This window comes from Lycium barbarum, chromosome 9, assembly GCF_019175385.1.
Source record: "Lycium barbarum isolate Lr01 chromosome 9, ASM1917538v2, whole genome shotgun sequence".
NCBI classification, from domain to species: domain Eukaryota; kingdom Viridiplantae; phylum Streptophyta; class Magnoliopsida; order Solanales; family Solanaceae; genus Lycium; species Lycium barbarum.
This window is the reverse complement of record NC_083345.1, coordinates 31,194,853-31,266,941: the sequence shown is the minus strand read 5'-3', so window position 1 is coordinate 31,266,941 and position 72,089 is coordinate 31,194,853. Positions and strand designations below refer to the sequence as shown.

At 36.9% G+C, this 72,089-nt stretch overlaps 3 protein-coding genes, 1 long non-coding RNA gene and 2 pseudogenes across 5 annotated transcripts; all 6 read left to right on the top strand.

The window, feature by feature from the left end:
• Positions 1-30,372: 30,372 nt before the first annotated feature.
• LOC132610368 (uncharacterized) lies at positions 30,373-33,991 on the top strand. The gene is made up of 4 exons (XR_009571126.1): positions 30,373-30,605; positions 32,211-32,317; positions 32,398-33,294; positions 33,700-33,991. It is a non-coding gene; the product is annotated as an uncharacterized LOC132610368 (long non-coding RNA).
• A 729-nt stretch (positions 33,992-34,720) lies between these two features.
• Positions 34,721-36,626, top strand: LOC132611829 (SKP1-like protein 14). The gene is made up of 3 exons (XM_060326197.1): positions 34,721-34,816; positions 35,010-35,102; positions 36,462-36,626. Exons 1-3 carry the CDS (start codon positions 34,721-34,723, stop codon positions 36,624-36,626), a joined length of 354 nt encoding a protein of 117 aa, XP_060182180.1.
• Positions 36,627-36,867: 241 nt separating this feature from the next.
• On the top strand, positions 36,868-37,430 carry LOC132610750 (SKP1-like protein 4; annotated as a pseudogene).
• An 8-nt stretch (positions 37,431-37,438) lies between these two features.
• On the top strand, positions 37,439-38,272 carry LOC132610749 (SKP1-like protein 1; annotated as a pseudogene).
• Positions 38,273-47,428: 9,156 nt separating this feature from the next.
• LOC132611029 (uncharacterized) lies at positions 47,429-53,203 on the top strand. 2 transcript variants are annotated; one of them, XM_060325443.1, is made up of 7 exons: positions 47,429-47,690; positions 48,064-48,134; positions 48,911-49,019; positions 50,218-50,300; positions 51,243-51,401; positions 52,482-52,580; positions 52,798-53,203. In XM_060325443.1, the coding sequence occupies exons 1-7, from the start codon at positions 47,618-47,620 to the stop codon at positions 52,948-52,950; spliced, it is 747 nt and encodes a 248-aa protein (XP_060181426.1). In that variant the 5' UTR covers positions 47,429-47,617; the 3' UTR covers positions 52,951-53,203. The 2 variants fall into 2 exon arrangements, with proteins under 2 accessions (XP_060181426.1, XP_060181427.1); XM_060325444.1 differs by lacking the exon at positions 48,064-48,134.
• A 744-nt stretch (positions 53,204-53,947) lies between these two features.
• Positions 53,948-54,361, top strand: LOC132611828 (uncharacterized). Its single transcript, XM_060326196.1, has one exon. It carries the CDS (start codon positions 53,948-53,950, stop codon positions 54,359-54,361), a length of 414 nt encoding a protein of 137 aa, XP_060182179.1.
• The last annotated feature ends 17,728 nt before the right edge of the window (positions 54,362-72,089 follow it).

Below are 72,089 nucleotides of genomic sequence, written 5' to 3'. Positions count from 1 at the left end.
ATGATACAATAGGTTTGGTTCACTCCGTCTTGTAGTACTTGGGTTTCTCGGAATTGACCAACTCCTACTCAATCTCCCAAATTATACAAAAGATGCTACCTCTTCGGGATTAGAGTGAGATTATGGACTCTATAGTCGGATGACTCTTTTAATTGTGGCGCACTTGAGTCAAACAATTCACGGCGAGTTAAAACGAGAAAAGCTTGAAAGAATTAGCACGGAAAAAGTTATAGCTCAAGAACTAGTAAACTTTGAGTAGGTAATTACTCAATGGATACTAGCTAGAAGTTATGTCACAAAGAAAGGATTAAGAAGCTTCCCAACCTCCCTTAAAATGTGCAAGGCAGCCCCCTAAGTCTTACTAATTAATATCCTTTGACCAACTTGTCTTGGAATTTAATTACTACAAGTTTCAATGTAGCTTCTCGTCTTCCCAAAAGATGACTAGGGACTTGCACGCTTGACTTCTCGTTTTTCCAAGAGGTGATTAGGAACTTGAACACTCTTTTCTCAAGGTGACTGTTAGTCTTCCGAAGAATTGACCTGGGAACTTGTGTTAATTAATAGTTTGACTATTTGTTTACCTCTACACCCTTTCACACACCCCAAACTGATTTTTGACTTCTCCTAATGAGTGCAACTCCCTTCTACACGTTTTGGAGGGGTTTAATGCACCAACTCCTTGGGAATCAACTTTTGACTAGTCCCTTTGACTTCCAAAATAACTTTCACACTCCCTAACACCTTGAAAGCTTAACTTATCACCAAAATTAGATCAAACAAAGTTAGTAAATCTGAAATTATCAAGAACACACATGAACATTCACAAAATATTTATGAACACTCAAGAACACAAGTATTCAAAACATTTCAAATGATATACCAAAATGATCATCTTGATGTCTTGTTTCCAAATATAACCATGGATCACCCAAAACACCTAAACTAATGGCACGATTGGAGACTTTGCAAATAAAAGTTCATGAACTTTTTCTTGAACATATGAACATCCAAGAACACTTCTTCAAACACCAAAAATCAGATTCACCAAATAGTTCAAGAACACCTAAATACTCTAAATCTTTCCAATTTTTGGATTCTTGCCCTTCCTAACTAGGAGAAATCAACCCAACAACTTTCAACCCTCAATTTCAACCTCTTCTATAAGACCTACTTTGAGTCTTCAAGTTTCAAGGTCTAACAATGGTGGAAATTGAAAATCTAACTTCAATTGACTCAAGACTTCAGATTTAGAACCTAAGAACTCTAAGGAACTCGAATCTAACACTAGAATCAACAACAAAACAAGGAATTCAAACGAATTTTGGATTATTTTTTTCCATTTTTTTTTGTGAATATCAAACCCAAGACTAGATTTATTGGAACAAATCTATACTAGGCTCTGCTACCAAATGATGCAAGAAAATAAAGACAAAATAGAAAAGAAGACACAATTGGACAATAACTAGAAGAACTAGTCCTAGTTACCTTCCAAAAGGATCAAAGACACCTATCTTATGCAACAATCCTCAAGAGAATAACAACCTCTTGCAAATTGAATGATTAAATGGGGGTTGTACAATTTGGAGTCCACCAAATCACAACAAGTCTCAACTAGAGAGAAAAGTTCAATATTCATATATTTCAAGATAGGTTCCCTTCAAATGAATTACAAGCACCTTTAAATAAGGTTCTTAAAATATACTAGTCAAAAGAAATAAATGGAAGTGTAATCTTCTAGGTGCACAAAAGACTACAAAATGCATACTCCTAGAAGCCTAGAAAGCCACTACACATTATGAAAGTCAAAATAGACTTTACTAAGCCTCGAAACACAAAAAGGGAAGCTTCCTTCATTCACGTTAGACCAGCCCCTCGTGTTCACACTAGAGCTTCTAGAAGTCCTAATTTGGGCTGCTAGACTTATTCTTTCTGTAGGGCAGATCTTGGGCTTCAATCTACATCCTCTTGGGCTTCAATTTGGGTCTCCTCGGCTTGAACACTTGTCACCATGGTAATTTTGATTGCATCATGGGGCTTCGCCTACAATTGCTGCTATTGCTAGGTTTTTAAGTACTTTGGAATTCGCTCAGAAACCTACTATTTTCTACCACAACGATGATTATTTTGTAGTAAAATTTAAGAGTGCGGATGACAGGGATGAATTACTGTATACGTGTCCTCATATGATTAACACCAAGCCTGTGATTGTAAAGCCTTGGAGTGCTACTTTAGTTTTCAGAATGAGGTATTGAAGGTGTTGCCGCTTTGGCAAAATTTCCTAACTTGCCTCTTAACTGCTGGGGGGCGAAATCTCTGAGTAGAGTGGCTAGTGGTTTAGGAAAACCTGTCTGTGCAGATGAGTGTACAACCAACATAGAGAGAATTTCCTATGCTAGGGTTCTTGTTGAGATGGATGTAACTGCTCCCTTACCAAACCAGGTGAAGGTGTTGGATCCAAATGGGGGTGAGTTTGATTAAGAGGTTAGATATGACTGGAAACCCCAGTATTGTACTTCTTGTTGTCAAATAGCTCATATTTTACCGCCAACCCAACCTGTACCAAGAGTTGTTGAACCACCCAAGGAGAAAGATGTAGAGGCTCCAAAGAAGGAACACGACACAAACCCCCTCAACAAGTATGGCAGAACAAAGGGGAGGGGGGAACCTAGTGTTATTACAAAAGTTGCAGGTGTTAGGGTTAACAAACAAAGTGATAGTGCTGTGGTGACTGAACAGAAAAAAGAAGGATGGACTCAGGTGGACAAAACTACCGCAAAGGCTAGTGTGACATCTCGAGGGAATGAGGATGTGGGTACATCAAATACCTTCCATCCATTATCTGAACTCACTATACAACAGTTCATGCAGACTACAATTGCTTCACTTGTGATGGGAAAGAGAGGGCAAGGTGCTGGGGGGAGAGTGAGTACTTGTCAATACAATTCTAAATAAAATTAGCAACATGGAATGTGAGAGGGTTCAATAAGTTGTATAAGCATAAGGAGTTCTTAAGAGTTATAGGAAAGGAAAATATTAATATTATAGGAATTGTAGAGCATAGAGTACAGGCTAATAAAGCTCAACAGATACTGAAGAAGATTGCACAAGGATGGGGTTGGAGTCACAACTATACTGCATCTGGTAGAGGTAGGATCTGGCTAATTTTCCTGTTGTATTGGATGTGACAGTATTACACACCCATGACCAGCTTCTACAAAGCCTAGTAGAGCTACCAGGGCAGGGGTTAAAGTTGGAGTTTACAGTGGTCTATGGATTGCACACTATTGAAGACAGGAAAGCTATGTGGCAAAAACAGGAGCAATTGGAGCCTTTAATCTAGATCCCCTGGCTAGTAATGGGTGATTTCAATGCTATACTTAAAGGGAAAGATAGGTTGCATGGAAACCAAGTAATGGATGTTGAAACAAGGGACTTTGATCAATGCTTACTTAACACAGGGTTGATTGAGATGAGGAGTATAGGTAGATATTTCACCTGGACAAATAGCCATGTCCTGGGCAAGATTGACAGGGCACTAGTGAGTGCAAAATGGTTGACTACTTGGCCTCAACTGGTGGTCACAGTTATGGATCCTCAGTTCTCTGACCATGCTTTACTGTGTGTGGATATGGAATGCCATCAGAATCAAACAGCTAGACCCTTCAAGTTCATAAACCACCTAGTTAAGCATACTGAATTTTTGAATTGTGTTAGGGAAGTATGGCAGGAACAAGCCTGGGGCAGCCTAATGGAAAAAATATGGTATAAAATGAAGCACATGAAAGGGGTAATGAAGAAGCTAAACCATAAAGAGTTTTCAAATGTAGAACAAAGATTCCAGATTATCAGACACCAACTGAGTGACGTGCAGAAACAGCTTAGGACAACATACAATGATCCAGCTTTGTATGATAAAGAGAAGATGCACAAGGGTGAGGTAGAGAAATGGAGTTTAGTGGAGGAAATCATCTTGAGACAGAAGTCTAGGGTGCAATGGCTTGGACTAGGAGATTCTAATTCAGCTTACTTCTTTGCTAGCGTAAAGAGTAGAATCAGCCAGAACTGTATCAAGAATGATGCTCATGGGAGTGTTCTCCAGGACAAGAATGATATTGAACAAGAAATTATTGGCTTCTATAAAGGTATCCTAGGCTCTTGTGCTGCAAAATTGCCCTCTATTAACCCTGACATAATGAATTTTGGCCCTATCCTGAATAGAGCTCAGCAATTGGCACTTATCAAACCTATGGAGAGAAAAGAAATATATGAAACATTACATGATATATCAGACTTGAAGGCCCCTGGTTGTGATGGATTTAATGCAGTCTTCTTCAAGAAAGTATGGCCAGTAATTGATGATGATATTGTAGATGCTGTCCTATACGCATTTCAGAGGAAGAAGCTAGTCAGAGCCATCAATTGTACTTCTATCACTTTAATCCCCAAGGTACAAAATCCATCCTCTGTGCGAGAGTTTAGGCCAATATCATGTTGTACCCTGCTTTATAAAATTATATCTAAAGTACTTATTAAAAGACTGCAACCAATTATGGATAGTATTATTAACTGTAGTCAGACAGCTTTTGTACCTGGGAGGGTAATTACTAATAATTTCTTGTTGAGTCATGAACTGTTTAAAAGGAACACTAGGAAAGGGATCTCAACAAGATGCATGATCAAGATTGACATGCAGAAAGCATATGAATCCCTAGAATAGGTGTTCTTAGAGTAAGTGTTGGTGGCTTTAAACTTTCCTAATGACTTTGTTGGGTGGATAATGATGTGTGTCAAAACAGTGTCTTATTCTGTCCTTCTAAATGGTCAGCCCACCACACCTTTTGAAGCCAAGAAAGGTTTGAGACAGGGTGATCCCCTCTCTTCCTTTCTCTTTGTTATTGCCATGGAGTATTTTAGTAGGATGCTTAAACAGTTGGGGCAAAATCCAAGGTTTCACTTCCATCCAAAGTGTGGCAGATTCAGTCAGTCAAGCTGTTATTTGAACTGTTTACCCTGTTTTCTAGAGCTTCTGGACTCATTGCTAACCTTAGGAAAAGTTTCGTGTATTTTTTTTTGTTGGGGGGGGGGGGGGGGGGGGGGGGGGGTAAAGGACCATGTCAAACAGGAAATCCTGAGTGTTCTGGGGATGAGTCATGGGAGTTTTCCTTTAAGATATTTAGGGGTCCCTTTGAGCACCAAAAGAGTCTCTGTAGTACAGTGCCAGCCACTCGTAGACAAAATATTGGGAAGAGTTAAGTCTTGGACCACTAAATTCCTGTCCTATGCTGGTAGAGCCGAGTTAATTAAGTCTGTTCTGTTGTCCATACAATTTTTCAGGGCTCAAGTATTTGTCCTGCCCAAAAAGGTCATCTAGACCATTGAAGCCACCTGCAGAACCTTTCTATGGACTGGGGGATATGAGTCATCTAAGAAAGCATTATTGGCATGGGATAGAATTTTCTCTCCCAAAATAGCAGGAAAGCTAAATATCCTTGATGTGCAAGTCTGGAACAAGGCAACTATTTGCAAACTACTGTGGAATCTCTGTGCTAAACAGGATAAACTTTGGATTAAATGGATCCACAGTTATTATGGGAGAAACAGGAATATTTACACTGATGTTCCAAAACAGGCATCATGGATAATTCAGAGAATCCTCAAAGCAAGTAAGTACTTCTCACAAGTTGGCTATGCAATTGATGCAGTGCAACAAATGGGGAAGTTCTCTACCAAGAAGATGTATCTAAAGCTGCGAGGGAAATTTCAGAAAGTGACTTGGAGAAGGCTGGTGTGCAACAATTTTGGCCTGCCAAGGTGGTCCTTTATGCTACTATTGAGTGCTTATGGAAGACTAGCAACTAGAGACAGGTTGTTCAAGTGGGGTGTTACAACTGAACAACAATGCCCATTATGCAACAATGCAGATGAATGTATTAGGCACTTGTTTTTCCTGTGTGACTATTCGGCTGCACTATGGACTAAACTACTGAAATGGATTGGAATTGATAGGCAGGTGGAAGGGTGGGAAGGAGAACTGCAATGGGCTACTCAAAATGCAACAAGAAGAACTCCAAAAAACGAGGTATATAGGATGCTGCTAGCTGCAACAGTCTACTACATTTGGAGGGAAAGGAACCAAAGATTATTTTAGAACAAGGGGCAACCAGGTCATGTGCTCATGAGGTTGATAATCCAAGGGGTGCACCAGAGAGCAAATGTTCAACATAGACTAGTAAATTGGCTAGCTGATTTTAACTTCTATCTAGCGTAGAGGTGTTGTGATGCGCAGTGAGGCTTATATTCTTTGTATCTGTTGAGTGACTTAGGTTCTTTCTAGAAAATAGAAGATAGAGCATGACTATTGGGACCTATGTCCAGTAGCATTGCTTTATATATATATATATATATATATATATATATATATATATATATATATATATATATGTAATTACTCACTTTTGGTCAATAATACAAGTTTTTATCCAAAAAAAAAAAACAACAAAATGAGGTTTCACGCACAAAATTCATGTGTGAAAGAGGGCAATATACACTGCCCCCAGCTCCCTTGCCTTTGTTCTTTGCCAATTTTTTTTAAAAATTCACGTTTTTTCCATACTTTGACTGAAGATTAGTCATTTTTTGAAACGCCGAAATATTAATATTTTATATAGAACTTAATATTTTTTTTTGCGTACAATAATGTCGGCTCATTACATCAATTACACCTAAATGTTTGGATCGTCGTTTTAGGGGTTCTAAAGTGCCCCATAGTAAGTTTTGTTTGTTTGGAAACTTGTTATCTTTAGGTTTAAGTGTCATATTTTATAGGGTTTTGATTAATTTATGATGTCGCACGAGTTACTATTAATCAACAATAAAGACGAAGATAACTAATTATCATTAAGAAAATAATACCCAAAAATATATATAATATTAACATAAAATATATATTTTATTTACAAATACACATCCCTAGGTCCCACATGTGGGAGCCTTTAGAGTACGGCTAGGCCTAAGGCCAACCCCACCACCCTCACCATCATCTCCATCCCCATTCTTCCACCTAATCTGTACATGCTCTATGGCATGATCATCCTTGCTTCCCTTCCTTCCCTTCCTTCGACTCGAACCCCGATTCGTAACATGCTTCCTATGGGAGCTGACGGTGGGCGGTGGGAGTGGGACAACAACATCAGGAGTCTCGTCAATCTCATCAGGAGATCCATCCACAGACGCAGAAGAATGAACCTGAAATAACATATATTTAGTTTATATTTATTCTAAACTAAACATGAAATAAACAATTAATTAATAAATTATTTTATTTTATTGTAAAAATCAAACCTGTATGTTGACTGCCTCTTGAGATGGCTGGTGAGAGGGCTCCTGAGCTGGCTCCTCAACAGTCTCCTGAGTGGGCCCTGGAGCTTGAGATGGGTCCACAGCCGCAGAAGAATGAACCTGAAATAACATATAAAAAAATTAGTTTAGATTTATTCTAAACTAAACATGAAATAACATATAAAAAAAATAATTAATAAATTATTTTAGTCTAAAAATCAAACCTGTGTGTCAATGGCCTCCTGAGATGACTAGTGAGAGGGCTCGTGAGCGGCCCCCGGAGCAGGAGATGCAGATGGTGCCGGAGCTGTATATGGTGCCGGATCAAATACGAAGTCCTCGAACATGGCATCGAAGTCCATATGTAGGCCACCCTGTAGATCACGAACCGACCGCTCACCCTGTGGATCATGACCTGGTGGATGTGGAAATGAAGGCCAGGGCACATAATCTGACAAAGGGTCAGGTGTATACAGAGGTGTCTGTGAAGTCAACGGCCGGGAAGAAGTCGATCGGATATCTGTAGTCGACGGCCGGTAAGAACTCAACGGGATCTCTGAAGCCGACGGGGCCCTACCACTTTGGCCACTAGCTCCTCTGGCCCTACCCTCTCGGTGACCACGACCACCCGTTGCATGAGGTGGGGCACCGGGAACACACTTACCGAGACGCTGAAAGTCATATGCCTATAGCATACCAGTCTCGGCAAGCTCAATCATCCGTGTTGCATATTCCGCTGTCTCGAGGGCCTCCGTACGGGCAGTGCTCTCATAACGCATCGTCTGAACGGTCCGTACCTGCATATGTTTGCAAATACTAACAATTGAATAAATTTGTAAAGTAGTACATAAGACGATGAATTAAATTTAAGACTAATAAAAATTACTAGCGCCTTATACGCTCTTACGAGAGCTACATATCCTAGGCCATCTAGACGGCGCCTAGCGGGGTTGTCAATAATGATGCGAGTGATCCGCATGTACCACTCTATGTACACATGGATTAGAGTGTCATGTCTGACCACCGCTAGGCTCGTCATCTTTGCATCCCAACTCTGGACTTGCTGCTGCATATGGAGCCGCCATGCATCATTGACGCCCGAATGCTCATCCCTCACTTAGTGATCGTGCTCCCAATCTGTAGTTGCGGGTATATTCTGCACATACCCAAATGCCGTAACACGCAGTCGGGCGCGTGATACTCAACGATATCCATATGTATCAATAGACACCGCGACATCCACATGTGCTGACTAGCCCTATAAAACGCCGGCAACTCATCCAAAATATGATCATACGACGTCCATATAAAAGCCTGTAAAAAGAATTGAACTAGTTAACAATAAAAGACTAAAATAGTAGCTATGTGGTCTAGCTTGTGGATCCAAAATATGAACATACCGTCTGCGTCGTCATGCGGTCTAGCTGATCCCTAAACGGGAGAAGGCTGTGGTGCGTCTCCGTAAGTCGACATACGCCTCACAACCATCTCCGCGCGTGTGGCATCGGCTCAGCAAGATAGTTAGCGGGAGGGTGAGCACATATGGGCTGAAAAGGTCTCAACCTAGTGCACACCCATATCTGATATAGTCATTAAAAAAATGTTTTATCAGTCTTCGTTTCAAAAAAAATATTTTGTGTTTAATTACACACACTTAAATATATTACCTGAAGAAGCGAGCAAAATGCAGGGACCACTACCCTCGTGCCCATAGAGCATCAGCATAATTCTCGATACATGTAGGTCATCATAGCAGCACCCCGACTATAACATCCTAACTCGTCGATATCGTCGATATACCAAAGATACCTTAAGCTCATATGCGAATCCGAAGTGTTCGGGAATATGATGCCCCTGAATATGATAAGTAGTTATAGACGCGCACGTCAGTCAACATCAGCCTGAGGCGTGTCCTCTCCAATCGGATGCTGTATTTTTATGAGACGCAAGTGAGCATGAAGGGCCGACATCAAAACCCGACTCTGGCCCGAAAAATCATCACCCGGAGCCGCGAAACCGGTGAGCGTAGTCAACTCTTCCCGGTAAGGCGGCAGCTCCTGAGGCTCCTCAATATATAATGGGCATCCATCAACCTGTAGCCTATAAATGACCTCCACATCCTGGAGGGTAATGGTAGCCTCGCCGGTGCGAAGATGAAATGTGTGCGTCTCCGGTTGCCATCTCTCAATCAAAGCCGTCACTATTGACCTATCGTGCTGTATTTGACCAACCTCGACGCACCAGTAGATACCGCCCGATGTAGTATATCCAATACGCGAGGATGTGGGGGGTGAGTAGCTAAGATCTCTCATGTTGAGTCCCCCAACCGGGTAGGGACTTGAGCCTCAGCCTGTAGCTCGGATGTCTATATATGCTTTGACCTATGCTCCCGCTGAAGATATAGTACCTTTCGGTCGAAGGGCCCCTAATCAAGAGAGGGGTGATCCATTTGTTTTATGCGTTTTAAATCAATCAATAACAAGTAGTATGTCACGACCTAAACCGATGAGTCATGACGAGTGTCTGACCTCTAACGACCAAACACCCCTATACTCACATCTGAATCTTACTGAACATCAAGGGCCCACAAGTGACTCAAACCGATCTCATACTGCCTCATAAATGGATAACATCATGAAGTCTTTACAACCTGTATATACATAAACATGCTGAAAGAACAACGCAAACCAGCTAGGCTGCTACATATACGGTACACAAAAGAATAGAAGCCGACAAGGCTACATCATCTGACTAATACATACAAATGTCTACAGACCTCTACTGGAATAAAAGTTGTAGAAAGGACGGGACAGGGCCCCGTCGTACACATAACCATGTACATCTCAAAAGGCTAGCATACCAAAATAAACTGCAACTCTAGATCAATGGAGCGTACTAACTACTGCTGGATAGAAGTCCTACTAAGCTGGACCACCTGTCGGTCTACCTGAACCTGCGAGCATGAATGTAGCCCCCCGAGCAACAGGGAGTCAGTACGGATAATGTACTGAGTATGTAAGGCATAACAACAACATATATATACAAGAATCATGAATAAGATCTGAATTCATAAGCTGAAATGACTATCTGCATGTACTTGTATGAACTAGTATATGTATGTATCTGCATAAATCTGTGCACCTGACAATGCCACTGTGGGCGCATAATATACATGCTCATGCCTATCAATGAAGGTTATACATCTATATATATGTGCGTGTATAACGCCTATTAAGCCTCTATGGCATCCCATCATATCATATCGGCCTCTCTGGGGCCATCATCATATATATTGTTGCGGTACGTGCAGTCCGATCCCTATATCATCATCATGGTGTACCAGCTGATCAGGTGGTAATGCGTGTATAGCGCCTATCTCTCTTCTCATACCCCACATATATCTAATATTCGCGTATATAACGTCTTCTGGTCACGGGTCAATGTACATAGATATATAATGAATGTAATGCATGAATAAACTGTATACATAGAACTGGACTCATGAACAGAAGGAACACTCATAAACGGGGTACATGAACATCAAAGACTGAAGTACTCCTAGTGCTTCTAAGAGTGAAGTAATATGGAAGCTCGCTTACTCGCTTATTGACTCATATCATAGGATCATACCAAAGGAAAGAAAGAATAGCCTTAACATACCTTGAAGTATATCTAATCGTCCAACTTCTACCTCTCGAACTTGTAAGTCTACAATTAAGATAACATAAGCCTTAATTTACCTTGCTTACTAACCATCTTTAAATACATATAGAGCTTAACGGATTATGGACAACATTTCCCTTGTAAGCTTACAACTCTTCAACGTCTCATTCGATCCAACATCAACTACAATACCCACAACAACAATGACAACACACACACACACACACACACACACACACATATATATATATATATATATATATATATATATATATATATATATATATATATATATATATATATATCAAAATATACTTAAATCCATTTCCAATCGTCTCTTAAAATAACCCCAAATTATGATCTTATCCTTGATCACATATTTATACTTGGAAATAAAAAGTTCAAGCGGTGCGTTTCGACGAGAGGGTCGATGACCCGTCGACTTGCTCCGTTGACCTGTGCCTGCAGATTCAAGGCTGCGGAAACACAACGACGGTCCATCGACCATAGCGACTGTTACACCTCGGAAATTTTCCCGTGAACGTACAATGAATAGACTAACGAAGAATACGAGTATGCGATGTTTTAATCAGAAGGGAATGACGTTTGACGACCCTAAGTAAGATTTCAAAGGCAATGGGAACAAGTGATAGGTTATGTTCCATAATGACTAATTATAGGTTTTGAAGACGTGAAAGTTGCAGATTTGCACTTTGGCCCAGTCGATCGTAAAATGAAATACGAACCGTAAAGTGGTATACGGCCCGTAAACTACCATGTCGTATTTTAACTTACAAAACTTCAACTTTCTGTCAAATGCTTGAATGGTTAAATACGACTTGAAATACGGACCGTAAACTGAAATACGGCCCGTAAACTGAGTCGTAAACCACCATGTCCTCAGCCTGACTTTTTGGTTCTGTTATGCTTTAATACGTCCACAGAATACGGGCCGTAAACTGGAATACAGACCGTAAACTGGGTTTATGACCACTGTGCACTTCAACTCCTGTTCATTCCAAATCAGATTTTAAGTCATTAAAAGGAGACCCAAGCTCATTAAATTCATTTCATTTCCACGATACTTCTCTCTAGAAACCTCTAGAATACTTTCCACTCTTCATCAACAAGAAAACAAAAGGAAATGAAAGATCAATATCAAGAATCCAAGTGAATCAAGTGTATGAAACTCATCAAAGTTCATCCAAGTTAAGAAATTTCAAGAGAAGTAAACTAGGGTTTTGGTGCAAGAAGAGTAATACCACTCAAGGCTTGTTCCTACAACATCTAAGGTAAGTTTTATGGCATTTACATGTTATTTAGGGTATGGAAGAGTTGAAACACTTGGATTATAGAAGGATGTAAGAAATGGGTCATGAAAGCGTGAATAGTAGCAATGTTGAGTAAAGGTTTAAATTGAGCCATGATCATTGATAATTTGTGATTATAAAAATGCTACGAATGACATTTAGAACATGAAGTAAGTATCCTATGTGAGAAAAATGCAACAATGAACCATGACCATGATTATGGAGAAAGAGAAGACAAATTGTGAAATACGGATATTGTAAACGAATGATGAGTGTTGTCTATCATATTGAAAATGTTGTTATGAACGTTTGAGTGTTGATATAGAATATGGGAAAAATAGTATAAACAAAGGAAATGCTGCCCAATTTTTCCCTAGAATGGTAGCGCGTTCTTATAGACGATTAACTAACGTTAGCGCGAATTCTCTCTTGAAGGTAGAAACGTGATATCGAAGGTGAACAAGCAAGTGATAGCTTGGTTAAACGTCAAAGGTATGTAAGGTTAGTCCTTTCCTTCTAATGGCATGAATCCTATAGCATGACGCTCTTTCCTCTTCATGAGTTCCTATGTTCCAGAAAATTAAAAGCCTATGTCTATGAATAGTTATATAAGATAAGTGACATGTTACGAGCCCTATAATGATATGATGATCCTATAATGATAATGATGTTATTTATTGCTCACACTTACCTTATATGTTAGTTCCTTCAAGGTGAGGCAGAATGTCAAAGAATGCTCCATAATGAAATCGGGGGATCACGACCTTACGTCACCCCGATAAAGTGTAGTTGTTCTTGAGCCCTATGCAGGTACTATGATAAACATATTATGATAAGTATATTATGATAAGCATACTATGATGAGCATGTATGATGATGTTATAACACCGCCCCTATATGGCCGGGCAGTCACCGCTAAGGCGGGCAGCGTATACACCATGGCCATATGGCATGGGCAGACACCACTAGTGGGCGGCATGAGATGATACCCCGGACGCGGGAGGCCTGGACGCAGGCTAATGTTATGATTATCACACCGATCTGATATGGACGGGTAGCTTATACAGTATCACACCGTACCTATATGGACGGGCAGCTTATACTTTTATGCAGATATGATATGACGATGAGTATGAGTAAGATAGTATGCATTATTCCTTTTATATTTGACAGTCAGATACAGATGTTTCATATTGACATTTCCTTTATACCATTGTCTTATTTCATAGTTTATGCCTCTCATACTCAGTACAATGCTCGTACTGACGTCCGTTTTCTTTGGACGTTGTGTTCATGCCTACAGGGAGACAGGGAGGAGAGCTTGATCCTGATTCGTAGAAGCTAGTAGCTGATTGAGAGCACTCCATTGTTCGGAGGTGCTAATGATGATTCTTTTGTGTATATTCGTGTATATGTATTTTGGGGCATGACGGGGTCTTGTCCCGTCCTTGTGTTTAGCACTCCAGTAGAGGCTCGTAGATACGTAGTGTGGGTTAGATGGTCTCACGAGAGGTTATTATGTATATATATTATTTTGATGGCCGAGAGGCATATGTATATAAAACTATTTACGTTTCCATATGAAATATGATTTTCCTACAATTTGAGTATAAATGTGATAAAAGAGCTAAATGAGCATGATGAGAGATAGAACGAGTGGTGCTCGGTGGTTAGCCCCGGGTACCCGTCGCGGACCTTATCTGGGTCGTGACAAAAGTGGTATCAGAGCAGTTCAGTAGTAGAGTCTTGTTCATGGTGTGTTGCGCGCCACATCAATAAACAAGCGGCTACAGGGCATTTAGGAAAAATGACCATCTTTCTTCTTATGAGATCGTGCGATAGAGCCGTGCATAAGACTTTATCCTCCCTAATAGTGTGTTGTGATTCCAGAAATGCCGCCAAAGGGAAAAGCTACAGCCGCCCAGAAAGGCAAGACTACGACAAAGAGGCGGGTAGAAAGAGAACCTCCGATGAATATAGAAGAGGGCGAGTCAAAAAATGAGGCCCCATCTAATACTTCCTCCACCCCGCCTAATGTGGAAGAACAAGAAGGAGCTCCAGCTCCAATCCCTCCACCAGTTGCTTCGGGTCAACAAATGATCGAGGCCATACATCTATTGACACAGTTGGTTGCCGCTCAGGCATAGCGGCAAAATGCGGACCCAAGTGATCTGTCAGCTAGTACCAGAGCCCGTGATTTTATGAGTCTAAATCCTCCAGAGTTTTTCGGGTCAAAGCCGGATGAAGACCCGCAAGGTTTCATAGATGAGATGTTGAGGACATTGAAGATTGTCCATGCTTCCGAAACTGAATCCGTGGAGTTGGCATCTTATAGACTCCGGGACGTGGCAGTCTTGTGGTATAATAACTGGGTATTATCGAGAGGAGAAAATGCGCCTCCGATTTGGCAATAATTCGTGGATGCTTTTATTCGTCATTACCTGCCACCCGAGGTCCGCCGAGCTAGAGCGGATAGATTCCTAAATTTGAGGCAAGGAAACATGAGTGCCCGGGAATATAGCCTTCTATTTAATTCATTGGCTAGGTATGTCCCGACTATGGTGGCCGACATGGGAGACCGGGTACATAGATTCGTGAGTCGCTTAGGGCCACATTTATTCAAAGATTGCTTGACAGCTTCACTACAAGATGAGATGGATATTTCCCGGATATAGGCTCATGCTCAGAATTTAGAAGGGCGACAACAACAGCAAAGAAGTGATCATGATAGTGATAGAAGGCCAAGTAAGAGGGTCAGATCTATGGGAGCAGGCAGTGATTATAGAGGGGGATCAAGACAGACATATTCTAGGCACTCAGGTCAGTCAGTGACTAGTGCACCTCCTCGATTCGCAGGTAGGAGATTTGTTCGCTCCTTCCATCTAGGACAGGGCCAGAGTTCGAGGGCCTCAGAATCCCAGTTCAGGGAAGATTATAGTCAAAGGAGACCCCCCGTACCGCGATGCAGCCAGTGCGGTAGATTACATTCCGGACAGTGTTGCCAGGGTTCGGATGCTTGCTATACTTGTGGCCAAGTTGGGCACATGATGAGAGATTGCCCGTCGTTGGGTGGTAGAGTTGGTATTCAGCCCACAGGTTCAGCAGCTGGTTCTTCCTCAGTGCACCCGTCAGGGCAGACTCCCCAGATGTCAGCAGGCCGAGGTAGAGGTAGAGGGGCAGCATCTACTTCAGGTGCCACTCAGCCCCGTGTATATGCTTTAGCCGGACGGCAGGATCTTGAGTCCTCCCCAGATGTGGTTACGAGTACATTGTCTATATTTTCCCGTGATGTGTATGCATTGATAGATCCGAGTTCTACTCTTTCTTATATTACTCCATATATTGTCGTTTTTATTGGGGTGAAACCTGAGCCAATCAAACCTTTTGAGGTATCTACTCCGGTTGGTGATCCCGTGATAGCTAGACAAGTGTATAAAAATTGTTTAATTGTGATATGTGATCGACAGACAAAAGCTGACCTAATTGAGCTGGAAATGTTAGATTTCGATGTAATTATAGGGATGGATTGGTTGGCATCATTTTATGCTAATGTCGATTGCCGAATGAAAGTGGTGCGATTTCAATTTCCGGGAGAGCCCGTACTTGAATGGAAGGGTTATACAGCATCTCCAAAGGGTAGGTTTATTTCCTACCTTAAGGCAAGAAAAATGGTAGCAAAAGGCTATATTTATCATTTAGTCCGAGTACATGACACCGAGGCAAAGTCGCTAGTTTTCCAATCCGTTCCGGTAGTGAATAAATTTCCGGATGTATTTCCAGACAAACTTCCAGGTCTTCCTCCAGAAAGAGAGATTGACTTCGCCATTGATGTGTTGCCGCACACCAAGACTATTTCTATTCCTCCGTATTGAATGGCTCCGGCAGAATTGAAAGAGCTAAAAGCACAGTTGAAAGATTTTCTTGAAAAAGGGTTTATTAGACCCAGTTCATCACCGTGGGGAGCACCAGTCTTATTCGTGAGGAAGAAAGACGGATCTCTACGAATGTGTATTGATTATAGACAATTGAACAAAGTGACGATAAAGAATAAATATCCTCTTCCAAGGATTGACGATTTGTTTGATCAGCTACAGGGTGCCAAGTGGTTTTTCAAAATAGACTTGAGGTCAGGTTATCATCAAGTGAGAGTTAGAGAAGCGGATATTCCCAAAACAGCCTTCAGGACGAGATATGGCCATTATGAATTCAGAGTGATGTCATTTGGATTAACTAATGCTCCGACCGTGTTTATGAACTTGATGAACAATGTATTCAGGCCTCTCTTGGACTTATTTGTGATAGTATTCATTGATGATATTCTGGTGTATTCTCGCACGGAATCAGAACATGCAGATCATTTGCGAATTGTTCTTGACATTCTTCGAGCCCGAGAATTGTATGCAAAATTTTCAAAGTGCGAGTTTTGGCTAACTTCTGTGACATTTCTGGGCCATGTTATTTCAGATAACGGCATTCGAGTCGACAATCAGAAAATTAAAGACGTAAAGACTTGGCCAAGGCCTATGGCGCCTACAGAAGTTCGTAATTTTCTGGGGTTGGCAGGTTATTATAGAAGATTCGTAGAGGGATTTTCATCTATTTCAGCCCCATTGACAAAGCTAACCCAGAAGCCGGCTAAATTTCAATGGAGCGATGCTTGTGAACGCAGCTTCCAAGAATTAAAAGACAGATTGACCTCAGCTCCGATCTTAACACTTCCAGAAGGGTCAGATGGCTATGTGGTGTATTGTGACGCTTCCGGTGTTGGATTAGGATGTGTCTTAATGCAGCACGGTAGAGTTACTGCGTATGCTTCAAGACAGCTGTGGAAACATGAAAAGAACTATCCAACTCATGATCTTGAATTAGCTGCGGTTATTCATGCATTGAAAATATGGAGACATTACTTGTGTGGTGTGCACGTTGACATTTACACAGATCACAAGAGTCTTCAATATATTTTCAAGCAAAAGGAGTTGAACCTGCGGCAAAGGCAATGGTTAGAATTGTTGACATTTACACAGATCACAAGAGTCTTCAATATATGTGAATATTTTGTACCACCCCGGAAAAGCGAATGTAGTAGCCGATGCGCTTAGCCGCCGATCAATGGGCAGTTTATGCGAAGTCCCTTCGGAAAAGAAAGAGATAGTTCACGAGCTCCGTCAACTAGCTAGTCTTGGAGTGCGTGTAATTGATTCGGGTAGAGCAGGGATTGGCATTAACGATCCTACAGCTTCATCTTTGAATATAGAAGTGAAGGAGCGGCAATATGAAGATCCTCAATTGTGTCATTACAGAGACACATCTCATGGAAAAGAGAAGTCTTCATTTGAAGTTTCTATGGATGGAATTCTTAGATACCGAGGCAGGTTATGTGTGCCGAGTATGGCAGAATTGCGCCGACAAATTCTAAAAGAAGCACATTATTCCCGGTATTCTATTCACCCAGGTGCAACCAAGATGTATCATGACCTTAAACAAATATATTGGTGGGACGGCATGAAGAGAGGTATAGCAGAATTTGTAGCACAGTGTCCAAATTGCCAACAGGTAAAGATTGAACATCAAAAGCCGGGAGGCTTATTGCAAGCAATGAAAATCCCTACTTGGAAATGGGAAGTAATCAACATGGGTTTATTGTGGGGTTAGCTCGTTCCCGTAGCAAATATGATTCTATTTGGGTGATCGTGGATAGATTGACGAAAGCAACCCATTTTCTTCCCGTTAGAACCACGTACTCAGCAGAAGACTATGCGAGGTTATATCTCAAAGAAATTGTGCGACTTCATGGTATTCCATTATCTATTATCACAGACAGAGGAGCACAGTTTACAGCCAAGTTCTGGAAGTCCTTCCAAGAAGGTCTAGGCACTCGAGTGAAGCTTAGCACGACATTTCATCCGCAGACCGATGGACAAGCCAAGCGTACTATTTAGACCTTGGAAGATATGCTACGAGCATGTGTGCTGGATTTCGGTGGTAGTTGGGACGACCATTTGCCGCTAATCAAATTCGCATACAACAATAGCTATCATTCCAGTATTCAAATGGCTCCATATGAAGCTTTATATGGGAGGAAATGTAGATCCCCAATCAGATGGTTTGAAATAGGAGAAGTACAGCTAGTAGGCCCCGAATTGATTCAGCAAGCGGTGGAAAAAGTTAAGGTGATCCGAGATCGATTGTTGACAACCCAAAGTCGCCAAAAGTCTTATGCGGACAATCGCCGACGAGACTTGGAATTCCAGGCTGATGATTGGGTATTTTTGAAAGTGTCGCCAATGAAAGGGGTGATGAGATTTGGCAAAATAGGGAAGTTAAGTCCTAGATATATTGGACCCTATAAAATTATCCGCAAGGTGGGTCATGTCGCCTATGAATTGGACTTGCCTTCGGAGCTTGAATCAGTCCATCCAGTCTTCCATGTTTCGATGCTCCGCAAGTGTATGAGAGATCTCACAAAGATTGTCCCGATAGATGATGTGCAAGTGACAGAAAAACTAACCTATGAAGAAGTGCCTATTGTTATTCTAGACAAACAAGTGCGAAAACTTCGAAATAAAGAGGTAGCTTCAGTTAAAGTCTTGTGGCAAAACAATAACCGAGAAGAAATGACTTGGGAAGCGGAAGAGAGTATGAAGTCCAAGTACCCGCATTTATTCCAACCCCCAGGAGAGATTTAAGGTGAGACACTAACACTATGAGGTACGTATGCTTCCTTTCTATGCTTATGGGTCGTGTGTGGCCAATTTATGCGCTATCGTGTTGTCCCTGTGAGGCAATGATATTATGGGTTGTTGTGACAGGATGGTAGTGCCATATTACAGGGGAAACTCTGGCGAAATCTTTCTAGAATCCCCGATGACTTAACATTCGAGGACGAATGTTCCAAAAGGGGGGAAGAATGTTACACCTCGGAAATTTCCCCGTGAACGTACAATGAATAGACTAACGAAGAATACGAGTATGCGATGTTTTAATCAGAAGGGAATGACGTTTGACGACCCTAAGTAAGATTTCAAAGGCAATGGGAACAAGAGATAGGTTATTCTCCATAATGACTAATTATAGGTTTTGAAGACGTGAAAGTTGCAGATTTGCACTTTGGCCCTGTCGATCGTAAAATGAAATACAGACCGTAAAGTGGTATACGGCCCGTAAACTACCATGTCGTATTTCAACTTACAAAACTTCAACTTTCTGTCAAATGCTTGAATGGTTAAATAACTGAGTCGTAAACCACCATGTCCTCAGCCTGACTTTCTGGTTCTGTTATGCTTTAATACGTCCACAGAATACGGGCCGTAAACTAGAATACGGACCGTAAACTGGGTTTACGACCACTGTGCACTTAAACTACTGTTCATTCCATATCAGATTTTAAGTCATTAAAAGGAGACCCAAGCTCATTAAATTCATTTCATTTCCACGATACTTCTCTCTAGAAACCTCTAGAATACTCTCCACTCTTCATCTACAAGAAAACAAAGGAAATCAAAGATCAATATCAAGAATCCAAGTGAATCAAGTGTATGAAACTCATCAAAGTTCATCCAAGTTAAGAAATTTCAAGAGAAGTAAACTAGGGTTTTGGTGCAAGAAGAGTAATACCACTCAAGGCTTGTTCCTACAACATCTAAGGTAGGTTTTATGGCATTTACATGTTATTTAGGGTATGGAAGAGTTGAAACACTTGGATTATAGAAGGATGTAAGAAATGGGTCATGAAAGCATGAATAGTAGCAATGTTGAGTAAAGGTTTAAATTGAGCCATGATCATTGATAATTTGTGATTATAAAAATGCTACGAATGACATTTAGAACATGAAGTAAGTATCCTATGTGAGAAAAATGCAACAATGAACCATGACCATGATTATGGAGAAAGAGAAGACAAATTGTGAAATACGGATATTGTAAACGAATGATGAGTGTTGTTTATCATATTTAGAATGTTGTTATGAACGTTTGAGAGTTGATATAGAATATGGAAAAAATAGTATAAACAAAGGAAATGCTGCCTAATTTTTCCCTAGAATGGTAGCGCGTTCTTATAGATGATTAACTAACGTTAGCGCGAATTCTCTCTTGAAGGTAGAAACGTGATATCGAAGGAGAACAAGCACGTGATAGCTTGGTTAAACGTCAAAGGTATGTGAGGATAGTCCTTTCCTTCTAATGGCATGAATCCTATAGCATGACTCTCTTTCCTCTTCATGAGTTCCTATGTTCCAGAAAACTAAAAGCCTATGTCTATGAATAGCTATATAAGATAAGAGACATGTTACGAGCCCCATAATGATATGATGATCCTATAATGATAATGATGTTATTTATTGCTCACACTCACCTTATATGTTAGTTCCTTCAAGGTGAGGCAGAATGTCAAAGAATGCTCCATAATGAAATCGAGGGATAACGACCTTACGTCACCCCGATAAAGTGTAGTTGTTCTTGAGCCCTATGCAGGTACTATGATAAACATATTATGATAAGTATATTATGATAAGCATACTATGATGAGCATGTATGATGATGTTATAACACCGCCCCTATATGGCCGGGCAGTCACCGCTAAGGCGGGCAGCGTATACACCATGGCCAGATGGCATGGGCAGGCACCACTAGTGGGCGGCATGTGATGATACCCCGGACGCGGGAGGCCTGGACGCAGGCTAATGTTATGATTATCACACCGATCCGATATGGACGGGCAGCTTATACAGTATCACACCATACCTATATGGACGGGCAGCTTATACTTTTATGCATATATGATATGACGATGAGTATGAGTAAGACAGTATGCATTATTCCTTTTATATTTGACAGTCAGATACAGATGTTTCATATTGACATTTCCTTTATACCATTGTCTTATTTCATTGTTTATGCCTCTCATACTCATTACAGTGCTCGTACTGACGTCCGTTTTCTTTGGACGCTGTGTTCAGGCCCACAGGGAGACAGGGAGGAGAGCTTGATCCTGATTCGTAGAAGCTAGTAGCTGATTGAGAGCACTCCATTGTTCGGAGGTGCTTATGATGATTCTTTTGTGTATATTCGTGTATATGTATTTTGAGGCATGACAGGGTCTTGTCCCGTCCTTGTGTTTAGCACTCCAGTAGAGGATCGTAGATACGCAGTGTGGGTTAGATGGTCTCACGATAGGCTATTATGTATATATATTATTTTGATGGCCGAGAGGCATATGTATATAAAACTATTTACGTTTCTATATGAAATATGATTTTCCTACAATTTGAGTATAAATGTGATAAAAAAGCTAAATGAGCATGATGAGAGATAGAACGAGCGGTGCTCGGTGGTTAGCCCCGGGTACCCATCGCGGCCCCTAGTTGGGTCATGACATCGACGACCCGTCGACAATGACTGGTGTCTGCAAATTTTTCAGATTGAGCTCAGATCAGGTCGACTTGATTCGTTCAACTTCTAATCCTACAAATTGTCAGGAATGCCTGCTGGTACCTTTGTACACGAGGTAAGACACTTTCTACCTCCAAACTCAGGCTCGGGTTTTTATTCCAAAGGCATACATGACTAGGAAACCATAGGTTCTCCTACGACGAAAACGAGAGGTGTAACATAGTATTAGTTATGTAATCTTTGATCGAAAATTACACTCCCTCCATTTCAATTTATGTGAACCTATTTCCTTATTAGTCCGTGCCAAAAAGAATGACCTCTTTCCATATTTGGAAACCATTTACCTTTATTCAATGATTTATAGCCACACAAAATATATGTGACTCATTTAACACCACAAGTTTAAAAGTCTTCTCTACTTTCTTAAACTCCGTGCCCTGTCAAATGGATTCACATAAATTGAAACGAAGGGAGTATTAAGGATTGTGGTGATCCATATATTTTACGCATTTTAAATCAATCATTAACAAGTAGTATTAGTTATGCAATCTTTTATCAAAAATTATATTAAGGGTTTTCAATCCGAACTTTGCTTCTCTTATGATTTTTGCTACTTTCTTTTTGATAGTATTGGTCTCGTTTAGAGTATATGTCTAGTCGCTCAACTAATCGCAGGCCTGGGGTCTTTCGTTTCCAAAGAATGTGGATTCGCTTTACCTTCGCCTACCATGAAAAGAGCTGTCGCCTTTAAATCATCCAAAAAAGAAAAGAAGGAACCGCTCGAAAGGGACCACACAATAATGGCTCATAACTGGAAAACAGAACAACAAAACTACGGGTTATCAATCCTAAACTAAGGGTTTTCAATCCTAAAATAAGGGTTTTCAATAATTAACAAGTAATATTAGTTATGTAATCTTTTATCAAAAATTATATTAAGGATTGTGGTGATCCATTTGTTTTACGCATTTTAAATCAATCATTAACAAGTAGTATTAGTTATGTAATCTTTTATCAAAAATTATATTAAGGATTTTAAATCCTAAACTAATTAGCAAATAAATAAATTAACAATTAAATATAAAGATTAATAATTATAAGTCAAATAATTAACAATTAGCTAGCAAACAATTAACATAAATAATTAATAAATAAAAAATTAACTAACTAATCAAACAATTAAAAAATTATTAACATATAATTAATAAATAAACAATTAACTAACTGATCAAACAATTAACAAATAAACAATTGGCTTAACAAAAACTAAATAAATAATTAGCTAGTCTAAGAATTAAAACAGCTAATCTAACAATTAACAAATAATTAAGTCGCTAATCTAACAATTAACAAATACTAAATAAACAATTAATAAATAATTTAAATTAATCAAAACTCTATAAAATATGACACTTAAACCGAAAGATAACAAGTTTCCAAACAAACAAAACTTATTTTGGAGCACTTTAGAACCCCTAAAACGACGATCCAAACGTTTAGGTGTAATTGATGTAATGAGCCGATATTATTGTACGCAAAAAAATAAAAAAAAAGTTCTATTTAAAATATTGATATTCCGGCGTTTTGAAACATGACTAATCTTCAATCAAAATACGGAAAAAACATGAATTTTTTAAAAAATTGGGCAACGAACAGAGGCAGGGGAGCTGGGGGCAATGTATATTGTCCTCTTTAACGCACGAATTTTGTGCGTGAAAGGACCAAAGTTTTAACTTTACACTTTGGTCCTTTCACGCAAAAAATTCGTGCGTGAAACCTACTTTTTTTTGTGTTATTTTGGTTCAACTTTTTTTTTTTTTGTATCACAAAAGTCGCGGACTTGTCGGCAAGGAGGACAATGGGAAGCATCTGAAAGTCTCCCTTCTATAATAGTAAAGTTGTTATGGAATAAAGACTAAACTAAAATTACGAGGCAAAAGTTACAAAGAGGGAGAAGGGTAACAGAAGTACTATTATTGTTTCTAATAACGTTTGTTGTATATTGCTTCTTTCTATGTTTTACAATACATACGAACTCCTATATATAATATCAAAAATACTTGTTGGCCAAGTCATAATAATTCGTGGCCAAATTAACTTAGTGGGCAAGATATCTACTTGGTGGCCAAGTTATCAACTTGGTCTCCAAGTAAACCAAAATGGACATACATAAATGTAATATTTACAACACTCTCCCTTGGATGTCCATTAATAGATGATGTGCCTCGTTACAACCTTATTAAGAAAAACCCTGTGCGAAAAAGTCCTAATGCAGAAAAAAGAGTACACATATCTAGTAATACGCTTTGAGAGCTGCCTCATTAAAAGCCTTACCAAGAAAACCCAATGGGATACCTTGGTTAAGGAAAAAAGAGTACAACACGTATTTCACTCCCCCTGATGAAGACCAAAATTCAGATGTTGGAGTCTTCGCATTCCAATCTTGAATATCATCTTCTCAAGAGTTGAAACTGGTAAAGATTTGGTGAACAAATCTACAGGATTGTCACTTGAACGGATTTGTTTCACATCAATATCACCATCTTCTGGAGATCATGTGTGAAGAATAACTTTGGTGAAATGTGCTTCGTTCTATCTCCTTTTATGAAGCCTCATTTTAATTGAGCTATGCATACAACATTATCTTCATATAATACTGTGGGTATTTTTGTATCACACTTCAAGCCACATCTTTCTCTGATGAAATGTATCACCGATCTCAACCACACACATTCTCTACTTGCTTCATGAATAGCTATTATCTCAGCATGATTCGAAGAAGTAGCAACAATGGACTGCTTTGTGGATCGCCATGATATAGCAGTACCTCCGCATGTAAACAGATAGCCTGTTTGAGATCAAGCTTTATGTGGATCAGATAAATAACCTGCATCTGCATAACCAACAAGATCTGTCCTACCTTTGTTAGTAGAAAACAGACCCATATCGCTAGTTCCCTTCAGATATCGCAATATATGCTTAACTCCGTTCCAATGTCTTCGTGTAGGAGAAGAGCTATATCGTGCTAGAAAATTAACAGAGAATGCTATGTCAGGTCTTGTAGCGTTAGCAAGATACATAAGTACACCAATTGCACTAAGATATGGTACTTCAGGACCAAGAAGCTCTTCATTTTCTTCCTGAGGTTGGAACGGATCTTTATTCACTTCAAGTGAGCGAACAACCATTGGAGTACTTAACGGATGCACATTGTCCATGTAAACTCATTTTAAAACCTTTTCGGTATAAGCAGATTGATGGATAAAGATCCCGTCTGCTAAATGTTCAACTTGCAAACCAAGACAAGGTTTTGTTTTTCCGAGATCTTTCATCTCAAATTCTTTCTTTAAATACTCAATTGCCTTTTGGACCTCTTCTGGAGTTCCAATTAGGTTTATGTCATCAACATAAACAACAAGTATAACGAACCCTGATTTTGTTTTCTTAATAAAAACACATGGACAAATGGCATCATTTATATATCCTTCATTTATCAAGTACTCACTTAGGCGATTACACCACATGCGCCCTGATTGTTTTAAACCATATAATGATCTTTATAATCTGATTGAATACATTTCCCGAGACTTTGAACCAAATGCTTCAGGCATTTTATATCCTTCAGGAATTTTCATATAAATTTCATTATCAAGTGAGCCATAAAGATAAGCTGTAACGACATCCATCAGATGTATTTCAAGAGTTTCATATACAGCTAAACCGATGAGATATCGAAATGTTATAGCATCCATAACTGGTGAATACGTTTCTTCATAGTCGACGCCGGGTCTTTGAGAGAATACTTGTGCAACAAGGTGTGCTTTGTATCGCACAATTTCATTTCTCTCATTTCTTTTCCGTACAAAGACCCATTTGTGGCCAACTGGTTTTACACCATTAGGCGTTTGGACTACAGGTCCAAAAACCTCACGTTTAGCAAGTGAATTCAATTCTGATTGAACTGCTTCTTGCCATTTTGGCCAATCATATCTTCGTCGACATTCTTCGATAGATTGAGGTTCCTGATCCTCACTGCCTTTCATAATATTTCGTGCAACATTATATGCAAAAAAACTATTCACCATAATTTTCAAACGATTTAAATTGACCTCATCACCAGTAGAACTTAATGATAGTTCTTTACTTACTGGAGTCTCGGGTTTGCTGATTTCTTCAGGAATATCAGGATTAATCAGATATTGAATCTCTTCATGAGATCCTTTCATAGTGTCATTCTGATCATTGTTTGTATTTCTTTTTCTAGGATTTTTATCCATGGAGCCCAATGACCTACCATGCTTCAGGAGTGGATGAGATTCAGAGGCTATGACACTAGTAGATTGTCCCTTTGGAACATCAATTCGAATAGGCACATTCTCTGCAGGGATATGAGACTTAGTTATTCTTTTCAAATCAGTAAATGCGTTTGGCATTTGATTTGCTATTTTCTGCAAGTGGATGATCTTCTGGATCTCCTGCTTACATATAGGGGCACGTGGATCAAAATGAGATAGTGATGAAATTTTCCACGCAATTTCTCGTTTGGTTTCTTCTTTTCTCTCTCCCCCTAATTGTGGGAAATTTGTTTCATCAAATCGACAATCTGCAAATCGTGTAGTGAATAAATCCCCCGTTAATGGTTCAAGGTAGCGAATAATAGAGGGTGATTCAAACCCATCATATAGTCATAACCTTCTTTAGGGGCTCATCTTAGTGCGTTGTGGTGGTGCTACTGGCACATACACAGCACAACCAAAGATTCGGAGATGAGCAATATTTGGTTCATGACCAAATACTAATTGTGACGGGGAGTATTTATTATAATGAGTCGGTCTGAGACGAATAAGGGATGCTGCATGTAAGATAGAATGACCCCAAATGGTAGGTAGTAGGAAATCGTGTTTTCATAAGTAATGGTCCTGCTATCAATTGCAAATGCTTAATAAATGACTAAGCAAGGCCATTTTGGGTATGAACATGAGCTACAGGATGTTCAACCTTTATCCCAACTGATAAACAATAATCATCAAAAGCTTGGGATGTAAATTCTCCAGCATTATCAAGACGTATAGCCTTAATAGGATAATCTGGGAACTGTGCCCTTAAGCGTATTATTTGTGCCAATAATTTCGCAAACGTAGGTTGCGAGACGATATGAGGCACGCATGAGACCATCTCGAAGATGCATCTATTCTCGAAGACGCATCTATTAGAACCATAAAATATCTGAATGACCCACAAGATGGGTGAATAGGTCCACATATATCCCCATGTATACGCTCTAGAAAAGCAAGGGATTCAACGTCAACTTTCATTGGTGATGGCCTGGTTATCAATTTGCCCTAATGATAAGCGGCACATGAAAATTCACTACTTTCAAGAATCTTCAGGTTCTTAAGTGGATCCCATTTGAATTTTTAATAATTTGTCTCATCATTATTGATCCAGGATGACCTATTCGGTCATGCCAAAGCACAAAAGTTCCTGAATCATTAAACTTCTGGTTTACGATTGAGTGTGCTTCAATTGTACTAATTTCTGCATAGTACAGGCCAGAAGACAAAGTTGGTAATTTCTCCAAAACATATTTCTGGCCGGAGACATTCTTTGTAATAATAAGATATTCATCATTTGTTTCATTTAATGTTTCGATGTGATACCCTTTACGGCGGATATCTTTGAAACTCAACAAGTTTCTTGGGGATCTAGAAGAGAATAATGCATCTTCTATAACAAGTTTTGTCCCCTTAGGTAGGAATATAGTAGCTCTTCCGGAGCCTTCAATTAATTTCGAATTTCCAGAAATTGTACTAACATTTCCCCGTTTTTTAAGCAACTGAGAAAAGTATTTCTCATCTTTGAATATGACATACGTTGTTCCACTATCAATCACACAAATATCTTCATGATTGGTCATTGATCCAAATAATATTTGAGGATTTTCCATATAATCTTCAAAACGAAAGAATAGACAAAGTAAACATCGAAGTAGATATTATGATTAGACAAAGCATTACACACGCTTTATTACATATATTACTATTAAACAAAGCATTACACACACTTCATTTACATAACTATGGAAACATAACCACATTAGCTAATACAAATGACATGTATGAAATATCTAAGTTATTACAGATCCATCACCGATCAGATGATCTATTTTCCCTTCAGGGTGTTCAAAGAAATCTGCCACATCTAGATGCATGAGTTCAACATTATCTTCAGAAATGAAATTTTCTTCAGTATTCTTTTCGGCCTTTTTGAGGGAGGCTTGATACAACTCAACTAGGTGCTTTGGCGTACGACAGGTACGTGACCAATGCCCCTTCCCTCCACATAGGAAGCATTTATTTTCTGAATTTTTCTTTATCACAGCTTCATGCTTTTTCTCCTTTTTTTTTACACTGCTGGTGATGAAGGGTATTATTTGGTGCAATACGAGAATCATGATTAAAATTCCTTCCTCGACCACGGCCATGACCACGACTGGGGCCACGACCTCTTCCACGCCTAAAATTGTGAAAGTTTGCCTCATTCACTTCAGGGAATGGAGCAGTACCAGTAGGTCGACTTTCATGATTTTCAATTAATAATTCGTTATGTTGTTCAGCAACTAAAAGATGTGCAATGAGTTCACAATATTTCTTGAACCTCATTTCTCAGTACTGCTGCTGCAGGAGCATACTCAAGGCGGGAAAAGTGGAGAATGTTTTCTCCAGCATATCATGCTCAGTAACATTTTGACCACATAATTTTAACTGAGAAATAATTTTAAACATTGCAGGATTATATGCCTTAATAGATTTAAAATCTTGTAGCCTTAAATGGAGCCAATCATAATTTGCTTGTGGTAGTATGACCATCTTCAGGTGATCATATCTATCTCTCAGATCATTCCACAGCGTAAGAGGATCTTTAACCATGAGATATTCCATTTTCAAATTCTCATCAAGATGATGGCGGAGGAATATCATTGCCTTGGCACGGTCTTGGTCTGATGCCTCATTTTTATCTTTGATGGTGTCTGCCAGACCCATCTTATTAAGGTGAATCTCGACATCAAGAATCCAAGACATATAGCTATTGCCGGATATATCTAAGGCTACAAATTCACGTTTCGTAAGATTTTCCATTAGTTAAGGGAAAAAGAAAGTCAATACCTTTGAGACTTTTAAAGTATTTGCTCGAGATAACAGAGTCTCGTGCTGATAACGTGTTATGGAATAAAGACTAAACTAAAATTACAAGGCAAAAGTTACAAAGAGGGAGAAGGGTAACAGAAGTACTATTATTGTTTCTAATAACGTTTGTTGTATATTGCTTCTTTCTATGATTTACAGTACATACGAACTCCTATATATAAGATCAAAAATACTTGCTGGCCAAGTCATAATAATTCGTGGCCAAATTAACTTAGTGGGCAAGGGCCAAGTTATCAACTTGGTCTCCAAGTAAACCAAAATGGACATACATAAATATAATATTTACAACAAAAGTAATAGTAATAGTAATAGTAGTAGTAGTAATAGTAGTAGTAATAATAATAATAATAATAATAATAATAATAATAATAATAATAATAATAATAATAATAATAATAATAATGTACTCCTAGAAATTGTACTACTGTATTTCTTTACCAACATAATGCCTTCCTCAAATTTTGAGCTCAGCTCATCCAAACGAGCAAAGATGATAAAAAACTCTGGTTTATACTCCCTTTGACCCATATTACTTGGTCACTTTTCTTATGTACGCTCTTTAAGAAATCATAAATAAAAGAAGTATTTTACTACCTTTTTTTATCTCTCTCCAATAAATACATTCTAATCAATATTGACTATTTTCAAGAACATTTAATATTGAGGGTAAGGTGGAAAAGATTTAATAATTTTATTTTATTTTTGTAAATGAACAAGTAATTTGGAACATATATTTTTAGTAATGTGGCAAGTAATATGGAACAGAGGGAGTATTGAAGACCAAAAATGGGTTTCCTATATTTGACTTTAACACAGAATTAGAGGCCAAGATCCGGATATTGGACAGGTGTACAAAGCAGAACCCATGATTTTTTAAATTTTAATAGTTTTTTATCCTATAGAACTTAATTGTATTTTAGAAAAATGAATTCCTGCGTATTTTTAATCTAAAACAGTCAAACTAATTACTCTTAAAGTTTTATTAGGTTTTGTTGCGGGGTGAGGGCTGGGGGTTGATTAAATGGGAAATTATTAAACAAATTCTGGTTCGTAAAGGTTTGGGAAAGCGAAAAAATTACCGTATAAGTAAGAGTGAAAAGATTATTGTCCAAAGACAATCTGCCATAATATTATCACCCGTAAGTATTTATTGTCCCCTTATAATCATCAAAGCTTCTTTTCTCTAACTTCAGAATTTTCTAGACGTGTGAAATAAAATTAAAAAAAAAAATCCTTTTTCCTCTAGGGATCCTTTTTCAAAAACCAATAAAAACTAGGAAATGTAGAAAACGGAAAAAGAATAAATCAATCACAGTAAACACCACTACTAAAAAAAAAGGATTTCCCGACCTCAAAAAACCGACCTCAATTGAGGTCGGAAAAAAACCGACCTCATGAGGTCGGTAATTTTGTATCAAAATTTGAAAAAATAATGTACCGACCTCAGTAGGTCGGTAATTTAATAAAAAAATCTTATCAATTCATTTATTAAATTTACCGACCTCATGAAATCGGTAAATTTAATAAAAATCTAAACCCTCCTTCTTCTTTTACCTCATTTTTACTTTTGTCCCTCTTAAAAATCTAAACCCCCGTCTCTCTCTCTTTCCCTTTCTCCACCGCCCTCTAGCCAGATCCGTCGCCACCCAGCCAGGTCTGGCATCCAGTACGCCGTCGCCAACATCTATTCCAGGTATTTTTTTTAATTGTTTGGGATCTAGTTTAGGGTTCTTCAAGACATTTACTTTTTTGCTTCTTTTGTGGGTTTCTCACTGATTTGGTTTTATGGGTTAGTGTATTTGGTTGATTATAGTTTCTCTTAGGTTAATTCTGCGTTGGTTTTTTGCTCCCTTTTGTGGGTTTCGTTGATTATAGTTTCTAGGTTATAGTTAAACGAAATTAATATTAATGAAAAGGGATTACTATTATAATTTTGGCTGTAATTTTATCACAATTTTGGTTTCCCATGGCTGTAATGACAAGTTTAGAGTTCGTTTTTAAGTTGTTGGTGAAGTTGTTGGTTTCCCATGGCTGTAATGACAGTTTTTGGCTGTTATCAAAATTTGATTGTTTTGAAGTTGTTGGTGGTTGCTTTCTTTTTCCTATTAAATTACTAATAGGATCTGTGAATCAAATTGTTACCTCTTACATGACTTGGGTTTTGTTCAAATTGATAAAAATATGTTATGAAGATAAAGACTTGATCTTTTTTACTCTGTTTGTTGTAATACCAACTCAAAGTTAGATGTTAAAACGTCACTGTCATGAAATCATCTGACCAGATTAATAAACTTAACAAACAGATCATATGAAATCATCAAATACTTTAGAATAGGCCATGAAACTTTAACAACTAAGCTACTTTTATAGGTCATGAAACTTTCACTGTCATGAAATCGTATGACCATATTAATAAACTTATTCTCATACTTGGTCTCAATATGTGGATTCTTGAGTAATATATTTTTATTTAGTGCAGCTGTGCGGTAAAGAAAAATAAGAAATATATATATATATATATATATATATATATATATATCCTTGACGATGTGTTTATCATATTTAATGTTGGTCATGTGTTGTTGTTGTTTCATAACTGTTGTGTTTTCTATGTTCATAAATTAATAAATTAATCTCTTAGATAGAGAGCGTTAAAACTATAATCTATTTAGATTTTTCCGAGTACACTTTAACATTGCTCTGAATATAGCAAGGGTTTGTGATCTTTTTATGGTTGTTTAGGTAAGTATACACATTCAGTAGCAACTGCATTTGTTTTGGTTTGCAGTTATTAACTATGTGTTCTTATATGTTAGTGCATTATTAGTATCTTGTGGGAATTAGTTTAATTAACAAACTCTGTATTCATTTACTACATTTAAATGTGCATTATGTAATAACTAGCAAATTTTCTACCTGCTTAAAGGCATGACAGTAGATGAGGATTCTGATTAAGCGAAAAAGATGTTGCAAAAACTCATGTACTAGGCGAGGAATTTGGAAATGGAATTTATGCGCTTCTTATGAGACTTAATCCTTGTCCTGTATGAGAAAATCTTATGCCTTAATATCTCTAGCTAAGGTTCTAAGTAGTACTGCTTCATGATATAGCCAATTACTTTTTGTGTATTTACAAAAAGGATTTGGTACTTTTGAAATTTTGATTATGTTCATGTGTATTGATATTGGAGACATGTCTTTTGATAGTCATTCACTGCTCATTCTACATCGAGACCACTTCAGTCCCTTTTGTTTTATGATGTACCTCATGGTTTATGCTTTAACTTCTCTTTTATAGATCTAGTTCCTGGTGATTTTGTCCATGTCATTGGAGATGCTCATGTTTATCGTAATCATGTCAGACCTCTACAAGACCAGCTTCAGAAGTTTCCCAGACCTTTCCCAGTAAGTAATGAAACTATTATTTCATGCTATTATACTCTACCTCTACCTCTCTAACTTCTGTTGGTTCTGAATGGGTGTAGGTGCTGAAGATCAATCCGCAGAAAAAGGATATAGATTCCTTTGTTGCTGCTGACTTTAATCTTGTTGGTTATGATCCTCACCAGAAAATAGAAATGAAGATGGCAATATGAAGTGCCATGGAATCAGTCCTGGAATTCCTCTGCTCTTACAATAAGTTGCTTTTATTTTGAGGCAAGTGATGGAATTTCCCATCTTCTGTTTTCTTCTCTCTTCGGTACTTACATGACCTAATTTTTTTTAATGTGGGAGATTTCCTGTAGGCGTTGTCTTAGATCCATTGCTTGACGTTCTGAGTGTAAGAGAGCAAGTGTGATGCCCAAACTTTCCCATTTTCCTTCACCTGGTAGCTGTTGCCTGTAGGAAAAGGGGGAGCTCTAGTTGATGGCTGTGGAAAGTTTTGTTTATTATATGTTGCAACTATGATCGCAAGTCAAATACCCAAAAAATTACTGGAGTTTGTCAAATATACTTTAACACCAGATTTCCCTTTAATAATTTACAAAAACTAATGTTTTTTGGACACTGCGCACTTCTAAAGGTACCCCTGGCTCCAGGGCCCCTGTCAACCACTAAAATACCTACCGTTCGGCCATAGGTTGTAGTAAATGAAGCCTACCGCTAAGGCCTATATCCGATAATGGTAAACCTTTAGTTTAATTAACAAACTCTGTATTCAAAGATTCTAGTTCTGAAACCGTGCATTTCAGATCCGTGAATCGAAAACACAAATCATTATATGTGTAAAAGAGTTCAGCATGGAGCTGCAACTATTGGGCATGAAGCCAAGGAAAGCCCAAAGTAGCTGATAGAGAAGTTATCAGCTGCTCTAGTTAATGTTAGTGCAAAAGAAGACTTAGTTAAGCAGCATGCTAAAGTGGCAGAAGAAGCCGTTGCAGGTATCTTCCACCGTTCCCTTTCTTCCATAAAATCTGAATGCAATCTTAGAAATAGTTGCTAGAATATTTCCATTTTTTTTGTGGTACCTGAATCACACGTAGAATAACGTTTGGAACTTGTTCTGATCAATCATGCATTTTTTTCTGGGATAATTACATTTTTGGACCGCTCTAAAACATAATAGCTGGTAAATGCATAGGTTTTGTATATTAAGTATAAAGATACATATAATCTACATACAGTATACATAAATTTGCATATAATATACATAATTAGTGTATAGGTTTTGTATATTTTGGCCGGTCCTGTAATTAATTTTGGCTGACGAGCCAAAAATGAAAAAGGCCTTTTTTTTTCTTTTCTTTTAATCTTGATTAGTTCCATCGTTTTGTAATATTTGGTAGGTTGGGAAAAGTCAGAAAATGAGGTTGCAGTTCTAAAGCAGCAACTTGAGGCAGCTGAGCAACAAAACTTGACTTTGGATGTTCGCGTCAACCATCTTGATGTTTGCGAGGGGTGAAGTAGTCTAATGTTGTAGACTAACTTAATGTAGACTAGTTTAATGTTTTGTGGATGTTTACAAATGTTGAAGTAGTTTAATGTTTTTTTGATGTTTGCAAAGGTTGAAGTAGCTTAAGTCTCTTGTGAATGTTTGATTGATGTTTTTATTCAACTTTGAAGTAGTTTCAAATTGAATTTGAAGTATTGGTGGTTGTAGTATATGTGTTGTAATAGTAGTTTAATGTTTTATGTATTTATAGTAGTTTGGTGTATTGTTGGCAGCTATTTGAGCTGGTTTTAGTTGAAAATAAAATTATTTTCATCTTGACAGGGGAGCAGTTGGAAAAACAGCTATGTGTTGCCATTTTTCTTCCAGGGTACTGACCTCATGAGGTCGGTTTTGGGGCCAGACACATAAAATACCGACCTCATGAGGTTGTTTTTTTGCAAAATATTTCTAAAAATTGAAAATTACTGACCTCGTGAGGTCGGTTTTCTGCAAAATTTTCCAGGGAATTGCAAATTACCGACCTCATGAGGTCGGTTTTCTACAAAATATTTCCAGAAATTGCAAATTACCGACCTTATGAGGTCGGTTTTCTGCAAATTTTTTCAGGGAATTGCATGAGGTCGGTATTTCATATAATTAATATCCGACTAAAAAAATATTACCGACCTCATGAGGTCAGTTTTTTGCGACCTCATGAGGTCGGTAATATTTCCGACCTAATTTTGAGGTCAGTTTTGAGGTCGGTTTTTGCCCAAAACCGACCTCATGAGGTCGGAAATGACCCTTTTTTTCAAGTCGGAAAATACAGTTTTTTTTAGTAGTGTACACTACTTCACCTTCACTTCTCTATACATATTTTGCCTTTTGGTTTTTCTTCCTCTCTATCAATTTATTCAAAAATCATCATCAATTCAATGGCATCATCATCATCAACAACACCACAAGAGAGCAAGATTTTGATCTTGAAATCCTCTGATGGAGAGGAATTTGAGATCGAAGAATCCATTGCCGTTCAATGTGGAACAATAAAAAATAACGTGGAGGACGATTACAGCTTCATCCCCCTTCCAAACACTGATTCCAAAACCCTAATCAAAATTATCGAGACATAAGAAATTCGTGAAGACTAGCTTCAATGACCTGTTTGAACTTGTATTGGCTAATTATCTTCACATTACCACATTGATGGATCTCTTGTGTCAGTCGATTGCCAAGGGATTTAAGAACAAGTTGATAAAGGTTGTGCGAAAGATATTCAATATCACTAATGATTACATCCCAGAGGAAGAAGTAGAGGTTCGTGATGAACATTAGTGGGCACATGAAGAAGGAGAAATCGACGAGTCTGTTGATTAGGGCTGCTTATCGGGCGAATTGGACGGATAATTACGCTTAACGGTTTGGCTTATCGGTTATCGGCTATTAAATGTACTAATCCGCTAGCCAACCAATAAGATATCGGTTGGTTCGGTATCGGGTTAGCAATTATCGGACGGTTATCGGACGATGTATCGGCTTAATCTAAGAGACAATAAGAATTAAAATCACAACATCTTCACTAATTTCTATCGACGAAATCTTGTAATTATCAACGTTTTATGGCAGCAGTCATTGGGACAAAAAATACTCCATATTGTCTCCTATAGCCTTTCCGACAGTAGCCTCTGCACTCCGTAAAATAGTCATTGCCACTATAAAGGCAAATTGCCATTAACACATGACTAATGTTTTTATTTGCCATGAATCTCTCTTTCTATTTCCCTTAACGAAGGTGAATAGATAAGAAATGAAATAAGATACTCAATAGCCTTTAGATTTAAGATTTATAATAGATACTTTATATATTTGGGGGTAAAACTATAAATATGGTAAGTCTTAACGGGTTAACGGTTAACCCGATAAGAAAATTGAGTAATCCGCCCCCGCACCGATAAGCCATTAACAATAAAATTTGAATCCGTTCACCAACCGTTAATCCGATAACCCATTACCAATAAACCAATAAGCTAATTTTGCGGTTGGGTTATCGGTTACGGTTCGATTTTGAACAGTCCTACTGTTGATTTGGTTTTAGATTGATTGATTTAGGGGTTCTAATTAGTTTCTGGAAATAATCATCAAAGCTTCTTTTCTCTAACTTCAGAATTTTCTAGACGTGTGAAATAAAATAAAATAAAATAAAAAAATCCTTTTTCCTCTAGGGATCCTTTTTCAAAAACCAATAAAGACTAGGAAAAGTAGAAAACGGAAAAAGAATAAATCAATCACAGTAAATACACTACTTCACCTTCACTTCTCTATACATATTCTGCCTTTTGGGTTTTTCTTCCTCTCAATCAATTTATTCAAAAATCATCATCAATTCAATGGCATCATCATCATCAACAACACCGCAAGAGAGCAAGATTTTGATCTTGAAATCGTCTGATGGAGAGGAATTTAAGATCGAAGAATCCATTGCCGTTCAATGTGAAACAATAAAAAATATGGTGGAGGACGATTACAGCTTCATCCCCCTTCCAAATTTTGATTCCAAAACCCTAATCAAAATTATCGAGACATAAGAAATTCGTGAAGACTAGCTTCAATGACCTATTTGAACTTGTATTGACTAATTATCTTCACATTACCACATTGATGGATCTCTTGTGCCAGTCGATTGCCGAGGGAATTAAGAACAAGTCGATAAAGGCTGTGCGAAAGATATTCAATAGCACTAATTATTACATCCCAAAGGAAGAAGCAGAGGTTCGTGATGAACATAAGTGGGCACATGAAGAAGGAGAAATCGATGAGTCAATTGATTTGGTTTTAGATTGATTGATTTAGGGGTTCTAATTAGTTTCTGGAAATAATCATCAAAGCTTCTTTTCTCTAACTTCAAAATTTTCTAGACGTGTGAAATAAAATTAAAAAAATTCCTTTTTCCTCTAGGGATCCTTTTTCAAAAACCAATAAAGACTAGGAAAAGTAGAAAACGGAAAAAGAATAAATCAATCACAGTAAATACACTACTTCACCTTCACTTCTCTATACATATTCTGCCTTTTGGGTTTTTCTTCCTCTCAATCAATTTATTCAAAAATCATCATCAATTCAATGGCATCATCATCATCAACAACACCACAAGAGAGCAAGATTTTGATCTTGAAATCCTCTGATAAAGAGGAATTTGAGATCGAAGAATCCATTGTCGTTCAATGTGGAACAATAAAAAATATGGTGGAGGACGATTACAGCTTCATCCCCCTTCCAAACATTGATTCCAAAACCCTAATCAAAATTATCGAGACATAAGAAATTCGTGAAGACTAGCTTTAATGACCTGTTTGAACTTGTATTGACGAATTATCTTCACATTATCACATTGATGGATCTCTTGTGTCAGTCGATTGCCGAGGGAATTGACGAATTATCTTCACATTATCACATTGATGGATCTCTTGTGTCAGTCGATTGCCGAGGGAATTAAGAACAAGTTGATAAAGGCTGTGCGAAAGATATTCAATATCACTAATGATTACATCCCAGAGGAAGAAGCAGAGGTTCGTGATGAACATAAGTGGGCACATGAAGAAGGAGAAATCGATGAGTCTGTTGATTTGGTTTTAGATTGATTGATTTAAGGGTTTTAATTAGTTTCTGGAAATAATCATCAAAGCTTCTTTTCTCTAACTTTAGAATTTTCTAGACGTGTGAAATAAAATAAAATAAATTCCTTTTTCCTCTAGGGAACCTTTTTTAAAAACCAATAAAGACTAGGAAAAGTAGAAAACAGAAAAAGAATAAATCAATCACAGTAAATACACTACTTCACCTTCACTTCTCTATACATATTCTGCCTTTTGGGTTTTTATTCCTCTCAATCAATTTATTCAAAAATCATCATCAATTCAATGGCATCATCATCATCATCAACAACAACAACAACAACACCACAAGAGAGCAAGATTTTGATCTTGAAATCCTCTGATGAAGAGGAATTTGAGATCGAAGAATCCATTGTCGTTCAATGTGGAACAATAAAAAATATGGTGGAGGACGATTACAGCTTCATCCCCCTTCCAAACATTGATTCCAAAACCCTAATCAAAATTATCGAGACATAAGAAATTCGTGAAGACTAGCTTCAATGGCCTGTTTGAACTTGTATTGGCTAATTATCTTTACATTACCAGATTGATGGATCTCTTGTGTCAGTCGATTGCCGAGGGAATTAAAAACAAGTCGATAAAGGCTGTGCGAAAGATATTCAATATCACTAATGCATCCCAGAGGAAGAAGCAGAGGTTCATGATGAACATAAGTGGGCACATGAAGAAGGAGAAATCGATGAGTCTGTTGATTTGGTTTTAGATTGATTGATTTAGGGGTTCTAATTAGTTTCTGGAAACTTCTCTAATCATTATGTTTTTTTTCTCCCTTTAGTTTGTAGTTCAGGGTTTTGAGTTTTAAGGGAACATGGTATAATAACTGTGGATTCTTAATTATTTTTATTTCCTAAATATTGTATTGTTACTTTTAATTTTTATTATCATATGTTTGGAGTTTACTTCTAACTAGTGAATGTACACGCTTCGTGCGGTCATAAAAGTAAATATTGTTAAATTATGTTAGTTGTATTAGGAATTTCGAGATAGAGAAAAAACTATTAGTAATTATATATGTAGTTTGGAAACAACATTATTAGTTATTGCAACTAATAATAATATTTATTACTAATTATATTTAGAGACTTTCGGAATATAGTAATGAAAAAGATTACTAATTTTATATAGAAGTAATTGTCGCCTTGTCTTGTTCGAATCCAACCAAGTATTGATTTCATAAATAAAATCAAATAGCAGAAAAATGTGAGTATCATTACTTATGTTTAGATGGACTTTAATAAGAAAAGAAAAAAAAAAATAGAAAAAATAGAAGGCTTTGGTCTAAGAAGTGCTACTCCAACTCTTTAGAATGAATAAATTCCATCGTGAAAAACAAATTTAAAAAATATTTTTTACTTTTCCTAAAACACAATCACTAAATTTTAGTACATAAAGTAATCTTTTGACATCCAATTTTCATTTCTTACCCTTATTTGTATCTTCAATTTTAAAGAAAACTTTGATAGGCAAATTGGTTAGCGAGTTTATAATTCAAATTTCTTATTACGATTTTTAATATGAGACTCATTAGTATCATTATTACAATTTTCTTAATTTTCTTTTAGCTTCAGTTGAACTTTTTAGAGAGCATGATTAGTACTCCCCCACTCCGCCCCTCTTTTTTTTAAACCTTGGTTAAGCACTCCAAAAAAAAAAAAAAACACTCAGGAAGCATAAATATTTTTGCCAATTATCAGGCTAATCCCCTTCATCTAGGGATTTCTTAAAATGCAATAATAAACTCAAAATTAGAAAAAATGAACAAAAAGATAATGCAACATATTTTGCTAGCAAATAACTGGAATTTCTCCAATAGGACGCCTTTGAGCCCCATCAAATGCTCGAATATTCACATCACTTGTCTTGAGCTCACTAACATTATATCTGATCTTCTTCAGACTTGTTAATGGACAGATGTTAAGTCCAGAACCCCCATCAATCAACACCTTAGCCATAAACATGTTACGACACTTGATAGTTATATAGAGCGCTTTGTTATGCATGCATCCTTCTGGCGGAAGTTCTTCATTATCGAAGCTGATTCGATGGCTGTCAAGTACGCGCTCAATCATCCCGGCTAACGCCTCACTAGTTGTTTCGCTTGGAACATATGCTTCATTCAAAATCTTCAAGAGTGCATTTCTGTGCACATCCGAACTCAAAAGCAAAGAGAGAATAGGAATTTGGGCATTGGTCTTTTTCAACTGATCCACAACTGAGTACTCACTAGCCTTAATCTTCCTCAAAAATTCTTCTGCTTCTGCTTCTGTCACGACCCTTTTGGGAGGTACATGGGTTTCCTTAGCTTGCCTCAATCTAGCTAGCTCTTCTCGAGTATAGCATCTTCCAGGCCTTGTCATTCCTGATGTCTTAATCTCCATCACAGCTTGTTGATAATTCCACGGTACGACTTTGGTATCGAGCACTGGTAACTGATTTGGTGCTTGAACTACTTCCACAGGTGTTGATGAAGCTCCTAATATCTCGACAGGTACACAACCCTTTATCACCACAGCTGGAGAAGCAACGGCTACAAGACCATGATCTTCCACGCTATCCACAGGCACTATGAATTCGGCTGGATCGTCATCATTTTCATCTATTCCAATCATATTTATCGTGGCCCCATCATGGGTCGGGAGTGGATTGTTAACCACATTTGGTGCCGGTTGTTTGACCATGATCTGTTTTGCTTCAATAAGATCTTCAACCTTATGTTTCAGTGCGTAACAACGATCAGTGGAATGGCCTTTTACCCCCGAATGATATGCACATGTTTTAGTGGGATCAAAACTTCTAGGTAGTGGATCTGGAATCCTACCTTCCACAGGATATACTAAGCCTGAAGCTTGCAGTCTTTCAAAAACAACGCTCAATGGCTCTCCCAATGGTGTGAAATTGCGAAACGGTTTATTAGGGCGAGGTGCGGATGCATTGTTTGGATGATGAGATTGTGATGGTGGAGCTGGGTATGTTGGTGGTCGTGGAGCTCGGTATGTAGGCTGGGTGTTGTAGACGGGGTAGGAAATTCGTGATGATTGAGGCGGGTAAGATGACAAAGTTTGGTTGTATGGATGTGACGAATATTGGAAATATGGTGAGTGGAGAGCGTTAGAATTGTATCGCGGAGGTTGTTGATGGTGGTATGAGGTGCTTCCTAGAGCCATTACCGCTGCTGCTTCTTTTTCTTTTTTCTTTTCGTTTCCAGAGTACCAGTTTGTATGGCCCTACTAGTAGACTGTAAAGCCGCAAGACTTGTTATTCTCCCTGTCTTAATGCCATCTTCGATCATGTCTCCAGCTTTGATCACTTCTGCAAAAGTTTTTTCGCCCATTGTCACCAAACGTTCATAGTACTCTGGTTCTAGTGCCTGAATGAAGAAAATAACCATTTCTGTTTCCTCCATGGGCGGGTGCACCCTAGATGCTTCTTCCCTCCACCGTATGGCATATTCTCGGAATGATTCGATTAATTTCTTCTTTAACTTTGTAATTGAGATTCTGTTAGGAGCAATCTCAACATGAAACTTGTAATTATCCACAAAAGCATTTGCCAAGTCATCCCAAGTACGCCATTTGGTTGTATCTTGTTTGGAATACCATTCCAAAGCTTTTCCACTCAAACTCTGATTAAATAGTTTGACTCTTATCCCTTCATTCTTCCCCACACCAATCAACTTTTCGCAATAGACCTTCAAATGGAAGAAAGGGTTTCCCGACCCGTCAAACTTCTCAAATTTTGGAATCTTGTAACCTGGCGGCAATTTTACTTCCGGAAATGCACATAATTCCTCATACCTCACGCTTTGGTTACTACCAAGTCCACGCAAACTCCTCATGGCATCTTCCAAACTTTTGAGCTTTCTATTTATCATTTCATCATTAACTGCCCTTGCCTCATTCTCGACTTCGACATAATGATCAACATCTGTGCGACATTGTCCTTGGGTTTGTGTCATGGGTGGAGCTGTGGTATAAGTATATACCGGCGGAACTTGATGCGCATTGGTAACATCATGTGTCGGCGGTATGAACTGAGCCTTTGAAGAGGCGGCTGTAAACAAAAGAGGAGCATTTTGAGTAACTAGGTGGGCAATGGGTTCGGAATGAGCTGGTTGAGATGTGGTAAAATAGTTTGCTTGGTTAAGTTCATCCAAATTTGGGAATGGAGGTGGCATAGGCAAAGTCTGACGAACCCCGTGAGATGGAGTCATATGTGGCGGAGTTTGAGCAAATGACCGATTTTGAAGTACCATGTGACTTAATTCAGCAACTCGTCGCTCCAGACGAGCAATGATCTCCAAATGTGTTTCTGGTTCATTAGAGGATGTGGGATCACTTGTGATCGGTAAACTAAGAGATGGCTCAGATGAAGTGGTTGCATTGATCAAACTTTGCTCCATTTTAGAACGAGTCTTTTTAGTTAACCAGGTGATTAGTGATGAGTCAGAGTCTGATTTCTTGGCTCTAGACCGTGTGAAATATGGATGCTCCGCCAGTTCCCCTTTAGCACAAGTCAACCTTTTTGTTTTGAAAATAAGTTTAAAAAGAAAAAAAAGATAAAACAAGAAAAACAAAAAGAAAATGAGTCAGTATACGGTAAGGACATATTATTGCATGTAAACACATTATTGCACATAATACATCGCGTTCTATAATGCAAGGGACCTCTTTATGCCAGAGGTAGGCCTAACGAACATTTGAAGGACAAACATGTCTTTTATGTATCATTCCACAACTCTTCTAAAACTAAAATTTTTTATTACATGCCAGCTTAATAATACAATTCAAAGTTAATCTAAGATATCTAATATTCCATCTCCACTAATTTCTATTAGTTGTCTTCAACCCTCCGGTATTAATTGAATGCTCCACGACAACCTGCAACAAAATGTCAGTTTTTCCTGAAATATTTATCTATAGAGTCCTTGGTCCACATATTCCACATATTTGTCCTTCAAATAATGCACATAGATAGTGAATAGTGTCACTTAGAGTCATAGACTCATTTGGACATTTGGTAAGGTTGACTAATGAACTTAATACACCAAGGTTATTAAGCCTCCTAGGTTTAAAATGATGCATGTCCTTTACAAGGTTTTGGTTTTCGCTCTACCCTAGGTAGACTAAGAGTGGGTTTACTAGACACAAGGTTCCCGAGCGGACTGCTCGAGTGAGAAGGCTACGCGGTCCCCGTTATTCGGGCACCCCGCGCATACTCCAACTCTCCTAAAATTTGGATTCTACGAAGAAATTTGCGGGTGCGCAAAACACACCTCGCGTGTACGTGTGATAGTGTGAATTTTCCAGAAATGGAGGAGATATGAGCGGAATGCCAATTTAAGAAAAACAGTAATATACATGTTACATAGAAAAAATGCACATAAGGAATGGAATACAAACATTTAAAAGCACATAAAGCAACAATATAGGCAAAATAAAATAAAACAAACAAAATATCCTACAAATTATTTATTAACCTAAGTTTGTTACGGTTAGAGCCTAAAAGTCCCCAGCGGAGTCGCCAAGCTGTCATACCCCATTTTAACCGGGTTGATTTTAGGAGTACAACGTATTGGTGATTCCTATTTGTTTTATTTAAGGAGTCGCCACCTAATTAATTTAACGGTGAATTAGGACACCTAGATGTTAACTAAGGTAAAGTTAAAACTAAACCTCCGTTAATAGTCTGCTTAACCAATGTGATTCTAGGTAAGGGCTCTATATTTTCCTAAAGGGAAGGGGTTAGGCATCCTTTAGAATCTGTTAACTTACGGTTATCCGACCAAACTTAGGTTAATTAATTTAGAGTAAATATAATGCTTAAATTTTAAAATGGTTCACAAATGTTGCTAAAGTTTTAAAAGGAAAATAATATTAGTGAAAAATAAGGTTTACAGAAAATATAATATAAAATAAAACTTTAAAGGCCATTTTTAGAATAGGACTTATGAATGTCGCTTAGATTTTAAATGAAAATATAGTAAACGCTATTCGTAGACGAGACTTGATGAAAATATGATACTTTGCCCATAAATAATAGCTTTTGAGAAAAGATTTAGCAATTTTGAACTTTGGATAAATTATGTTATGTGAATGTAGCAATGTGGAAGAAATCTAGGCTTATAAATAGAATTCAAAAGGAAGTGAGTTTTCTTTCTCCTTTTATTATTTCTTATTAATTATGCTTAGCTAAAAATATGCATGATTGACTCAAACTTGAAGAGTTATCTATAAAATATACTTGAGTTTATACTTGCATATTAGCAATGTTTTGAAACGTTTGTGATAAAAATATGATTCCCTTTATTTGAAGTATATAGTCATACCATTTTGCAAAATCAATCATTCCCAAATAAATAAATATTAGACATTTAACATGAAAAAGAAGAGAAATAAACTTATGGAATGAATTGTTAGTCTTTCTTAAACTAAATTACCCATTACTAAACTAAACCCCACTAATATACTAAAGCTCATCTAAGTTAAGAGAATAAAACAAGATAAAGGGTTAGTTGCATAAATACAAGTCAAATACATAAAAAATGAAGTAAATGAATAAATGATATTAAAATGGGCTCGGCCCACTTTAGGACTGCCAAGAAACTGTTCACGCTATTGGGCCTTAGCCCAGAATTTCCGTTTCTTTTGTTTCGCTGCAGACTGGGCTGATTTGGAGATGACTCGAGAAGATTTCGTTGGGCTTTAGCCCAACAACGAATGCAGGAAAAGACCGAGTCTCTCGGACTCGTATGCGATGATCTTCTCCGAGTGCAGCGAAGTGGGTACGGGGTTTCCAATCAACCTCGAAGACTACCAAATCCGAGCTTGCGAGGCTCGGATTTACAACAACAAACAAAGCAATCGAATACAAATTGGATCTAGTATTTTTGACCCGATATTAAATAAAATTATGACTGCTAAAGGGATTGATTTTTTAAGGAAATTTTCATGCGGCTGAAGAACTCTTTCTTTTATGGGATTTTCGCCAATAAAAAAAAAAAGCCCCCCGGTATTCATTCTAGGAACGATTATTTATAGCTAGATTTTTAGGATTTGGGGCTAGGGTTTTCGTTTTGAGGAAGAGAGAGAGGAGCGGGGACAAGAAGGAGTGGAGCGCAGAGGCATGGGGGTGTCAGAGGGAGAAGACAGTGAAGTGGGGGGATGACGATGAAAGAGGGGGGGGGGGGGGGACAAGGTGTGGTGGAGGCGTCGGGCGGAGTGGGGGTAACGTGGGGAGCAGAGGGAAGTGGGATGTCAGAGGTGTAGGTGACGATGAAGGTGATGAGGGAAGGAGCAGCGGAAAAGGGGAGGGAGCGAAAAGAGAGAGTGAGGGAAAGAAATGGAGGGAGGCGGCGGGCGTGAAAAAGGAACTGAGAGGAAACCCTAAAAGGGGTTTCCCTTATTTTGAATGAAAACGGGTCGGACCCGGTCCGTTTGTGGACTGGGTCGATTTTTAGATCGGGTATTAAAAGAAGGGCTAGTAAATTAGAGCATGGACTGGTCTAAAAATTGGGATCAAAGTATGGGCTGGTCCAAAAAATATTTATGAGTTAATTGGACCTCGATCTGGGGTCCGATAGATCAAAATACAGACTGCGTGCAAGAAATAGTTTGGCTTCTAAATTTGAATAAAAGACCCATTTTAATTAACGATACACTGAGTGTGACAAAATATCACCTAATACAGAAAGTGTGTAATTATTAGGACTTGGGTAATAAAATTATATGACGCTATAACCGCTGTGCAATAATATTTTGATAAGAGATAAACGCTGTCATTTTCAAATATGTGAAATAAATACGATGCGTATGCAGAAGTTGGTAAAAATGCCGAAAATAATAATAATAATAATAATAATAATAATAATAATAATAATAATGGTGACGGTAGTAGAATAATGAAGTGTCGGTATTGATAAAAGGCTAATAATTATAGTAAAACATAATATATATTTTTTATTTTCCCAAAAATATTAGAAGCGTAAATAGGTATTTTGAAGGAGAGGCGGGACAAAATTGGGTGTCAACAATAGCTTTGTTCATGTAAGAGACTGTAACTGCTTACTACTTCACATGTGGATTCAAAACCCATGCACCTAATTTCTCTATCTTGATTGATAATATTCTGTAATCTCAGTAATATAACCTGTAAAGTTGAAATTTTGGTTATGCCTAGATCTTCAATCTTTTGGAACACTTCTAATATATAGTTGCACAATAGTTTTTGTTGTAGCGCGGGTGCCTTGGAGCAAAGAGAGTTGATCATCATTCGGCAAAACACCAAACATACGAAAGAATTATTCGGATAAACCCAAATTATTTGTTGATTTTTTATTTCTTGCAACAACTTTATTTAGCATCAAAGACTTCTATCTTCATCCCTATAAAGTTGGAAAAGAACCCACAAAACTCATTCAAAGAGAAAACGAAAAATAGAAAGATTAACAGAAAAGATGGATTGAGGAGTCACCCAAATCCGAGAGAGGTAGAGCGTCTGGAATTGTTTATTTTTTTGTCTATTTGTACTCCAATTGATCAGCCCGCTTTCTTAGGCACTGTTATTATCCATATGTCTTCTTGTTTCTCCTGTGATTAAAGATGAGAATTTTGTGAAGAGGAAGAAGTACACAAGCAATAAGAAATGCTGGAAAAAAAAAAGAAACACGTAGATACAACAAAAGATAAGGGAAAAATTATCGACATACCATTATGAACTATAGATCAACCATTTTATTCATCGTTGACACGAAACTATATGAAGGTTATCTTGATCCAAGCCAGTAGTCATGTCTTCATACGAAAAAATGTTGGGCGAAAAGGACATTTAGTCTACTGGTATTGGTGAAAAGTGAAAACGTAGGCATGGAGAAGAAAAGATGAGAATGAACCTAATAGTATATGTTAATCCATTAATCCTCCAATATCACATTATTGACATTGATTAACACTAATAAACCTTCAATATATCATCGGTTATCAGCTCTTATGCATTCTCTTGCTAATAGTTATTGATCCTTCATTCCCTAAACGTTTTTTGCATTTACTTTAGTAATTGAGGAGATTATCTTTGAGAATTATTTAATGATATAAATATAAAATAGTATACAGTTACAATTATGACATAGAGGATTAAATGTGCTCCTCATTTAGTTTTGCAATTATCTCTTCCTTTTAGATTTTTAAAAATAATTTAAATAAAAGTATTAGGGAAAAAAGGCAAAACTCCACAAAAAGATAAGCAGCGCAATGACAGTCATATATGTGTGCTACATCACCTTATCTATGTCTAACTTTATTATATATATAGATACATATTTTGAATGAGAACGTAAGATGGTCGTGTTAGAATAAAAAAAAAATATGACTCCAATAAATAAAGAGAAAAGTTTAATATATTCAGGAAAGGTATAATATGCAGCTAGGATTGTGGAATTGTAAAAATATTTGGGAGCAAAGTATGATATCTATTATTTTAATCATGATTAAGACTTTATTTTAATTAATTAAATTTCAATTATTAATTTTAAATTATGCTTCCTTCGTCTCAATTTAAGTGTTTTAATTTGACTGGACACAAAGTTTAAGGAATAAAAATAGACTTTTGAATCTTGTGGTCCTAAATTAAAGATATGTGTGATGTACTAAAATGTCCTTTAATCGTGTGGTTATATATTTGACATGTAGAATATTTGAATTGCCAATTTACTAAATATAGAAAGAGACACTCTTTTTGGGACATAGCAAAAAAAAAATAAGACATGGGATGGATGGAGTAACATGTATTCCCAATCCAAGTAAAACTTAGGAAAAAAGTTAGCCTCCTCCAAATCTTGGTTCTATATTGAAGACCACCAAAAATAGGATTGCTATATTTGACATGACCACAGAAGATTCGACACGTGTAGAAAGCAGAACCTAGGATCCTTAGATTGGTGAAAAATGACAACTTTTGTTGTCCAACATAACCACATTACGTGTAAGTTGCAACACTTGATCCCACTTCTAGGCAGTTAGGGTTTCATTTAGGCCAAGGATATACAAGTATTGGATCTAAGGGCATATTCTTCCCATTTTCAGCTCATCTATAAGCAGATACACCAACCCAAATAAACAAAAAAGGAACAATCTTTGATATACCCAAATCAAGAATTCATCAATCATGGCAACTTCTGAGTTTTTGCAGACAGAACAAGATCTTCTTATGATGTCTTCCCTTTTTGATGATCCCAAAGGTCCAAACTTTGCCAAGATTGTCTTTTCTTGATTTGGGTCACTCTTATTTTTTGTAGTACAATCTGTATTCTAACATTTTAATGGACTTTGAGATTTGTTCCCTTTTTGACTATCCTAAAGGTGCAAACTTTGCCAAGATTGTCTTTCTTGATTTGGGCCACTCTTATTTTTGTAGTAGACTTTGATATCTATCTTACAGTTTATGATTTTAATGGACCTTGAGATTGATTGCCCCCTTTTTAAAGTGAATCTTGATGACCATCTGCTGTTTTCACTTAATTTTATTACTGCTTTGACTTGGATTTTATACTGTTGCTTTCTCATGGTGATTTGGAGAAAAAATAGTAATTTTTCCCAAGGGATGGATTGCAGGACAAAATGTGAAGTCCCGAGGGTTAGCCATCGAGAAAAAGATCGAGTTTCTTGAAAGCTTGGCTGGAAAAGTAATTTTCTGCATCTTTTTTTCGCAGTCAATTTATTTTATTGACTTAAATACTCGTGCCCAATTCTCATTTTGGTAATTGCTAATGCAATTTTATTTTTAGAGATGAAAAGTTTCTGTCTGTTTCATATCTGCAATTCATATCATAGCTTGGTTGGTAGTTTTGGATAAGCCAATCATGAGTTCCTCAATTGGTTTTATTACGTAATTCTGTAGTATAGGGGAAATAAAGCCGACAGTTTACCAACAACAACAACAACCCAGTGAAATCCCACAACGTGGGGTCTGGGGAGGGTAGAGTGTACGCAGACCTTACTCCTACCAAGGTAGGATGACTGTTTCCGAAAGACCCTCGGCTCAATAAAAAAGCCACAGTTTACCAGTTTTCAAAAAAAAAAAAAAAAAAAAGAGATGAAAGGGAAAGAGCTTAAATAAGAAAGATGGATTATCATACTTACTAGCTAGATGCGAACAAAAATCAAACGAAGTAATCTTCAAACGTTATGGTTTACTTATCCCGTATTTTTTCGTCCAATTAAGTTCGACCTTGGGCCTATGTATCTTTATTAAACATGGGCTCCTTTGCTATTTTTTTACGGAAAAAAGATCAGGCTATGCTCAGAGGAGCAACCAAGATACAAGTGTTTGGGTTTGGATATTTTCTTGCATTTTGAAGCGTAATGTGGGTCTCCAGTTTCGGGCTGTCCAATTAATATATGTATCTATTCAGATGTTGTATGATCGGAATTATATATGCCAAAAATACTATCATTTCAGGTCAGCAACAGAAGATCCCGCAGATGGTTGAATGATCGTCTTTTAATGGAACTTGTTCCTCGTTTAAATGCAGAAGAAATTAGGGGCTTGTTTGCCCCACCTCCTTTTGGTAAGATATCTGTGGGTGTGATGTTATTCCTGAATTGGTCCTTTATTCTGTTTCAAGTGATAGACATTTTAGAGTTGATTCCTTTTTGAAGCAAGCCATGGGAACAATTCATCAGCGTCCCTAACAAAGATTGCTCGGACTCTTCAAAAATGCTGACGGGTGCGTGTCGGATCCTTCAAAAGTAGTACATTTTTGGAGGATCCGTCACAGGTGTGACAACATTTTTGGAAAGTCTGAGGAATACATAGAACATAAGGTGCCCGTGTATTATAGATAAATAACTAACATGGGTCAATTTGGATAAAGATTGTGGTGTCGGAGCTGGATGTGCAGTTTTAATAGCTTTTCGTACTAAAAGCGGTTCTGAATTTTCTAGCTACACTTGGTAGGTTATGTTTCTACATTCGTTTTCTTCACAGAAGCTGAAACATATTGAAGCAAAAAAAATACATTTTAAAGCAAACTCGTTCTCCAGATGCATTCCTGGCATAGATTATTTATGACATATGCTTCTATATTGTCAAATGAAAAAATATTACCATACATACTGCACTGATATTTTTCTTCAGAGGGGCAGTTGTCAGTCTTCTGCCATAAACATGATACTACGGTGGCTTTCTATGTCACAATTTGCTTATTTGTATAGCACAAAATATGTGCATTAAGTAGGGGCCAATAAAAAAATGAAAAGGGAAGTAATGGCCGTACCATTGCGCCGCAAGAGGATTTTGAGTTCAAATATCTTGAATTAAATACATATGTTTTCAAGCAAGTTTGTGAATGTGATCATGGTCCACGTATATGTCACGGTTGTGATTTTACATAACGATTCTCTTAGTTATATTGAAGCTCTTCTTCTGTTCTTACTCTTTTGTCAACTTAAATACTTTTCAATTTAATCTTTTTTTTTTTTTTTTAAAGAATAAATACTTTTCCATTGAATTTATTACACACTTAGAGCTCATTTGGTTGGGGGTCAAGTTCTCCTGGGACTGTTATCCCACCATCAATGTGGGATAAAAATTAACACTACAATCCTGGGATAATTAATCCCGGGATTTTATTCCAACCAGACGTGGGATAAGGTGGTACTAAATTTTTATCCCAGGACTATTTTTGCTTATCCATCATACCAAACGACCCCTTAATGTTATTTCTGATATAAACTAATTTCGTATCTGGACGTCTTTTCCTGCAGGTGATGATGTGCCACTCTCAGTATTTTGCATGACAAATGTTGGGGAGTGGGACAAATTCAGGAATATAGACATGGATAAAGAGGTTATTATCTTTCCTATATGTTACAGTGTGTTTACATCCTATAAAATCTGGCAACATTTAGTTTGAGCGTTTATTTAACCATAATGACTTCTTTTGATACTATTATTGTCATTCCTTCCTTTGTACAAGCATGCATTCCTTGATCTTTCTTTTTACAGTCTCAAGAAAATTAATAAGGGCATATAGAAATTACTAATGTGCTAGGCTAATAAAAGCCAAAGACCAAGTTTAGAGTATCTCGGCTCCAGAAAACTCAAATTCGGTTTTGGAGAAATATTAATCTGCTTTCATAATCGAGACAAACATGTTGAAATGTTATATAATGTTTATTACTCCATCTGTCCTAATTTGTATGTCAGTCTTTCCAATTTGGGATGTTTCAAAGTTGTGGACACCATTCTAGTAATTATATTCATCTGTGCAACTTTCACAATTTCTTGGAGTTCAAATTCATTTAGTTATTCAAGTTTTATATTTTAATCTGTTGCTTTATCTATCAATTAATGTTTCAACATTCTTTTAAAATTTTATTTCACTACCATTATTGTAATATATAATTCAGTTAACATCATAACTTTTGTGTCTGGTCAGACACCATTATATAACATGTGACGAGTCGAGTATTTGTTTGGGTACAGATCTGATTTCTTTGCGGTGCCTTTGATTTTCTTTGGAACGAATTCCTTAGGATTTAGTGAAAGGAAAGGGCTGGTGTTAATTCGTACTTGAATTGAACTACTTACTAAATCATAGTTAACTATAGATTGATAATTTTACAATGTGAAATTCATGGTTATTTCTTCACGTATGTCTTCACCTATCTGTTTCAGAAGTTGCCCGATTTATCTAACTCAATATAGTGACGCTCTTCTTGGAATTGACTTGTTATGTAGCAAATTTTCTACAACAATTAAAAGCTTCTATATGTTCTTATTTGGTTAGGCTACCATAATGGATGCTCTTGAAGGCAAAACATCGAAGCGAAAGAGTTGCGTGGATAATGATAAGGTTGCAGTGCTGACTGCATGGCATAGAGTGGATTGTCGAACAAGAGAGGCACTTCGGCGCAACTTTCTCCCTGAATTGGTCAACAACTATGAGGTATTCCCGAGAATTATTTTGCCCTGTGGCTTCAATTTGTTCTCAATATGCGTTGTAACTGAAGCAAATGCTGTTCAACTATTGCAACTGTGTTGTTGTTCCTAAGATGTTACAACAAACACCCACTTAATATATGTTCTTAAGATGTTACAACAAACACTCACTTAATATACAACAAGGCTCTGATAGAAGTTTAAGCTTGTCGAGCCTACAAAGGTGGTGGCCGAGTGATCGAAAGTTGGAGTGACAACCTTGGGAGCCCATATTGGACGTAGAGGCGGCAGTGGGTGAATTCTTCATGTGTCTGTGCTTTCACGGGAAGGGTTGCCATATACTTATGCTGGTGGGAGATAGCAGATACCTCATGGATTAGTTGAGAGGGCAAACTGGCCCAAACACAATCTTTATTTAAAAAATATTAATTAGTTGTTGTGTGTGGCTGACTGATTGGAGGTGCAAAATAATCGACATGCCTCACGTGGAACAACTTAGATGTCTACTTCATTGTACTCAAGTTGGAGACCAGTGAAACAGGGAGACATACAATGTTTTTTTTTTTTTTTTAGCTTTGCCGTAAACTTTAGTTTGAGGGTGGGAATCAGGTCTATGCTTGCTGTATCATGGGGCGTGCCATGTTTTCCTCTCTTCAATTGTTTACCCATTTGTGCTGTTCGATTCCGTGATGTTTGAAATTTCACGATTGCTGCTTTTCAACTGTGGTTGAAACAAGATCATATATATTGGTGTTCTTGCGACTCATGATCATTTGACAAACCAAAGCCTATGTGTTTCGTTAGTTGTTAACAACTGTTTCACTTTTCATGGAATTATTTGGGTGGTTACTATACTTTCATGCGCCGTTTCTTGTCCTTTCATGTCTTTTAGTGTTGGTCTCAGATCCTTTGCCCTTATGAGTTGCTACTTGGGGGAAACCTCTTAAATGCCTTACCCTCGTGGTATTTCTGATAGTCTGTAGGATTTAATTTTTACATTTTCATTGTTTTATGCTGCATGTCCATCCATTTTCTCCTCCTCCTTTTGCTTCTGTTGTTAACAAGAATTAGGGATATTTTACTGTAGCAATGTGTACGAGCATTTGTGAAGGAGAGTGATCGAGATGTGCTGGTGCAACGTGTTCAAGACCCCTTCCAGCGGTTATTGCTGCATGGTGTTTGTGAGGTATGCTTTAAAATTTGAGCTCCCCTTCTACTTTGGTTCTGATGTGAGCACTGGATGTCCAAATTGTATTGTTAAGGTGTAAGAAAACAATTTGTATATTCTCAGGGTATAGCCTTTACCTTAAAAGAGAATGTATATAGAAGGTGCTAACCCAATATGTAATATGTACACTAATCTTTTATGGTCATCTTATGACTGTTGAATCGTTTTTCAACAGTTCTACAACCTGGTCTCTGTAACAACCTCCGAAACAGAAGGCAGCAGGGCTGTGAAAATGACTAGGATAACGAAGAAGAAGGCAGGTTCAGCTGATCTTCCAAACATTACGCTCTGCGATTTTCTGAAGATGGCAAAAGAAGGGATTTGGTGATTTATTTTGCCAGGATCTGGCTCTTGTATCATTGCTACTATGTTGTGCATTATTTTAATTTACTCATTAACATCGATGTGGTAGTTCCCTCAGCTATCCCAACGTCTGTACTAATAAATTAATGACTGAATTTTGGGTACCTCAAGTTTGGAAATGTCTTATTTCTTGGGGCACCTGATAAGGATGGTTGTAAGGAGGAATCTAAATTTCCTTTGTATATATTTCAGAAATAAATATACCTTGTCATTTATTACTGGATTTCTCTCCTCTTTTTAATTTTCTCAAATCTCAAGGGTGCTATGATGTGGCGGAAGCAAAATTTTCTGCTAGGCTTGACAGAAATCATTGCGTTCTAAATTTTGGAAAGAAAACATACTCGTTTGATTTGGTACAGTCATAATGAAATAACAGAGTGTCTTTGTCTCTCTTAATCCTTTTGTTTCTCAACCCTCACTGGGGTTTCTTCATTAATTTTTCCGCAATTCAATCGATCTCAGTCAGATTTACATGGTATCAGAGCATGGATTTAGACTATCCTACTCACGATCTATCGACCGGTGTTACTCGTGAAAGTTGATTCGAAGGAAAACATGAAGTTTCAGTTCGAGGGTTTGTTTTGGTGATTTTTTGAAGATCTTCAAGGATTTGAGTTCGTTTTGTACTTTGAAGACCTTTTCTTCTTTAGGTTTTAGACGAAGTCTGATAAATTCGTTCACATTCATACTTTTATTTGCAATTTAGTCTAATTCCTTCGAAGAAAATCTCAATCGTTTTGTTTTATCGCGATTTCGTGAGAATTAGGGTTTGCTATCGCAAAATTAGGACCTGTAAGTCCATTTCCCCAACAGGTATCTGGATTATTGTGATTGTGTGTGAAACTAGGGTTTACATTTGCTTACTCGTCGATATTTGTTGCATTTTTGGTTATTTGTGGTAAATCTGGTATTTCTGGTCATTTGTGGTATTTCCCGTCATTTGTGGATGTGTATACGCAAATATGGTGAACAATACTAGAACAACAAGAAACAACTCCAACTCGATACCTAGGGTTACATCAGCTAACACTGAACACACTGAACCTTCCAATACTGAAGGATTTTCACCTTTTTCCCTTGATCCTTCTCATACTTTTCACATCCATCCATCTGACAATCCTGGAAGCCAATTGGTGGCAATGCCATTCTCTGGTACTGGGTTTGTACTTTGGAGAAGTAGTATGGTGACTTCTCTCTCAGCTAAGAACAAGCTGAGTTTGCTTGATGGAAGGACACCTCAACCACCCTCAGAATCTCCTTATTTTCCTTACTGGGAGAGGTGTAATGATATGGTCAAAGCATGGATAACTAATTCAGTTTCTAGAAATAGTACTGTTGTCAGTGTAATGTGCCGTAAAACTGCTAAGGAAGTATGAGAGGATATACATGAGAGATTTGGACAATCAAATGGGTCCAAATACATACAGATTCAAAGAGAAATTAGTTCTACTGTTCAGGGATATTGCCACTTATTTTACCAAACTTAGGAGTCTGTGGGATGAACTCACATGTGCATATGTTGGTCCAACCTGCTCATGTGGAGCTTTGCCAAACTTCATAGAAGATCAACACCTTTTTCAATTTCTCAATGGACTCAATGATTCATATTCTACCATTAAAAGCAGTATCCTCCTGATGAACCCTCTTCCTCCCATAAGCAAAATATACTCTCTCCTACAACAAGATGAGAGTCAAAAGGAAAACCACCTAAACAATCCTAACTTCTCAAGTGAATCCACTTGTTACACCTCGGAAATTTCGGATTTGTTGCCTCGTGAATAGGCTAATGTGAGCTAAGGTGATTATGAAATCCTTACGAGATTAAGGGAAGTATTAGATAGCTTAAAGTGCTCACCATAAGATTTCAAAGTTGTATGAATATGTGAAACTTAGTTTGTTGAAGAAAGTGAAATGTAAGTCGTGTTCGGAAAGGTTTTCGCTATAATTGAGATAATATTTATTCGGTAATGTCTTGAGGGGCTGCTATAGGGCCTATTGTATGGTTAATGAAGTGTTATGTAAGTGCCAAGAAGGTTCCACGAGGATTGGAAGTCAAACGAATCAACGAGAGAAAGTTTCAGATAACTGTGAGTTATACGACCACTTATACGATCCGTATTAGGGGGGGGGGGGGGGTCCATATAACATGATCTTTACAAAAAGGGATGTTTCCATGGTGGTGTTATACGGTCCACTTATACGGACTGACGTATAAGTGGTCCGTATAAGTCTATCGGGCAGCTTTTAAATTTTTTGTATAAATAGATGACCCTTGCTCTTTTATTTCATTTCTCGCTTTTCCACAATTTTTGAGAGCTCCAAACCTTTCTCCAAGCATATTCCACTCCAATCCAAGAGAAAACAAAGATCAAGAGGCGAGAATCAAGGTACCCATGTGATAGAAGTCTTGCTAGGGTTAGTAGACTTTAAGAATAACTTGAGTATTGAAGCTACGGTTTTCACCCAAGGTGATATCTTGCTCCAAGGCCCATTCTAATGAGATAAAAGGTTAGTTTTCATGCTTATTTCATGTTATCATGAATGCTTGGTTGTTGAACAACTTGGGTAGAAGAAGAAAGTAGAAAATGAGGTCTAAATGTAGCTTTTATGATGTTTTTGAGTAGTAAGCTAACTTAAGTTATGATTCTTAGTATGATATGGGTATAATCTTGTTATGGAAGGTAGTAATAGTGATGAGGAAGCATTGTATGAAAATGTGCCAAGAATGGGTGTGAAGTTGTTAGTATAAGTTGAGCATGAGAATGAATTTTGAAGACTTAATGGAATGTGATTACTTGATTATGATATTATGGATGTGTGGGAGTTGTTTTGTAATACGGTGGAAGTTGACGAAATAGGGGAAATGCTGCCCAATTTTCATTAGATCATGAATTATTCTAGTTTGAATTTAAGAGTATCATTAAGGCTTAACCATGGTATGAATCCTTCTAAATGTAGATTGTTCAAGCTTCGACGGTGAACGTTACGTAGTTACGAAGACCAAGAGGTATGTAAGGGTAACCCTTCTTTCATTAAGGCATGATTCCTTTGCTCTATACCACCTCATGGGTTCTAAAATGTCTTCTAAATGACTCCATCCCTAGAATTACTAAAGCTCATGATTCTTGATGTTTTCACGATGCCATTGCCTCATTTTGTATGATAGTTGATCCTCCAAGGAAAGAAGTAATGAAAACGATGATGATAATGATGTTGGTGATACTTATGGACTAGTATGTATACGTGTATAAGTATGAATGGCTATTATGTGACACCGAGTTTATATGGCCGGGTATGATATTTATTGCGCGCACACCACTGCAGTTGGGTACGGATAACACTGAGCCTTGGTAGGGCCAGGTACGTATAACACCGAACCTCATCATGGTCGGGTATGTAAAACACTGAACCTTTATGGTCGGTTATGATACTTCTAAATGTATGAATGTATGAAACGGAAGTTTCCCATTAGAAAGAGGGTAAGTAAATATGACGAATGACGCTAGAGGTATACCTAGCTCTTTCAATTCATGACTCGTCTACCTTATGCTATTTCTTATGCTTTCATTATGTTATTGATCATGCTTTACATACTCAGTACATTATTCGTACTGACGTCCTTTTGTTTGTAGACGCTGCATCATGCCCGCAGGTGGACAGGGAGACAGACTTAATCCATAGACTGCTTGTTCAGAGACTGCATAGAGGAGCTCCATTTGATTCGGAGCTGCAGCTTTTGGGTACTATTCTTTTGTGTATATATGGACATAACGGGGTCCTGTCCCGTCTATATGATGTTACATACTCTTTTTAGAGGCTCGTAGACAGTTGTTTATGGTTAGATGTCCTGTAGCCTTGTTGGCTCATATTTTGTATATTATTTTGTTAGCCTCGTCAGCTTGTGTATATGGATATGGGCATTGTTGTTGATGATGATATAAATGTGTCGTTGCCTAATGTGATTAGTATTATCGATGTATAGAAAGCACGAGTAGGCCATGTGGCTCACCTAGATGTAAATATGAAGGTACAATGAGAGGTGCCCGGGTGGGTTAGTACCGGGTGCCCGTCATGGCCCTCCGATTGGGTCGTGACACCACTGCTTTCTCAGCATCATCATCCAGTTCATCTAATAGAGGTTATTCTTAGAGGGTCAGTTTTGACCCCAAGAAAGGTTTATCTCCAGGTCTAGGACAATCTCCTCTTTTTTGTAAGTATTGCAAAAGACCTGGACACTTGATGGACAAGTGTCACAGGCTTTATGGATATCCAGCAGATTTCAAGTTCACAAAGAATAAGAAGTCTGCATCCTGTGTTCAAACCGAGGCATTTTCCCCCTTGTTCATACCTCTGCTCCTGCTCCTACTATGAATCCTTCCCATGGCAACACTTATAGATTCAGCAATGAACAGTATCAACACTTGCAGACCTTATTCCATCAAACACAAATCAGTCCTGGTTATAGTGGTTTCAACAATGATGGAATTCCTTCTGAGAACACAGCTTTTGCCCATTTTGTAGGTTTGTTCACTGCCTATGCTGAGGATTCTTTGAGTTCTCATGTATGTGCATATTCACAGTTAAGACCAAACCCCTGGAGATTAGATTCAGGGGCTACTAACCATATGACACCTCACAAGCATCTACTTCACAACATTTCACCCCTAATTACACCTTTCCTAGTTACCCTTTCCAATGGATATAAGGTAAAAGTATTATCCACTGGTTCCTTATTCCGTAGGCATGACATGATATTATCTCAAGTTCTATTAGTTCCTTCATTCCATTTTAATTTAATCTCAATACATCAGCTTATCTCCCAACCGGAGAGTACAACTCTTCTTACCAAGACTGCTTGTCATTTACAGGGCCCTTCTCTGAAGAGGCACTGGTAATTGGTAAAGCTGCTGGGAGACTATAGTAACTTCATCCAGATGCTGATCTATTTCCTGCCATTCACTCATCTGAAATTCCTTGTGATATACCAGTTTCTAATTCCAGTCATAATAGGTGCAATAATTTTTCTGTTTCCAATGTTAATCATAGTAATGCATCCAATTATGTTTTAGATGTTCCTGATTCCATATGTAAATCTTTCCTTACTAGTAATAAGACTCCTGTTTTTGAATTCTTGTGTATTGAGAATGCTATTGATGTTCCCAATTATAAATCTTCTTTTACTTGCATTCAGAATTCCATGGTCAATAAAACTGACTTATTTTGGCACCAAAGATTAGGACATATGCCCTTTCACAAAATGCATTCTCTCCCCTATCTGTCTCAAAAAGTGTCATCTAAACAACCTTTTATTTGCCCTATTTGTCCAATGGCTAGACAACAAATATTGCCTTTTCCTGATAGTGTAGTTCACACCTCTGCCCCATTTCAATTAGTCCATATTGATATCTGGGGACCTTATAATGCTAGAACTTATAATGGTTTTAGGTATTTTTTAACCTTGGTATCTCACCAGAGTCACATGGACTCACCTTCTCTCTTCTAAAAGAAATGCTCTACCAATCCTCAAGTCTTTTACTGCCATGGTGCCAGTTCATTTTCATTCATCCATTCAAACCTCTAGGTCTGACAATGCCTTTGAACTAGGTGGCAGTTTGAGACTTCTAGTTTCTTTGCCAGTCAAGGCATCCTCCATCAAACCACTATTCCCCATACTCGACAACAAAATGGTGTTGTGGAGACGAAACACAAACATTTTTAGAAATATCTAGGGCACTCCTTTTCCAATCCAAACTCCTTTTTAAATATTGGGGTGAATGTGTCCTAACAGTAACTTATCTAGTAAATAGAATGCCTTCTTCTGTACCAAACAATATATTCCCATATGAAAAACTTTGTGGCAATTCCTCTGAGTATGCTCATCTTAGATCTTTTGGTTTCTTATGCTTTGCCACTTCCCCTAAACGTGGTAGAGACAAATTCCAGCCTAGAGCTATCAAATGCATTTTCCTTGGATACCTTTGTGGTAAAAAGGGTTACAAACTCTTGTCCCTTGTCAATCATTCAGTTTTCTACTCTAGAGATGTGATATTTCATGAACATATCTTCCCATATAATGCTTCAACTGAGTCTCTGTTCCCTTCCTTTACTGATTCTTCCTTTATTGATGTTTCACCTGTTTCCATCAAACCTGTTACCAATCCTTCAATTTCAGCCCATGATTCTCCAACATCACCATCTATTCCTACCACTGCTACTCCTCCCACTCCTCCTACCTCTCCAGTTCCTTCCCCTTCTCTGGATGTTCCTCCTCCACCTCCTATACCACCATCAACTGTCCCTTTCAGATAATCTGGGAGATTACATACCATACCTACTTATCTCTCTGATTTCATTTGCAATTATGCCTCTTTTGCTCCTCCAAAGGTCTCAATGTTGAACTTCATATGCATGAGCCTTAATTTTACCAACAGGCAGTTTTCAATCCTGCTTGACAAGAGGCAATGCTAAAGGAATTTCAAGCCCTTGATGCAAACCAAACTTGGGATATAGTCCCACTTCCTCCTCATAAGAAAGCTATTCCCTGTAAATGGGTGTATAAGATAAAACAGAAAGCTGATGGTTCTGTGGAGAGGTATAAAGCTAGATTAGTTATTAGAGGTGACACTCAAAAGGAAGCTATTAACTTTACTGAAATTTTTTCACCTGTTGTCAAACTCACCACCATCAAATGCTTACTCACTCTTGCTGTCAAAAGAGGTTGGACAGTATTCCAATTAGATGTCAACAATGCTTTTCTACATGGGGACCTATAGGAAGAAGTCAATATGAAGGTTCCTCTTGGTCTTGAAGTTTGTCCCTCTACTTCTGTCTCCTCTCCTTTGGTTTGCAAACATAAAAAGTCCCTTTATGGCCTCAGGCAAGCATCCAGATAGTGGATCTCAAAACTGTCTGAAGCTTTGCTTTCAAGAGGCTACATGTCACGCCCCAAAACCCACCCTAGACGTGACCGGCATCCAACGTCATGAACAACATCGGAAGAACCTGAACAACACAATAATAATACTTGAACCCGCCAGGTTCAACATTCGCCTCCAACAGTTTATAAATTAAATGTAACAAATCATGAATATATGAATTAAATCAGCAGAAGTCTTTATAAGTAAATAGTCATAAACGTGACAACCACCCATTAAGTCGTACGAGACTTTGACAATCTACCCACAATTCTGACCACTATTTATGGAGCTTCTAAGAGACACAACAATCATCTAACTTTGGGACACAACCCGAAAATCTAGAATAATAAATGAAACAGGAAGTGTCCTACGAACAAGGATGTGGGCTCACCAAATCAACAGCAGCAGCAAGTTCTCCTAAGCGTCAAAAGTATCACGAACCTGCTCTTCTCCGTTACCTAACATACCATAAAAAACAACAATGGTATGCCTGAGTACTTTCGTACTCAGTGAGTGCCTCGGGGACAACAAGTATTATAAAAATAAAATATAATAATACATAAAGAAATCAGTTCTGAAAAGATGGCATAAAAACAGTCATTCCACTTTGTGATTCTTAATATCATTTGTTAAACAGTTTACAAAGCCATTAATCAATATAAAAACAGGTATTCAGCATGTATATCTCAATAAGAATTATCAAAACCGATTACAAAGCCTTTTTGTCAATTTATAACTTTCAATTATGCCTTTCAAATTGATCATGATTGTCAACAATAGTTCCATGAGAGATTACGAATATCACACATGTTGATACAGACCCAAGAATTAATCACATCGAGGGAATGACCGTAGGGCTCCCTTGTCACAACGCACCACACCGGATTATAAAATCCTCGGTGACCACTTATCCTCCCGAATGGCTAGGCATAAACACACCGGAATATGAAATCCTCGATGACCACTCATCCTCCTGAATGGTTAGGCATAAACACACCGGAATATGAGATCCTCGGTGACCACTTGGCATAAACACACCGGAATATGAAATCCTCGGTGACCACTCATCCTCCCGAATGGCTAGGCATAAACACACCGGAATATGAAATCCTCGGTGACCACTCATCCTCCCGAATAGCTAGGCATAAACACACCGGAATATGAGACCCTCGGTGACCACTCATCCTCCCGAATGGCTAGGCATAAACACACCGGAATATGAGACCCTCGGTGACCACTCATCCTCCCGAATGGCTAGGTAAAATCACATCAACAGAGTTTATAGCATAAAATCCGAATTACAATTCATCTCAAGGTAGTCACATCACCATTTACCATTATGGTTCGTTATGCCATATCGTAAAGATAAATCATTTCGAAGAATGTCTTGAAAACATTTCACTTCTTTAAACAAGTTTCAATTTCCACAATTCGTAATAACATACTTTTATGAGTCAACAACCTTTCAAGTAACTAGTTAAATCATTTATTAAGAGAATTACAATATCATTACCAATCGTTATCCTTCATTATTAAGCATCTCTTATAGAGGAAAACATTCATAATATCATATACATATATAGGGTTTGTTACAATCTAGGTTTAATGTGGGTTTGTCCCCTCACACACATTAACCACCATTTAGACATGAATTGGAGTTCAAGAACCATGAAAAGAATTACTTTTCCTTTCATTCATTAAAGAATATTCAATAAAATTAATACTTCCAACAATAGTTTCAAAAGTGATTTTAAAAGAGACATACAAATCATAACCAAAGAGTTCGTAAAAATCGATAGAAACAGTATGTTCAAAAGAGACATACAAATCACCTTTATATTCAAAAAGAATTTTATTTTTAAAGAGATATACATCCAAAATAAGGTTTTAAAAAGGGAGACATACCTTAATTTGTTAAACAAGGTTTAACAATTCACTTTTCTAATGAAGAACACCCAAACCCTAGCTTGAATCACTTTAGGAAGAATTATGTTGCAAACCCTAGGTTTTGGTCATAAAATCATGTTAGAAAGGGATTAGGAACTTGAATTCAACCTAGAATCATGATAACACTTACCTTGAATGGTTCTTGAGGCTTGGGACTTGTTCTTCTTGACTTTAGGGTAATTATTCGTGAATGGGGTGCTGGGGAAATAAACCCCAAACCTTAAATATAACTTAAAACGCGTAACCCGACTTTTTTACCCGAATATGACCTGATTCGCGATGGGTCCGCGATGCGAGACCATCGTACGCGCACCCACGCGCCTGAAAAAGCGACGGGTGTCGGTTCTGCACAGTGTTTGGTAAAATGGACAAACTTCTTGTACGTAGCTTTTATTGGGCTGGGCGACCTACGGTTGGAAATATATTTCAAAGATCTACAACTTTCATCAAGGAAGTTTTTCCAAATTCGCAACACATTTTTACGAAAATCGCTCTGAAGACAGACCTACCAAAACTTAGGCGAATTTAAGAGGCCTTAAGAACTTCACTAGTTGGTTTGACTTCAAAACGACCATCTTCCACCCGAATTCATCAAGAATGGATTCATATACATATATAATATCATCTTAATACTAGATTTTTACACATTCACACCTAGTTCAAGGTTACGGGGTGTTACACTACAATTCAAGTAAGAATGATTATTCATTATTCGCCAAGACTTCCTCTGGTTATTTAGTGGTATTGATTGTTTATGTGGGTGACATAATTCTAGCTGGGGATGACATATCTAAAATGCAGTCTTTAAAATCATTCTTAGATGATCAGTTCAAAATCAAGGATCTCGGGTCTGTTCACTACTTTCTGGGTTTAGAGATCACCTCTCATCCTCAAGGGTACTGCATGAGTCAACACAAGTATACTACTGATCTATTTGTTGAATTTAATTGTGATAGTTTCTCTCCTGTTGTTACTCCTTTGGACCCTTCAGTCAAGCTCTCTTTGGATATGGGGGCTCCTGTTACTGACCCTAGCCAATACAGAAGACTCATTGGCAAATTAAATTTCCTCCAACACACTCGGCCTGATATTGCCTTTTCTGTGCAACATTTGAGCCAGTTTCTTCAGCATCCCAAGGTGCCTCACATGATGGCTGCCCTACATGTACTTAGATACCTCTTAAATTATCCTTCTCAAGGTATTTTGTTATCTAAGACTACTGACTACTCCATACTTTCTTACTCTAATTCTGATTGGGCTGGTTGTGCTACTTCTCGCAAGTCTGTTTCTGGGTTCTTTATTACACTTGGTGGGTGCCCTGTTTCATAGATTAGCAAGAAACAACCTACAATATCATTATCTTCAGCAGCAGTTAAATATCGTCCACTTCGCAAGGTTGTAGCTGAGATATCTTGGTTGGTTCGGTTGCTTAGGGACTTTGCTTTGCCTGTCATTGATCATGTTCCCATTTATTGTGACAGCCAAGCTGCATTACATATTTCAAAGAACCCTGTTTTCCACGAACGTACCAAACATATTGAGATGGACTGTCATTATGTTCGTGATTGTTTAACAGATGGTTTAATTTCTCTGCATTTTGTTTCCAGTTCTCAACAGTTGGCTGATATTATGACCAAAGCTTTGCCTGGGCCAGCTTCATCACAACATTCTTTCCAAGCTTGGTATGTATCCACCCTCCAGCTTGAAGGGGGTGTTGGACAGAAGTACTCAGCTCATGATTCCAGCCCAAGTCATTTAAGTTGACTAGATATTTTGTCCTAGTTGTAATTGTCTATTTTACATTTTACATTTTACATTGTTGGGAAACTATATAAAGAACATGGATATTGTAGATGGACCCATTGGGTCATAATGAAATAAACAGAGTGTCTCTTTCTCTCTCTTAATCCTTTTTTTCTCTCAATTCTCACTAGGGTTTCTTCATCAATTTTTCCGCAATTCAATCGATCTCAGTCAAATTAACAGGTACTGTGGAGCATGAAAAAACATTCCTCTACTATGCTGAGGCAGATTCAGGATTTGAAGTTTATGAGCGTTCCTACATCGATCTCAAGTTAACGCTACAATTAGGTTCACAGTCAAATATTTATAGATATTTACTGATTTTTTAATATGTATACCGAGTTTGGACAAAAATTCTGAGTTCACGTGAACCCGTAACTAAACCTTTCCATCGGTCTCTACTGCTACTTACTTATTGTGCCCATGGCTGCAGATATTACAGATAGAGTTAAGCTTGACGCAGTGATGTATGTTTTTACGAGTATGCATGCAAATGATGTAATTTAAGTGACCAAGTAAAAGAAGTAGAACTTGTTCATGTACAACACCATCTCTTTGACAAGTAGCGTAGTCCCTTCTTTCCAATCGATCCAAGAAGCAAGTATAACTGTATGCGGCTTTCTTCTTCTTCTCTCTCTCTCTCTCTCTGTCTCTTTGTCTATCTTCTTTTGGAAAGGATACTTCAAAATGTTGTTTCACCGAAAAGTTTCCAGTTGAAAACTGTTAAAAAGAGTGATGATGACATCAAGATTTTTACGTGGAAAACTCTTTTGACTAAGGAAAAAACCACCGGCTGAGAGGAGTAACTGATATCACTATAACAAGGATTTTACACTTTGTAGATCAGAGTAAAATACTTCAAAGACTACTACACACTCATATATAGAAAATTTAAGAACGATTTCCAACCAAGTATACTTGCACATGTTTATTTGCTTCACATGGGGTTGGACCATCAAAAAACTAAGTTATTTGGTTGGTGGGATAGGATAGAGAAGGATGTCCCATGTGATTAGTAAGATCTAATAAATACTCCCATTAGAAATGAAAATGTGGTTGGTGGAGTATTTTGAATTAAAATTAAGATATTTAAAAATTATACAAAAAGTACTGCTCTCTAACTCATAGGGTTATTTTTGTCATTTACTAGCCCTTTATTTTCTACCTTAAAGGAGTTACACGTGATATCCAACTTTTACATTTTGAATCCCTCTTTATTTATTTGCCCCTTGTTTAGTTCTATATTGCTTCAATTGCCACTATCTAATCTATATATATTATAAAGCTAGGCATAAACAAGGTGATGTAGCATCTCTCTATGACCACCATTTCTATTTTTCTTTTTTCTCAATTTTTTGAAAATTTCTCCTACTTTCTACATTATTTTATTTAATTGTAAGAATAAATGTGTCAATTACTACTCCTCCATTCATTCATATTCTTTAATGTAAAAACTTAATATTCTTTAATTCCATTACTCCCACAACTTTTTAATACCATAACCCCTAAATAATTAATAGCCATGTTTATGGCATCATTTGGTATTCCATTTTATAGTCCTATAAATACAGCATTGTAAGATTTTGTTTCATTGAGAAATGATCACATTTAAAACTTAATTCTCCCTCTTTTCGGTTTATACAGAAAATTTCTGTTGCAATTTATCTATTTATTTGTTCTTCTAACGTGTCAAACGTTTCCCCTCCCCCTTAATTGCTTATTTATTAGATATACTAGTGAATGTGCCTGCGGTTCGCGCAGTTTGAAAATCCTCATTGAATTTACGAACTAATTTTTTTAACACACAATATTAAAAAATATTATCACTTCAAACATTAAGAAAACAAAAATATAAAACTTCACAAAAGAAGTTCCATTAAATTTTCTAGGGAAACTACTGTCTATTTTGAAGTGAAGCGAAGACTAAGCGATCATAAACATAAACATAATATTTAAATAACATTAAAAGTCACAATAATCTATACTTGAAATCAAAGTTGCACAACCTTAAATAATACAATGCTGGTGAAAATTTGAAATAACTGGTAGACAAAAGAATGAACTTACGATAACTAAGTTATTTCTAAGAGTATTTTGCTTTTTCCTTTTTGACCGGATTGTACCATTGGGTCAATCTTTCTAGTATAGCCATAGGCATATCCCCAATGCCCGAATTTTCAATAATAAATATTCCTCCTGTCCCCAAAAAATTGACATTTTTCGCTTTTCGAGAATTTTGATTGTGTTAAAACATATATATTTTTTAAATTTACATATTTAAAAACTACGTAAAAAGTACTATAAGTCACCATAATTAATAATTTAAAATATTTAAAAGACATTTAAAAAAATTACGATTAAAGAACAACTCGTTTGACTCTCGAAAAGTGAAAAATGTCAATCGTTTTGGGACAGGGGGAGTACTATACTTCAATTTAGCAGGCACATTTTTATGATACACCTCAAGAATAAGCACACCACCGGAATTTAGCAAAAAGAGTGGCAAGTTTTTGTATGCTTTAAGAGTGGTGAGCCTACTAAGGTCTCAAAATCTATTTGTTTCAACAACATAAAATAAATTAATATTTATTCAACTATAATTACAAAAAACTTAAGATAATAAAATAATTGAAAAATGTAAATATCAGTGAATTTATATTTAAATTCTTGCAAAATTTTGTAAATAAAACAGATAATTTACATATATATATGTGTGTGTATATATATATATATAGAGAGAGAGAGAGAGTGAATTAGAAAGAGTAGTAAAACTTTTGTTTTAAAAAAAATCTTCTATAATTGTGGTGTACATCTACTTAATCACTTTTTCTCCCTTTTTCCTTTCTACATTGTCTTCTCTGTATTCATTAATCTCCCTCTCACATTCTCCATCCCCTAAGTAAGTTATATTCTAGAAAAGTCGCATCAATTACTTCCAATTTATCCTTAGTTTTTTTTTTTCTCCTTCTTTTAGTTAAACCCTCTCTCTTGGCTTACTTTCTCTATTATATTTAATATTTAACTAGTAAACTCGTCTGCGCTTCGCGCGGTCATGAAAGGATCTCATTGAATTTATATATTAATATAATCTAAAAATTTGAATATTAATTAAAAAATATAAACATGAAAAATCTCATTAGATTTATGAACTAATCTTTTTCTAATATTTCAATATTAAAAAATACAAACATGAAAGATCTCATTGAAATTATGAACTAATCTTAATATTTGAATATTAAAAAATATAAATATAAAAGATCTAATTATTTATGCTTTATTTTTTATAATATTTGAATATTGAAAAGTACAAACATTAAACAAGAAGGAAAAAAACAACAATAAGAAAATGACAGAAAATAAATCAACACATCCTATACAAAAGAATCACTCTTTTTATTCATCCCATTTTTAGTTCTTAATTAGTGCTCTATTCGGAAAGGAAAATCATCAAATGAATCCAATCCTATCTATGGCACAGTGTAAGTTTATAAACAATTTTAAGTTTAATCACTGGAAATAACTTTTGATATACGTAATTGAAGTTACAAAATTAAACTCACGTCTGAAGTTATTAATTTTGTGTCAAGTATGGCATATTACTGGTGCTTGCCAAGGCCTAATTTCAGACATGTATTTCTGAAGTTTGAATTACGAATGTCTTCATAAGTTTCAGACATAGGTACACTTAAAATTGAGGGTAATTTTTACGAAGTTTGAACTATAAATCTTCATCCTCATCAATATTTTTAAAATTTTTCAACAACACACACTTGATTTAAACTCACTTTCATCGTTTAATTTGCTATAGTCGAGGGAATTGCTTAGAGCTGGATAATTAAAAGGCAGAAACTGATAAGATAACAACCAATAGAAGGAAAATAACATAGCCACATAATAATGTACCTCCAATTTGGATACAGAACCTTGTAAATCCAAATTGTGTCGACTTATGATTCCAGAAAGATAAGGTCTCTATCCATATAAGTAAAAAATAATGGTAAACTTTAATCACACTATCAGAAATACAAAAAGATTAAATACATATTTATTTGCTTGCAGCGTGATTGAAGAATGAAAATGACATACTCACTAAAAACAAAATCAAAGTCAAGCATCATTTCGATAGGAAAACTGCAAGTAGTTGCAGAACGAAGCCTGTGTAGTCTTGAAGAAAAGTTGTCCAATAGCAATTCTGCCAAGTCAATTTTGAGATACCTGCAATACAGATATAGTTAAGAAGATGAAGTTTCGTACCTCATGTGTTGGTTTCTTCACTACCTTAGATGCCATTGGAATTGAAAACCTGGGAAAAAAAATAGAACTGATAACAACCCTCATAGAAACTTGGTTACAAAATATTTAGAACAATCTCATATAAGTTCATCAGTAATAATGAAAGATGAACTTATATGATAAGTAAACAAAAAATTCACCACTCCAAAATGCCTTATCGTAGTAAAGATCATATCAATTATCAGGCTAGAAGTAGTTTGCAATGATAGGTTCACAATTCCAATTAATAATCAACTAAGAATTCTGACGGATTGGAGCATACAAAGATAAGAGTAACAACAACAATATATTTTTGAGCTTCACTGTGAAAAAAGAGAAAAAACAAAATATTATACTCTTTGTTCTGTTGGCTATATTTCAGTGACCAGTAAGGTAATCTTTTTTGTTTTTCTTTTTTGGAATCTCTGGAATTTGTAGTAGAAAGCAAAACCTGATGAGACTTTTGGGATTCTATAATCAATGGAGTGATTTACGTGAGGAAGTGAAAAAGTTTTATCTCTTTACAAAAGACTGATCATTATGAATTCATTCATCTCCATTAGTATATACAATAATGGGATAATTAGTATAGTAACTCATACACAATGAATTAATATGGTTGTTTATAGAATTTAATGAAATTTAATAAATAGGGTACAATATGGTTAATTATTTAATTAGAAAATAAGGAAAAATAAAGAAAAAGGTCAAAAAAAAGGAGAAAAAAGATAAATAGATTTCTTGGCCATAGAGAGGTGCCACATCACCTTATCTATGCCTAGCTTTATATTATATATAGATATGTCATTTTTCTTCCTCTATTATGATCTTCTATACTTTTTTCCTCTCTTTAGAAGGTTATCCCTTCAATTTATCTCATCCAATTTTGTTTTGACAGTTACTACAAAAACATTTTAAAAATAATAATAGATAATACTCAAAATTTGTACTCCCTCCATTCTATTTATATGGAGGTATTATTATTTGGAGGGTCAGATAATTTATTTTAAAAATATTTTAGATCATTATGTTGACTTGAGTACTTCGATTTTATTTTATCTGAATTCATATAAAAAATTAACTGTTTTGACAAATCATACTCGGAATTCATCATACTTTTCACCTCCATTCCAGAAAAATCTAAGCACCTCCAAAAGCCTACCACATAATTTTTTGTTGTTGTGGTGCAGCCGCATGTAGACAATTTGTTTAAATCCTAATGAACCAACAAATCTTGAGAGCCTGCCTTCCAACGTGAATGGTATGAATTACCTTATTTCATTGGGTTTATTTGCCCTTGTACCGTAAGAAAGAATTAAAGAAAGACAACTTTAAGTCCCGAGGAAAGAGTAGATCAACAAAAACTTCAATATATCACTATACAAATAAGAAAATGACAAGTATAATTAGCAGAACTACAACATATAATAAAGTATGGTATAACCTACCTTTTTCCATTGGTTTCTTTGTCCTTGTGTAAAAATACAGAATTAAAGAAAGACAATTTTAAGCCATGGGGAAGATCAATAAACACTCCAACATAACACATTCAACAAAGAAAATTGCAGAACTATAACGCACAAAATAGTTCCATACAGCTGAATGTTGATAGCTGCATGGAACATCAGCATAATTTATAGTAATTGAATTTAATGTGCCCCTCATCTCCATTCGGCTCTTATGGTTTCGTTGTTCTCTATCAATGCTTGCAAATTGAAATACAAAGAGGTACATAACTGACCAATTAATATAGCACATTTAACATAATTAAGAGAGTTAAATGAGTGTCTTTGATTTTTTTTTAATATAGGAAAAAATGGGAAAAAATAGAAAAAATGTCAAAACAAATAAATAGGAATAGAGGTCATAGAGAGGTGCCACATCACCTTGTCTATGCCTAGCTTTATATTATATATAGATTAGTATATCACTTTTTATGCTTACATTATTTGGTTATATGTTTAGGTACACATTTTCAGCATGCCTAAACAAATTTAGAGAATTTGAGGTTAGCAACTATAGCTGGTATTTTTTGAGTTTTGTAGAAAAAATAAACTATATGTAATTATGTGATTTACACCATTTTAGGATATCTTTTTTTCCTTTTGCTATACTTTAAGAAATTCTTAGATTTTATCTCAAACACTTTGAATTTTGAATGTGTAATTGTTATTATGCGCAGGTAAAGAGAAAAGTTCTGGGAATTTGGAGAAGTAAAGATTGCGGCAAAGACGGTGCAGTGCTTATACATTGAAGCAATACTTACTCTATATTTGTTTAAAAAAATTATTTTTATATTTCAATAACTAATTCATTTTCTTTTTGGCCATAGCAGTACTGCAAATGTTTATATCACGTTGTGACATGTCTACGAAATCTTGAGAATAATCTGTTGACACAAAAAATTCATGTAGATCGGCAAAAAGATCAATTTCATCAAGTCGAAAGTCAAATGACTCTGTATTAATTGCTTAATGATAAACACATTTTTTGTGTTAAGAGAGGGAGAGCAATGTTATTTATATGTCACTTAATTATACTAAGTTTAACTTTTAACTATTTGTGTTTGGTTCAGGGAGGAAAAGGCTGCAAATTTATTCTCATTCATTGATAGAGGTCTGATATTATAAGCGTTTTCTCTCTCATAGAAAACAGGGGTATTATCTTATGATTTTTAGACTGCGCGAAGCGTTATGCATCTTAAATCATCATTGTATCATGAAATTTTATACATCTTGGATTCATGATGTCGAAAAGAGGATCTTTAATTTTATGAGAAAGGATAATATCGATGAGTAAAAATTGATCTTTTCAATTAGGAAAGCTTAAACTATTTAGCTATATTTTAATTTTTCTTTTAAGGACCGCGTGAAGCGCGGATAAATTCACTAGTTTAGTAAATAAAGGCACATTTTGAGATGCCCAAATTCAAGGGCATTCTCACCTGGCCCGAAGTAAGTTTTGTTTGTAAACTTTAGGTTTAAGTGTTCTATATACATAGACGTCCATTTTTGTTTGAAGACTTGTTGTCATTAGCTTAAAGTTTTTTATTTTTAGGGTTTAGATTTAAGTGTGTTATTTCGAATATACGCGGTTTTTTGCGCTCGGACGTCCGATTTACGCGATTTGTTTTTGCAACATATTCGAAAGAAAGTTACGCATTAAAAAATAACACACTTAAGGAACTTAGTGTTTTTTTCCATAAAAAGATTGCAACATCTTATTTTAATAAATCTTTTCTTTGCAGCGCTTAGTGTTTTTTCCATACTTTGACCAACGATTAGTCGTGTGTCAAGACTCCGAAACGTCAATATTTTATATAAACCTGATATTTTTTTCTGCGTACAATAATGTAGGCTCAATACATCAAGGATACGTAAACGTTCGGATCGTCGTTTTAGGGGTTGAAAAGGTACTCGAAGTAAGTTTTGTTTAAGGTTTAAGTGTTTTATTTTTTAAGGTTTTGATTTAAGCGTGTTATTTTTTAATCAAGACATAAATTTATTTTAAATATAAATATAATTGTTAATGGAAGGCTTAATTATTTGTGCAAGATTTATATTTTTCATCATAATTTATCCTTTTCTTCCCTTAGAATTTTCTTTTTCTAGAGAGTAAATAACAATTCCAATCTTCAATTTTCTTTTTTTTTGTTTTTTGTTTATAAGTTGTTTTCAACTTATAAGTTGCTTTAGATAAGATAAGTCAAATGGGCCCAATTATTTATTTGAGCTTATTTTAAGCACAAAATGACTTTAAGCTGGCCAGCCAAACACTCAAAAAACTGAAAACAGCTTATAAGCAACTTATAAGTCAATCCAAACGGGCTCTTAGTCACGATCATAACAATACCAATTCATACTTTTTTTCTTTAACTCTTTATGCTTTGCATCTGTTAGGCTTGTAAATGTCAACAAACAATTTTTTTAATCTTTTTTATTACCCCTTCCTAGGAGCTCCCACCGTTTTTCTCGATCTCTTGATGACTCAAACTCACAACCTTAAGGTTAGAGGTGAAAGGTGCTTACCATCCGAGTAACCCCTCATGTCGGAAACAAACATTAATTTATCTTTCTTGCCTGTACTTTTGTAATGGTTGTCGGCAATTAATTTTATTTTGGACCTACTTCAAATCGTTTTGCTCCCTTGATGACTCGAACCTACA

Excerpts from the sequence above, each read along its gene's own strand:
- LOC132611829 (XM_060326197.1), top strand. The coding sequence starts at position 34,721 with ATGGCATCATCATCATCAACAACACCACAAGAGAGCAAGATTTTGATC. Across the intron at positions 34,817-35,009 it reads AGATCGAAGAATCCATTGCC|TCGATTGCCAAGGGATTTAA; the intron begins GTTCAATGTGGA and ends CTCTTGTGTCAG. Across the intron at positions 35,103-36,461 it reads TCCCAGAGGAAGAAGTAGAG|TCGATTGCCGAGGGAATTAA; the intron begins GTTCGTGATGAA and ends CTCTTGTGCCAG.
- LOC132611029 (XM_060325443.1), top strand. The coding sequence starts at position 47,618 with ATGGCAACTTCTGAGTTTTTGCAGACAGAACAAGATCTTCTTATGATG. Across the intron at positions 49,020-50,217 it reads GTTTGCCCCACCTCCTTTTG|GTGATGATGTGCCACTCTCA; the intron begins GTAAGATATCTG and ends CTTTTCCTGCAG. Across the intron at positions 52,581-52,797 it reads TGCTGCATGGTGTTTGTGAG|TTCTACAACCTGGTCTCTGT; the intron begins GTATGCTTTAAA and ends GTTTTTCAACAG.
- LOC132611828 (XM_060326196.1), top strand. The coding sequence starts at position 53,948 with ATGGTGAACAATACTAGAACAACAAGAAACAACTCCAACTCGATACCT.